A 72,089-nucleotide genomic window follows, 5' to 3' on the forward strand; every position below is an offset into this window, starting at 1 on the left:
TTAATAAAATCACTTTTGTTTATTAATAAACCCAGAGTAAGTGCTTAATACCTGGGGGAGCAAACAGCTGTGCATATCTCTCTATCAGTGTTATAAAGGGCGGACAATTTATGAATTTACCCTGCATACGCTTCACACAGAGTTAAACGGATTTATTTGGGGTTTGGATCCCATTGGGAACTGTGTGTCTGGATGCTGGAGAGAGGTAACCTGCTGAACTGTTTTCAGTTAAGTCTGCAGCTTTGGGGGTGTGGACCAAACCCTGGGTCTGTGTTGCAGCAGGCTAGCGTGTCTGGCTCAACAAGACAGGATTCTGGAAGTCCCAAGTTGGCAAGGAAATCAGGCTCAGAAGTAATTTCAGCATATCAGGTGACAGTCCCAATGGGGTCTCTGTGACTGAACCCATCACAGAGGTGAGATTTAAATAAATTGATAAGGAGATGAGGAGAAAGTATAGGTGATGTGTGTACTGGAGCATGTATACGAGGTAAGATGGATATGTACGCAACTGTGCAGGAAGGTGTTGGTATGTTGGGGGTTGCAGTGAGATGGCATAAGGGGGCCTCCTGCATGCCATGTTGGGCCTCCTGCATCTCACAGTGTGTGTATAGGGTTGCCAACTCTGACTGAAGCTATTCTGGGAGATTTTTTTTCCCTAACATGACATGATGTCATTTTCTTAAAGTAGCCCATTAAAATCTCCTGGATTGCTTTCAATAGTCATCAGGAGATCGATGGTGATTCCAGGAGACTCCAGGCCAATCCTGGAGGGTTGTCAACCCTATATGTGTATGAAAAGAGAGTGAGATGAGAGCTTGAGCAGGCCATTATGTCTGTGCAGTTGTGGGGGGCTTTGTACACGTGTATGTCCGTGCAGTTTGGGGGGGGGGGGTTGTGCATGCTAGCGTGTGTGCAGTTGAGGGCTTTGCATATGGCAGCATGTGGGCGCATTGAGGAGAGCACTGTGTGCAGGCAGATGTGTGTGTGCGTGTTTGTGTGTGTGTGTGAAGAGGACAGGGACACGCTGGTGTAGAGTGTTGTGTATGCCAGTGTGTGTGTGCCTTATGTATGCCAGTGTACGTTGGGGGAGAGTGTTATACATTCCAGTACACGCCCATTTGCCACACACATCACTGTGTACAAGCCCCCTACACACACACGAGTGTGTACAAACCCCGTCACCCATCACACACATCAATGTGTATGAGTTCTCTACCACCTATACCTTCACCACACACATTGGTGTGTGTACAGGCCCCTTTTGCCCCGACACACAATCAGTGTGTACAAGCCTTCTACCACGTACATATACAACACACACTGGCGAGCCCCCACATCACACACTGCGGTGTGTAAAACCCCCCATTACACACACATCAGTGTGTAGGAGTTCACTACTGTCACAGAGACACATGCTGATGTGCACAGAATTTCTCCCTCACAGAAATGTCCAGAGTTTCCCTCAACATATTCATCAGTGTTAGGGTGACCACCTTTGTTGGATAGAAATAAGGGAAAACCACATGAAAAATAAGGGTCAACACCTTATTTTAAGAGATGTTTTAAGGAAACACTTTTTTCCTTAGCATATCATGTATCTTCCTCTCAAGTGTATATTTCTACTGCCCTCAAGTATACAATGCAATTATCTTAAGCTTCAATGTAATGTTTAAAATGGTACTTATCAGTTTTAATACATTTCAATTAATCTTAAAATAAAGGATGGATGGTAACCCTAAGGAACAAATCAATGAAATATGGATGGTCCTTTGAAATAAAAGATGGGTGGTCTTCCTAATCAGTGTGCATGAAGCCCCCCACAACAGTGTGTGTGAGGGCCCATCCCCTCCACACACACACAGATGCTGGCATTCATGAGGTTCCACCTCTCTCTCCTCACCACACAGTAATGTTTATGAGGCTCTGCTTCCTTACACGTACACTGGTCTGTACAACACTCTCCTCCAACATACACTGGCATACAGAAGGCACACACATACTGGCATACACAACCCCCTACACCAGTGTGCGCCGCGTGTCCTCTTCACACACACACACACACACATCTACCTGCACACAATGCTCTCCTCAATGCGCCCACATGCTGCCATATGCAAAGCCCCCACGACCGCACACACACGCTAGCATGCACAACCCCCCCGCCCCGCCCTCCAAAAAAAAGCACAGCGCATACACATGCCCAGAGGCCCCCGCACACGTAGTGGCCTGCTCAAGCTCTCATCTCACTCTCTTATACACACACTGTGAGATGCAGGAGTCCCCCCACGCTGTGTTGTGGCTGCGGGGGGGGGAGGGGGGAGCGGGGAGCTCATACACGAGGCTGCGTGTTGTGTGTAGGGCGGCTCATGCATGGTGGTATAAGTTGTGTGTTGAGGGGGTACCTTGTACAAACTGCGGTGGGGGGAGCGGCATGTACGCCGCGGTGCGTGTTGACTGTGTGAGGGAATCGTACAAGTCCCCTGTGTGTTGCAGGGGGCCGGTGCACACCGCGGGTGCGTGCACGAGAGGATAAATGGGGACAGTGTCTCTCCCCGGTCCACTTTCCGACGCCTCAGTGCGGGCCGGCGGAAGGCCAAGGCGGGGTCTCACTTCAATCACCTCCTCATCCCCGCCCGCAGCGGGCGCCTCCTTTGTGATTGGCGGGGCGGCCCCGCCCCCCTGCGCGGTGTCGGGCGCAGAGGAGGCAGAGGCGCCATTTTGCGCTGCCGCCGCTGCCTGCAGGACGGGTCCGGAGGCTCTGCGGGGAGGGAGGCAGGAAGGAGGCCGCTGCCCGGGACTCGCGTCCCCGTTCGCTGAGCGCAGCAATCAGCACCCCGCCGCCATGAGCGACGTAGAGGAGAATAACTTCGAGGGGAGGGTGAGTGGCGAGCCCGCCCGGGCCGTGCTGGGGGAGGCCGGCCCGGTCCTCCAGGGAGTGGGGGAGGGGAGAGGCGCTCTGTTCCGGCGGGCTGGGAGGCGCAGCAGCTTCTCCCTAAGATGGCTCCCCTCGGCGGCGCTGAGCCATCGGAGCCTCCCGCCCGCGGCGGGCGTTGCGTTGGGCCGCGCCCCGCTGCCCTTCCGCCCTGCCTTGCCCCCCACCGTTAGCTATGGGGTGCCCTGTCCTGCTGGTCCCGCCCTTCGTTTCTTGTTGCGGGCGATGAGCCGTGCTACCTGCCCACCTCCCTTTGAGCCCGCCTGGGGTCCCTTCCTCTCACCGGCAGCCCTGGGGAGCGCGTCCTGCGTTTTGCCGGAGCCCTTCTCGCTTCTCCCTTTCCCGGGCTCCGAGTCCAGCTCGCCCGCCCCGAGCCCCCCCGCGGACTACGGGATCCCGCTCCTGGAGCTTCTCTACCTGGAGCCTGGGCGTTGGAGGCGGCGCTGTGTCTGCCCTTGGAGCGGGGGGGGGATCCCGACGTGTCAGCGCTGGTTTGGTTGCGCTTTCTTTGGCGGGCAGTTAATGGCTCCGCCTGTGTGAGAGGCGGGCCGTGTCACTGCCGGAGGAGCGCAGGGACCAGCCGCCTCTACCATTCCAATGGCCCGTGATCGGGATTTCCTCTGAATCAGACTCCCCATGCCACCGGCGGTCTCCGCTACTGCCCCGTGTATTCACTGATGATCCGATTGTACCCCTTCTCTCCCCTGGTGCCACCTACTGGAGTGTGGTGGCACCTGGCCTCGTTAGGCTGAGCGCCTCACTCACTCACCCTCTAATGGTTGCTGCAGTCTTTCTGTACACGTGTGAATAGTCTCTGTACGCTTTTTAGTGATGGACAAAGGCAGGAATTAGTAACTGCCTGGTACTATTTGAAACATGGGACAGATGTTCATGTCCATGTGGTCACTGCCCTCATCCCATCCCTGTTTACCTCTGTTTTATTGTAGGAAATCTTTGGTGTCCTCACAAGAGTTGCTCTTGAAGAGAACTTTAGAGGATCTTTTTTGTGATCTCCTCTGATGAACCAGTGGCAACAGCTTTGCAGCAACCTGATGCTGCCTAGGGAAATGACCCATGAAATTCTGACAGTGCAGTGTTGTATTCCAACAAGTATCTCTACTGAAATAGTGCTACTTTTGTAACACTAAATCTTCCCTAGGCTAGAAGCACCATACACTGTTGTAGTGTTGGCTGCTGCTTCCTCAGGTGAGGTAAACAAAAACAGTTCTAATGTGGATTATTCTGGCAAAAGTGGCTTTGTTAGCTGTGGTATTTCTGTTTTAATTAGCGTAATGAGTAAATGGAAAATGAACGTATATTTTTAGATAGTTTGAAAAACGTGGGTAACAAACGTGCTTGTCAGTAAGTCTTTACAGTTTATTATGTTCTTTGAGTACTAGTTTACCATTCATTTTTACTGTGTATTTCGGTATCTTGCTTTTCTTGTCAAAGATAGTCTCTCATCACTTTCTCTGGTTTAAGAGAACAGTTGTTGTTAGGGAGGTGATGAAACTGATGGCTTTCAGAGTTACTGTATGTTTTCCACTGCCTGATGTTGAAATAGGAGGGTCTACTCTAAGTATTTCTGAAGCTAGGTTTCTGTGACTGCTGTTGCAGTTGGTCCCCTCTCTGTTTAGAGGGGAAAGTTTACTTGTCAGTGTGTGCCATTAGCCTTACTTCAGTTCTTTTGGGAGTATACTTACCTTTATTTCCAATGATGAGGAAATTTCTTAACCAGCATAGCAAATGGCAATATATTTTCCATTTTATGGTCTTCCATGCAGCTGAATGCAATGGTAGAGAAAATTAGTGATGTGTTTACTTTTGTTCATATGTATCAGAACAGAAAACAAACACTAATTCCCGTTACTCTAGGAGTATTCTAAAATTATTTTTCATCTGGTTTTCTTTTGCTTTGTGTAAAACATTTTTTTTAAAGATGCAATAAATCTGTGACTTGCGTTTTCGCTTGTGAACGATTTTGAAGATCCATCTGTTGAACACTTCTCCCAAATCCAACAAAAGTCAATTACACTAAAGTTAATTAAAATAAAATTGAAGTATTGTATGGTGCTGCTTAGTTAAGTATGATGACGGGTTTTAGAGTAGCAGCCGTGTTAGTCTGTATTCGCAAAAAGAAAAGGAGTACTTGTGGCACCTTAGAGACTAACACATTTATTTGAGCATAAGCTTTTGTGAGCTGCATTCGATGAAGTGAGCTGTAGCTCACAAAAGCTTATGCTCTAATAAATTTGTTAGTCTCTAAGGTGCCACAAGTACTCCTTTTCTTTTTAGTTAAGTATGTGTTCTTCACTAGTCAGCCCAACCAGCCATACCTTAATCATCATGTGTCCTTGATACATGCATTTGAGTGTTTTATTGTGTTCTAAAATAATATGAATTGAACTGAATTGCCACTGCTGTGGATGTCATAAAAGCCTAGCTACAATAAAGTAACTTTAAAAAAGTGTTGCAGACTACCTTAAGAATTGTCCAACAATGTGTGATAAATAATGCAATTTAAAATAAGACTTCAATTAAAAAAAAATCACACTTTTCTGAAATTATTTTATGTACTATTGCTGCAAACGACACTTAAGTTTACTGTACTTGAAATATTAGAAAAAGCTAGAGAATTATTTGTCAGTTTTACTTTGCATTTGACATCACTCTATATATAGTCAGTTTCACTTCTTTCCCTGTATAATCAGTAAGACTTGGTTTATAGGGGTGTCTTACCCATCCACATGGTAGGCTAGAAAACACACTAAAGATAAATATGATTTGCAAAGCCACAAAATTGGGAAGTCTTGGTGTAGGCCTACAGGCCTACATTAGACCTAAGTAAACTATGATTTTATATTATTTTGATTTTAACCAAAGTGATAAGTCTGAAGCATGCAACCAGAAAAAATGAGAGGGATTGTTTATCTTAAAATTTGTAATGGCCCTGGAAATACCACTGTTACCTTATTGAGGGTTTGAGCTAAGCAATAGAAATAAAGAAAACGTGGTTAATTGAGCACCAGCTGCAGTAAATAATAATTTACAAATGCTTAGTCAAGTCTTGCAGCTAGGGAAAAATATGGCATAGTGAGATAAGAAAGTATGGTGCAGCCCTGAACTGCTTCAGCTGATTTTAGCTAAGGCCCAATAATTGGCAGTGATATCACTTGTTTGTTATAGTGCATAAAAAATATAAGGCTTTCTAGAGTTTTTGTCAGTTTTCTTTAGCCTTCTGGAGACATGCCATGATGTGAGGAAGGTGTCTCCCGAGCCTGAACTTATTTTAAGCATGTTGGCCAATGCTTATAACTCTATTATTGTTAGGGCATAGAATGTAAGGATATATTCTTATATTGCTATTTTGGATGTAACTTGCACCAAGTGGCCTTTGAACTAATAAAGGAATGCTTGTATGGAAACTGAGTCATGGCAAACCTTAATACAATTATTAGGGAAATTTCCATAACTTGGCAATTATAGCAATTGAAGCTATTTAAAATTATTTTGTTGAAGTTGAGTAGATTCTAAGTTGATGCCTCTTTTAAAGGTCATCTGCTAAGCGAGAAAAAGGGCATGTGCATATTTTATATATGTTGTATATGGAGGACTAGGAAAGTGTTTTAAAAGAAGAAAAATCCTTCTTGTTTTTTTAACATTAAAAACAACAAAAGACCTCTATGCTGAAAGACCCTGACTGGGAAACTAGTGAAATGGTGACCCCATTAGAGCCAAAATGGTGGAAGTTGAGCAATTTGAAAAGGAAAAGGATTTTTATTCAGAGCGACTAAAACTATTTAACACCTGATATTTTGGATAAATATATAAAGGAAGCCTTTATTAAAGGTTAAATATCCTCACCTTTTCCATTAAGGTGCTCATTGATGTGGCAAACACTAATACCTTCCAAATGAATATGGTGGTTGCTAATTGCAGTACTAAGATGAAGTCTTCCTTTTCCAGCTTCTAGGAGATCGTCAAGAGTGGATTTTTTTTGTCATATCCCTGGATTTAAGTCTGGTTCATAGTTCCATTTTCTGCTCAGTCCCTAGGCCGGGGATTCTCAAACTTCATTGCACTGTGACCCCCATTCTGACAACAAAAATTACTACATGACCCCAGGAGGGCAGACCGAAGCCTGAGCCCGCCTACACCCCACCGTCCTGGGTGAGGGGTCCAAATCCGAGGCCCCAGGACTTCGGCCGCAGGCGGGGGGCTGTAGCCTGAGCCCCGCCATCCAGGGCTGAAGCCTTGGGCCCCAGGCAGTGGGGCTCAGGCTTTGGCTTCAGCCCCGGGCCCCAGCAAGTCTAATGCCAGTCCTGGCAACCCCATTAAAACGGGGTCCTGATGCACAGTTTGAGAACCACTGCCCTATGCTCATGTACTCACGAAAGAATTATTTTCATTCTGGTAGCTCCAGTTTGGCCTTTGTTACCTTTTGGTTCCCAAAACTGTAAGTAATATTGTTTGTCCTTCCTCAGGTCAGGGGAGTGTTCCTTGTTTCAGGGAACAATACTTCACTAGGATTCCAGTTATCTATGTCTAAAAGGATGGTTTTATATATTATGTATGAGACGACAGGGGTTGAGTAAATTGTATTACTGGATTTTTAACATACTCCCCTGCTGTGTATAGGATGTTTTCAGAGTGAAATAAAGAACATGGGCTTATTCACCTCTTATGCACAATTTGCACAAATTCTTACTAAATTACAGAGAATTTAAGATTTGAGTCTTTGTTCCCTTCACGTTCAGCTGGTTGTTACAGTGTGACACTTGAGACTGTTTTTCACTTTAGAGACTAACAGATTTATTCAGTGGAATGCGTCCGATGAAGTGAGCTGTAGCTCACGAAAGCTGATCTTCAAATAAATTCGTTAATCTCTAAGGTGCCACAAGTACTCCTTTTTCTTTATGTGAATACAGACTAACACAGCTGCTACTCTGAAACCTATTTTTCGCTTGTGAGCCTTATCTGAAGACTGAGTCCTGCTGCCTGCGGCTGAAGCATATAACTTAGCTTTGCAGGGCCCCCTGTGGCACGGGGCCCTGGGCAGTTACCCTGCTTGCCACCCCCTGCATTTGTGACACCCCCCCAACACATCTCTTGATGACCCTCCACCCCAGGGGGCTGAACCCCTGAAGTTGAGAAACATTGATCTAGATGAATTGAGTAGCCCCGGAAGACCTCTGAGTATTCCTGGCTGAGAATCACTGCTCTAAACTACACTCTTCCTTTCCATTTCAGGATCTCAGTTTAATTCCTAATCCCAGATGGTTTGTTTGTTTTTCAAAGAGGTGAATAAGACCATATTCTTTATTTCATCCTGAGATCATTCTCTGCACAGCAGGGAGAGTACATTAAAAATGCAGTACTGCAATTTACTCAATCCTTGTCATCTCATAAGTAATATATAAAACCATTCTTTTAGACATAGACAGCTGGGATTCTGTCCCTAAAAAATGGTGTCTTCAGCAGCTGTGTACCTTGCTAGTCATGGAGTGATAGGCATATCTTGTAGGAATTGCTATTCAGTTTTTCACCAAGTCAAAGTAGTAGTCAAATCTTTTCTCATCTTCCTAAGTTTGTCAGTACCTTTGATTTTAATTGAGATCTCTTCCTACTCTGTACAAATCCTAAAAATGGCCATAGTCCAAAAAAGTGCTTAAGTATGTATTTAGCTTTAAGCACATGAGCAGTCTCATTTAAGTCGGTGTAGTTACTTATGTGCTTAAGTGCTTTTCTGGATCAGAGAAATTGTGAAAGGAGTATTGGCTTGAGAAGAGGACTTTGCAGGTGTATCTTAAAAATATACAAGTTAAGGAAATCTGGTCATCTGTTCTCTTTGTGGTCCTCTCATTGGCTCAAAAATAATTTTAGGGAAGGCTGTATGTGTAACCTTTGGTTCGGGTCAAAACATATTCTCCAAGGACAGTCTACTGCCTCAGTAGAGACCAGACACTCCCAACAAGAATTTTAGAGGACAACAGTGTGGACATATTCTGTTGCAGCTTTTGGAGATAGCAATGGCAGTTTTCACACATGGACAGTCCCACAGTTCTTTGGGAAATGCTCTGATAATCCCATGGTTTGTGTCTATAAGAGTATGAAAAAGGAGGATAGCTTTTTTTTTTTTGTTATTTAAGTGTCTGAATATTCCTGTTTGTTCCCTTTGGCTTTTCGTCTTGTTACTGAGTAATTGTGGTAGTTACTGCTAGACTACTATTCATGCCATGGTAACCAGCAGGACTGTTATATTTTCAAAAATGAGATTTGTTCCTGTCTTCCCGACCTTATAGAGGAGGACTTGAAAACAATCCTTCTGCAAAAATACTCACCTAAATACTCATCTAAATAAACCCTAAGTAGAGCACAGAATTTCTCTTTTTGGATAGAACAGTAAATATGAGTATTTCAAAGACCTTTTAGCTCCAGTTAATTTTTTGAATGCTACAGGGTAAGAGTTTTCTATTGATGATCATGTAACTCATTAACATTGTGATTTGAATATGTTTATCAGTATATTTTCTATTGGACAGTATAGTTGGCAAATTACCGTTTTTAGCAGCAATTCATCTGCCTCCCATATATTTTGAAATACTCATACATAGACACCTTAATATACCGATATCACAATGTAGGATTTGCAGTCTTATGTTTTGATTTGTCAAGCTCTTGATAGGGTATAAGAACAAATAGCCATTAAGAGATCTGTTTCTCCATTTAAAGCAAAGTTGGCCGTATTCTGTGGCAAGAAATTCCAATTGATCACCGAGTAAATAACTGTGACTGAAGGGACTCATCTGATAGATGTTACCCTGTTGATGTTTTAGCCTACAGACTCAGGCTGCTGTCAGTACATTCCTTAAAATCTCCTTTTCTGATCATCTCCCTTTTTATTTTTCCTTTCCTTTTAAAGGGTTGTGTTTCTTTTCACTCCCTCTTTAGTTTGCTAGTGTTTCCTTTTTGTCTATCTGTCTCTCTAGGGGAAGGGTCTGGTGAAATTACCAAGGAAGTACATAGGATGGTCCTTCCACTGGCTTCAGACCATCTCTTACAAGAGAAATGTTAGCTACATAGAAGTCTAAGACTGATTTTATTTGTTCTACATGTAATATGTATGTTTTCTTTTTAACCAAGGCAAGCATACTGCAGTTTGGCACAGGGGGGAAGTATTATGAGACATAGCCATAGTGAAATTCCATAGAATTTTTTCTTTCCCTATTCTACTCTTCATGCACACACTGCTATGCCCTATTTTATCTTTTTTAATATCTCATCTCAGAAATGGGGTCTATTGATATTCATTTGACAAGCTCGTTCTGACACGCTTTGGAGATGTTCAAGGGGGGAGGGATAGCTCAGTGGTTTGAGCATTGGCCTGCTAAACCCAGGGCTGTGAGTTCAATCCTTGAGGGGGCCATTTAGGGATTTGGGGCAAAAAATGGGGATTGGTCCTGCTTTGAGCAGGGGGTTGGACTAGATGGCCTCGTGAGGTCCCTTCCAACCCTGATATTCTGTGATAAGTGGTCACTGAGAGGGCATAAATACCCCTTCCAGCAAGACTCATTTTTTGCCCTTACCTCATTCTCTTCCCCACCCCTGGAAATTTGAACATTTTTAAACCCTGCAAAAGATTCAGTGGGATAGTTTAAGTACTTGGAGAGCTTGTTTTAAAGCCTTATCTGTACTGGAGAAAATAATATGGATTATTGGGAAGGCAACAGTCAGTGTAACTTATATCTGAAATTTGTATGGATAAACCCCATGGCTCAACCAGTTGTGTATCAGTGTAGACCCAGCCACAGTTGGTGCCCTGTCAACTGATACTTATCAGAGTTCACAATACGCTCAGCTAGTGAATGGTCCTCAGTTTGTTGATTGTGAGTTTTCCCTCTCTGCCCTTGCTCGGCCCCCTCCCCACCTCTGGTTTCCTCACTTCCCAGAAGAGCCTCTGTATGCTTTAGTAATACCTCTGGCTCTGTATGTCCTCATCTGATGAAGTACCTGTAGCTCAGTAGCTGAAACTGTACTCTGTAGCTTTTCTACTCACCTCCAGTAATGTCCCCTGCTCTGACTATGCCACTGCTTGCTTGTGGTTCATCAGAGTGAGAATGTCAGCCATAATGTGGGCCTGCCACAGGGAGAGTGGAGTTGGTCAAGGTGTTCTGTTAGCTTTGGAGTGTTAGGGAGAATCTGGTACCTGAGGTATTGTAAGGAGCGCAGCTACTAATTGTGCTCTTGCTGCCTCTAGAGCTGGAGAATCATCCGTGGATTGCAATCTGAAGCATTCACTCTGACAAACTACCTGTAGTTTGTTAGAGCAAGAGGATTGACTGGTGAACCATTAGTGACTCACTGAGTAGCAGATAGAGGTGGAGGCAGTAGTGTAGGTGTTCTGTCCAATAGTGGCAGTGGGATGGGAGGTTAATGGGGTTTAAGAAATACAGCCTTAACTGGTGGTCGGTCACAAACTGAGGACCTTCAGAACAGGAGGGAGGGCATGTCTCAGTGGCATTTCTATGGAGCAGGGTATACTGAAATCATGAGGAAGGCGGAGAGGGGACTCTTTGTTGGCAAGTAAGGACATGTGCTGTCTTAGGCAGCAGTCAAAGATAACTGTCCACATCTTTATTTTAGGGCAGACTTCATGTAAATTCAAATCAGTGCAGGTGGTTTTTGATCTGCAAGGCCACATTCATTTACGATTTGCCATGATGAATGTGGACGCAAGGGCAAAACTTAAACCAGTTTAGGGAGGCGAGTGTGGACTCAAGTGTTGGTATTTCCATCAGTCCTGTATGACCAGTTGAAGAGCAATAACTGATTGCTCTAGTGTAGACAAGCCCTTATTTTTGGTGTGCTTTTTATCATTTTTATGACCTGGTGGCTGCATAGAAAATTCAAATCACACAGGAGATCCTCCTCCCCCCCCCCAAATCCATTAAAGATTATGTGCTAAGGAAAAATCTTACTTCCTGGTACAGGAACAACATATGTTGTAGAACAATACATAATATATGAGGCTTGTGGATTATATCCATGCCATAAAATGCTTGTGTACGAAACCATCAGGTCTGCTCTGTCTGTGTTGTAGATGATAAAACTTTAAAGATGCCATATTGGTTTGGGGCTGGGGGAGGCGGGGAGAGGAGAGTTTGGGGAAAGAAGGTAGGAATGTTGAGGTCTCTGGGAAAAAATCCTTCCCAACAGAAGACTTCATCCCATATTATGTAACTCACCAGGGGTTGGAAATCTGTTCTAGTTCAGCAAAAGACCACAAGTAAGGGGAAATATTTTCTTAGCTGCTTTGCCTTCCTTAGATCCTTAAACTATCTCATAAAACCATTGTACAGATTCCTTCAATACTTTCTTTGAAGTTCTGTGGGAGTAATGGTCTGTATTACATCAGAAAATTGTGAATGCCTGGCATTGACCTATAATGTGCAACTGCTGATAGATAATAGTTGTCTCCTCATTTGCAGTCCATATCTCCAATTGTTATTAATTTTTAGAGGTTTGAAACTTGTAGGGACCTGTGCTCTCACTGCCACTTGAAAATTGGAACAGTTGAACTGTCCTGTGAATTTAAACTGTTCTGGATCCACACAAATATTTTAAAAATAAAACAAATAGATTATAGTTTGAAATGAGATATTGTTTCCTTTCAAATATCTGGCAGATACATTCATGTCAATATGGCATTAATTGGAAACCATGTTGGCAATGTCAGCAGAGTTTTAAGTTTGAATGGACAGGGATACTAAACTATAAACTCTTATACCAGAGGTGTCAAATATATAGCCTGTGGGCCACACCTTTCCCTTTTTAATTTGACTGATTTGTCAATGACACTTCTGCAACATTAAATTTAATTTCTGATCACTTTTAATGAGGAAGGCAGTGGGAATTATTGCTGTAGGTATTGGGAATTGCTGCAGGGAATAAAGTATAGAGGAAAGACTAGAGGAGGCTCTCAGACAATGAAGGGGCAGAGAAATAGAGTAAGGAGGATAGGAAACAAAGAAAAGGCAGGAATAGTTGTGGGCCTGAAAGGGAGCATGTTTTCTGAGTGAGCTCTGGATGTGAGAATAAGGCATGGAATAGAATAAAGATATGTAAAGCCACCTTCTTCCCGTGATCTCTATGGAAGCCTCCCATAGACATCAGAGGGCATTCTGAATAGTTAGCAGTCTGAATGTAGCTCTCCCTTCTTTCTCTTGAATTCTTGTTGAGGTATTTTGGGGAAGCTTGCTCAGGTTATATGTTATGAGGCTTAAATAGAAATAAGTTAAAATCCTCTACTATCTGGTCATTTTAGTACTTGTGAAAAGGTAAGAGAAGGGAAATTCTCCTCTTTAAGTAGGAAAGGCACTAAAGAAACTGACCATGTTAACTACAGAATGAGAGATGTATTTGGCAATATCCCATAAGATTAGCAGATGATATACAATTAGTAAAACAGAATGAGATAGACTGTTTACAACAGGTAGTAAAAGATACAGTGAAAACCAGAACAGAATGTAACAAAGAAAATAAAAGAACTTGAAAGGTGGGGAAAGCTTGCTATGCTTTCGTAATCAAAATTTGTCATACTTAATACTTCTCCATATCTAAACATTTACAATTACTTAGAGCAAATTTAAGCCACATATGGCTAAGCTCCCTGGAAAAAAGTATTTTAGAAAAAAAATCCTATCCTGCTCTGTTTGCTTGTTTTCCTGGTTATTTCTCCTGTGTGTGTTTATACAGTAAAAATGGCCCTTCTTGGGTTGCTTTGTACTATAGTACACATTTCATTTTAAATATAGCTTTAATACTCAAGGAAAATAGGATAACAATAAGGAAGAAAAGAATATTATTAGAGAATCCTTAACTTTAGGTTTAGTTTGGGCCCTGTATATATCTCTGTGCATAGACAAATTTTTTATTTATTTTTTGACTGGGAAAGCTCTGCTTTAACATTCTGTTGAACTAAACATGGCTTAATAAAAGCTTATTACAAGACTAGCATTGTAGGTATTTAATATCAAAGTGCAAATTTAATATTAGGAAAAATCTATTTTATATCAGAACATCTTAATATATTTGTGCAAATTAAGTTTTTAGTACATGTTTGTATCTTGTAGAAATTCTAAAAAATAAGGATAATTCTATAATTTGAAAGGGGAGGAGGGCAGCTTTGAAACATTTAGAGAAAATCAGTAAACTCATTGTCAGAACCTAGAAATAATACAATTTTAAAGATTTTTTTTAAAAAAAAAATGTTTTTATAAAAATAGTTACTTGCACTTTACCTGCTGGCTTTTCAATTTTGGTAGATAACATTCTGAACTCCAGCAGAGTTTTATAATCCCTAGTGCTTAAATATACTAAATGTTCTTTTTCCATTAAGGTTAATGTTCGTGAAGAAATTGAAGAGTTTTTTCCAAGATTGTGGAAGATAAATCAAGATAAAAGAAGGCTAATGAAAAATATTAAAGATCAGAAAATTAAAATTGAATGGGGGAAAAAATTGAACAGAAGATTGGTCAGATAGAAGCACTTGAATGTTTTTTTAAGGCTATAATGAATTGTTTGAATTGGGGAAGATACACGAAGTATGAAAAATGAAAAACTCAATGAAGAATGAAGAAAAGTAGAAAGCAAGAGTGAAGTAGAATTAAAAGAATCTGGAAGAATGAATGGGTCCTAGGTTAAGTAAATGTATGGTTTATGTTCCAGTGTCTGTATGATCAAGTTGTAGATGAATTTGCATGATTACTTAGTTAATAGAGAATTGGTGATCTGGTTCAAGTAGGGAATTATTTGAGGAAAGCATACAATATTAACAGTGGGTTAACAGACTGAAATTTGTTCAGGAGGGTATTGCCTAACCATTTGTCTTTCAGGAGCAATCAAAATATTATAATTACGGTACTTTAAATGTTAGGAGTTAGGCATTTATGTGACCAGTACCATTTGTAATACTATCTTTTTTGTTAGGAGTCTCGCTCCCAGTCAAAATCTCCAGCTGGGAGTCCTGCTCGTGTAAAATCGGAGAGCAGGTCAGGATCTCGTAGTCCATCGAGGGCTTCCAAACATTCTGAATCGCACTCCCGGTCAAGGTCAAAATCCAGGTATGTACTGAATTTGATAAAAATGAAATCTGCATCATATATCCATGGGTATGATGTAAGATACCTAGAGCTTCTGATTTTTAGTTTCAACCAAGAAACACATTAAAACTCGCCAGTATAGAAATCTGTTACACCCAATAAACAGTGGAAAAACATCAGAAATGTTTACTTGTATCTGAAGTCTTGCCTACATGAAGCAGAAATGTAGACTGTTGCATAACATGTTGGGCATTAACTGGGCCCTGTTGCACTGCAGTAAAATCCCTAAGTGCACTTTAATATAGGGCTGTTTCAAACAGCGCCATGTTCTTCTTTGAGGACTGTCCATGTGGATGCTCCACTTCAGGTGAATCTGCGCGCCTGTGCTTGGAATCAGTGATTTTTAGTATCCATGCCTGGTTGGGTCACACGTGTGCTGTCCCCACCTCAGAGTACCAGTTTATAACCCAGTTAGTTCATAGTTAACTGCCCTATCTTTTCCCTGTTTGTTTATTCTTTAAAAAAAAAAATCTTATTTTAGGAGTTTACATTTCAGTTATTAGTGTACTCCTTAGTGTAGTATAGTTATCCTCCCTCATGGGAGAACCATATTCTAAGGGGCATGACCAGCTCTCCCTACCACCCTCTCAGAGGAAAGAGCACTTCCCCAAAAAAGCGACATAGAAATGGGCTCCAACTTTCCTGTCTCAGGAAGCTGCCAAAAAGACTTTTTCCAGCCTCTCGGACATATCAGTATTGACTGCACCGAGACCATCCACCTCTAACATGGGCCCATTCGGTACTGTGCGAGCAAAAGACCCTAAGAGGGCTAGCTCAGAAAAAGGCAAAAACGGGGAAATCCCTGCCTCGGTACTGCCAAAGCTAATCAAATGTGGCACTAAGCAGTTTGGCACTACTACAATCTATGGCACTACCTCCTGCCTCCACAGTGCATAGCACAAGACCCTCGGCACCGGCAACTGTGGTAAAGGCGCTGGTACCGCTGACAATACCCTCCTTGGTATTGATGCTCTCTGTACTGCAGCAATTCCTCTGGCATAAGGACCCTTTAGTCTCAACAGCACTGGAATCTCCACTCCTCAGTACTGATCTTACTCCAGCATGTTCGGTACTGTACCAAATTACCACACTAGCAAGATCAGCTCCTCCTTTATCCAGAGACGATGCTAATGATAATGAAGGGGAAATCTACTCTTCCCACTACTCCTCACCTATCCACACCAGACCAGGTGCACTACAACAGGAGTACCAACTCAAGGATGGTATAGACACCCATGGATGCTGCCACCAATGCCATTTCCACCACAGTGGTCTTATTGGGACTCATGGGCAGTGTACTGCAAACCCAGTCCTAAGCCTCCCAATTCACAGAGAGAGGATGAGGCGTTCCTTATCACCCTTTGCACCTGTACCCTCTGCACCTCTGGAAGAGGCAGTTGAGGGAAGTCACCCTAGATACCAGTTTTTCATCCTTCTTTCTGGATGAAGCTATCATTCTTCCACCATCCACAATGGGGTGATGACTTTAAACAGTTCTGAGAACTATTTAAGAGAGTCACAGATTTATTAGAGATTCTATTGGAACAAGTTGCAGATTCCCAACATAAGTTGTTGGACATCCTCCAGACTTCAGCCTCTTCTGAGATTGCCCTACCAGTAAACGAGGCACTCATGGACATGGCCAAGACCATCCAGCAGACCCTGGCAACAATTCTACCTGCTTGTAAAAGAGGACAAAAAAATTCTACGTCCCCTCCAAGGGAATGGAATTTTTGTTTTCCCATCCCACACCAAACTCTCCGGTGGTAGAGGCTGTGAATGAGCGGGGCAGGCAACATCACTCTAGAACCACTCCGTATGATAGGGACTGGAAGTGGTTAGACCTCTTTGGGCGTAAGGCCTACTTGTCAGTAACCCTACAATTCAGGATTGCCAATTATGAGGCACCGATGGCCAAATACAATTACACAAATTATTGAAAAAATGTCTGAATTTATTGATCATCTCCCTGAGGACAAAAAAGGCAGTTCAAAAGCAACCACGTCAGAGGCCCACCTTCTCGCTTGAACAGTCTTACAAGCCTCTCTGGACATAGCAGCACATTCCATAGCCATAGTCATGTGACAAGTTCCCTGGCTCCACCTCTCTGGTTTTCCCAAAGAGGTACAATCTACTGTCAATGATCTCCAGTTCGAGGGTCCAAAGCTGTTTGGAGCCAAGATTGATGAGTCTCTTCACACGTTAAGACTCCAGGGTGACTTTCAAATCATTGGGCATTTACATACCTTCTCAAAAGAAAAAAATAGAAGTATTATTTGGCGTAAAGAACAAGCTCTACACCCAACCTCAGAGGCAATATGACACGGAAAGACAAAGACCCACTAGACAGAGACCACTTTCTTCTCAGCCCCTTACATCCCAACAACCTGCCTCTAAACAATGATTTCAAGGATTTAGTTGAGGACCAGACATACCTCCCACAAGAGTCTTCTATTGCTGGAACCATCCAGCACCATCCATCCATTCAGAGACTGTCTGACTCCATTCCACCCAGCATGGCAAAACATCATGTCAGACAAATGGGTACGGGAAATCATCAAGACTGGCTATTCTGTCCAATTTGTCTCCATTCCCCCTACCTATTCTCTCTGCTTCTCATTAGGGATCCTTCTCATGAACACCTACTATGACAGGAGGTAAACCATCTCATACCTGGGGCAATGGGGGAAGCGTCATGCCCAAAATACAGGTGGACACAGGGTGCCATTTTCTTAAAGGTCAGCCCTGACTGCATGATATACCTACCTTCACAAATGAAAAGATTCTATACATGATGCCAGAATAGGCAAACAATGGCAACTACCGCTCCTTTACCAGTGGTGTTGGATTACATACTAGAGCTCAAGGAACTTTGGTCTCTCAGTGAGCTCGATCAGAGTACATCTCGCAGGAATCATGGCGTTCCTCCACAAAGTGGACAAGTTCTTGATCTTTGCCCACCCTACCACCAAAATGCTTCCTCAAGGGTGTTTGTAATCTTTAACCTGTAATACGAGCCACTACTCCATCATGAGACCTCAGGTTGGAGCTGCAATGCCTTATGGGGGCCCCTTTTGAACAATTAGTGACATGTTTACTTCTCCGCCTTTCAGTGAAGGTGGCCTGCCTTGTTCCTGTCAGATCTGCCTGACAAGGAGAAGAACTGGGGGCCCTCATGGTACATTCCCCATGCACAACATTTTTGAAAAACAGTTACCCTGTGACCACATCCCAAATTCCTACCTAAAATAGTTTCATCATTACATTTGAATGAACCCATCCATTTCCCATCGTTCTTCCCAGAACCTCATGGGACCAAACGTTTCATATCCTGGGCATCCCGGGCACTAGTTTTTTACAATGAAAGGACCAAGTCTTTCCGGAAGTTACCAAAGTTATTTCTTTCCATCACGGAACAATCTACAGGCGACACCATATCCAAACAAAGGCTGTGGAAATGGATCACCAGCTGGATTGACTTTATTGCCATCAACAGCTACAATCCCCACCTGGGACCCGTACATACTCCACCAAACCATTCTTCACATCAGTAGCCTTCCTCAACAATGTGCTTGTTATGGACATCTGCAAAGCTAGCAACCTGGGCATCAGCCCATACATTCACACAGCACTATGTCACAGAGCTGCATTCATCATCAGACGCTCTACTGGAACTTGTGGTTTTATCATCTGCCATGACTGCAACTCCAAAGCCCCTCCATTCCACCAAGGAGGGGCACTGCTTTACAGTCACCTAAAGTGGAGCATGCACAGGGACACTCCTTGAAGAAGAAAGTGTTACTAGCCCTGTGCAGTAACTGCGGTGCCTCAAGATGGTTGTCCCTGTGGGTGCTCCACTACCTTTCCTCCTCCCCTCTACATCAGCGTTTTCACACCAGAGACTGGAGTAGAGAAGGAACCGAAGGGGGGGTGATTGGTCACACAGCACTATGTAACCACCAGAGGCGGCATGAGACGGGGACAGCGCATGTGCAACCCAACCAGGTACCGCTACTAAAAATCTCCTATTAAAAGCGCAGGGGCACAGATTCACCTGAAGTGGAGCATCCACAGGGACAACCATCTCGAAGAACCTCAGTTATTGTACAGGGTGAGTAATTGTCTCTTAAAGCACACTAGGGAAAATGACAAATATTACTCATTACAATAGATACAAAGAGAGTGTCCTGGTGAAACTCCAGTTTTTGGACAACTACATAATTGCTAAAAAATCAGATTGCTAAAAAATAACACCCCCTCCTTCCCAAATGAAATTAACAAACCTGAAAAACAGAAGCCCCAAAAATACCTTATTGTGATTGTCATTGTTCTTGTTTGTTATTGGGACATAGTTTCTGCTTTTTGTCCCTAATGCGCTGTTTATACAGACAGTAACAAAAGAGCTACCTGGCCCTAACATATTCTCTTAAGAAGTACTCCTATACAGGGCAGAAAACAGTCTTGCAAACACTATCTCTGTAGCTATTGTTTTGACAATGTGGTATACATAATTAATGTGCTTGGTACTGTTTTCACTTGCAACTTTTGTAAAAGGTTTTATAAATCATAGTTTTGGGAACATCCCTGCTCATACATGCCATATTCTTGACTGAAAGGTTGTGGAGTGATCTGAGCTGCACTAGTTCGTCTGAGAGCCCAGCTTGCGCGGGGGTGTGTGTGTGTGTGTGTGTGTGTGTGTATATATATATATAGTGACAAAGTTCCTGCTCTACCTTGGTGGGTCTTGCGCTTATTGGTGGATTTGCTTGACTTGGAGCTTCATGGCAGCCGTCAGCTTGGCCGTTGTTCTGAATTCACAGTCCAGGTCGACTCCTCCTGTCTGACCAGGAGTTGGGAGGATTTGGGGGGAATCTGGGCCTGCCCTCTACTCTGGGTTCCAGCCCAGGGCCCTGTGGAATGCAGCTGTCTAGAATGCCTCCTGGTACAGCTGTGCGACAGCTACAACTCCCTGGGCTACTTCCCCATGGCCTCCTCCCAACACCTTCTTTATCCTCACCATAGGACCTTCCTCCTGGTATCTGATAATGCTTGTACACCTCAGTCCTCCAATAGTCCACGTTCTCACTCTCAGCTCCTAGTGCCTCTTGTTCCCAACTCCTCACATGCACACCACAAACTGAAGTGAGCTCCTTCTTAAAACTCAGGTGCCCTGATTAGCCTGCCTTAATTGATTCTAGCAGCTTCTTGAGTGGCTGCAGGTGTTTTAATCAGCCTATCTTAATTGTCTCCAGAGGTTCCTGATTGTTCTGGAACCTTCCCTGTTACCTTACCCAGGGAAAAGGGACCTACCTAGCCTGGGGCTAATATATCTGCCTTCTGTTACTCTTCTGTAGCCATCTGGTCTGACCCTGTCACATCTCTCTCTCTCTCTCTCTCTCTCTCTGTCTCCCGCCCCCCGCTCAACACTACGGGGTTGGGCAACTTGGGACAGTGTACTCGTGACAAGCCATCTGCAGTGCCATGGTGGCTTCCAGCCCGGTGTTGTATGGTGAATTGGAAAGGTTGTAGGGACAGGAACCATCTGGTCACCCTTGCGTTCTTCTCTTTATTTCGCTGCATCCACTGGAGGGGTGCATGGTTGGTCACAAGGGTAAACCGTCATCCCAGAAGGTAATAACGTAGTGTTTCCATGGCCCATTTCACAGCTAGGCACTCTTTCAACCACGGCATACTTCTGCTCTCTTGGGAGGAGTTTCCTGCTGAGGTAGAGGATTGGGTGTTCTTCATCTCTGACCATCTGCAGTAGGACAGCTCCCAATCCTACTTAAGATGCATCTGTTTGTAAAATGAATTCTTTGTTGAAGTCTGGGGCTATAAGCACAGGGTTACTGCAGAGGGCTGTCTGTAGATCCATGAATGCTTTCTCTGCGGCATCTGTCCACTTCACCATGTCTGGACCCCGGGCTTTTATCAGGTCTGTCAGGGGACTCGCTCTGGTAGCAAAATGGGGAATAAATAATCGGTAGTACCCCACAACATCCAGGAATGTCCGGACTTGCTTTTTCTGATTTGGACGGGGCCAATTTTGGATAGCCTCTAGTTTGTTTAGTTAGGGCTTGACCATGCCTCTTCCTACAATGTAGCCAAGGTATTTAGCCTCGGCTAGCCCTAAAGCACACTTGGCTCGGTTGGCTGTGAGGCCAGCCTCTCTTAGCGTGTCCAGAACCGCTTCCACCTTTCCTAAGTGGGTTTCCCAGTCGGGGGTGTGAATAACCATATCATCCAGGTAGCCGCTGCATAACTGGTATGGGGCCGTAGGAGCTTGTCCATAAGACGCTGGAAGGTGGCAGGTGCCCCATGCAGTCCAAAAGGAAGAACAGTATAATGAAACAGACCCTCTGGTGTAGAGAATACCGTCTTTTCTTTCGCATCTTTGGCAAGGGGAATCTGCCAGTATCTTTTTGTTAAATCAAGGGTGGTCAAAAATCGGGCATTGCCCAGGCAGTCAGCTAACTCATTGATATGGGGTATGCATCGAATATGGTTATCTCATTCAGCCGGCGAAAGTTATTACAAAACCTAGTGGTGCCATCGGGTTTGGGCACCAGCACAATCGGGCTTGACCACTGACTGTGGGACTCTGTGATGGCTCCCAGTTCCAACATCCTTTTTACCTCTGCCTTCATCTCCTCCCTTTTTGCTGCTGGGACCCGATAAGGCCTTAAAGTTACCTTTGCCCCAGGGTCTGTGATAAAGTGGTGATATGCTTCTGTGGTCCGGCCTGGTTTGGTTGAAAACACGTCTTGGTATCGGTTGATCATCTCAGTTATCTCCTTCTTCTGGTTTGGTGTCAGATCAGTGGATATCCTGATCTGCTCCTGCATATTATTTCCCTGGATCGGGGTCTCTTGGGCCACTACACATGCCTCTCGTTGGTGCCAAGGCTTTAAGAGGTTAATGTGATAAATTTGTTCTTGTTTCCGGCGTCCTGGCTGCCACGCCTTGTAGGCTACTTCCCCCACAGGTTCAACCACCTCATAGGGCCCCTGCCAATGGGCCAAAAGCTTGCTTTCTGCTGTGGGTACCAACACCATCACCCAATCCCTTGGTTGGAACCGTCGGACTTTTGCCTGGCAATTGTAATGGGTTCGCTGGGCCTCCTGCACCTTTCCCAAATGTTCTCATACAATAGGGGTGACCCGGGCTATCCGTTCTCGCATCTGCAACACATGGTCAGTTATATTTCTCCCCTCATTGGGTTCCTCTTCCCAAATTTCTTTTGCAATATCTAGTATGCCACGGGGGGTGGCGTCCGTACAATAATTCAAAGGGGGGAAAACCCAGTTGAGGCCTGAGGTACATCCCGGATTGCAAACATAAGGTAGAGTGGTAGGGTGTCCCAATCCTTCCCGTCTTGATTTACCACTTTCCTTATCATTGCCTTGAGGGTTCGGTTAAACCTTTCTACTAGCCCATTGGTCTGCAGATGATAGACTGAAGTTCTCAGGGTATGTATATGGAGCAGCGTACAGAGGTCCTTCATTAGCTTCGACATAAATGGGGTACCTTGGTCTGTTAATATCTCCTTTGGTAGCCCCACTCGGGCAAAGATCCGCACCAACTCTTTAGCTATCGTTTTAGAGGCCGTGTTCCGCAGGGGGACGGCTTCTGGGTAGCGAGTAGCATAATCCAGAACAAGTATATATTGGTGGCCCCGGGCTGTCTTCTCCGGGGGTCCCACTAGATCCATGGCTATTCTCTCGAAGGGGACCTCTATCATGGGAAGGGGTACTAAAGGTGCCCTCAAGTGGGGATGGGGACTGTGCAGCTGACACTCCGAGCAGGGCGCACGGTACCTCCGCACTTCTTCATATACTCTGGGCCAGAAGAATCATCGCAGGACCTGTGCCAGGCTCTTCTCTACCCCCAAATGCCCCCCCAAAAGATGACTGTGGGCCAGACTTAATACAGCATTCTGGTGTTTTTGAGGTACTAGGATCTGCTGTACCTTCTGCCCCTGTACTGGTGCAACCTGGTATAAGAGATTCTTCTTCATTATGAAGTAGGGTCCTGGTCCCTGGGTTTTCCCTTCCACGGGGACTCCACCTATTTCGGTCACCTCCTTCCTAATGTTGTCGTACCTTGGGTCTTCAGCCTGGTACTGTCCAAAATATTCTCTCCTGGGGCTAATCTGCCCGAGATCTAGGGGGCCAGTCTCTGTCTCTACTGGTTCAGAGGCGAAAGGGTGTGGGTCAGACTCGGGTGCTTCTCCCTCCTGGGTGGCCTCTTTTGCAGCTGCTCGGGTCCGCCTACCTATGAGAGCAATCCTCTGGCTTTGGGCCAGTATTCAGGTTCCCAAGGCCTTAGCTGCCCTTCTTTCCCTTTCTGTTTTTCTGCGCTGTCTGGGAGAGGAGAACAAATCGGGGGCTATTTCAGAGAAGGTTGGGGGTTGCCAGTCTACTGTGGATGCCTCACTACTTTCAGGGCTTCCCCCTTTCTCCAATTCCCCTACCGGGAGTAAGTCTCCAAACCCTGGGAAGTCCCTCCTGATGAGCACTGGGTTTGGGAGTTTAGGAACTACACCTGCTGCTACCTCAGTAGTGTGCCCCTGAATCTCGATTTTTACTGGGATGGTGGGGTAATAACCAACTGTCCCATGGACGCATGTTATCCCCGTACGCTTACCCCACAGCAGCTGACTGCGCTTCACGAGCTTCCCCGAGACAAGAGTGATAGCACTCCCCGAATCAACCAGTGCTGTAGTCTCTACCCCATTTAGCTTCACTGGTCTAGTGTACATATGTGGGGTTAGTGAGACCCCCACAAGGTGGATTTGGGAGCATGGGTCTGCCCAGTTCCCCAGGTTACACTGCATAGGCTCCTCAGCATTGGGACACTGTGCAGCTGTGTGTCCCTACTCCCCGCAGGCGTAACATCTGTATGGAGCCCTAGGCATTCCCCGGTCTCTTGGTTTGGGTAGTCTAACATCACGATCCTCTTCCCCCTCAGTGCTCAGACTCTTTGTGGCTTCTGGTGGGCCTTCAGCCCCTCTCTTTTTCCACCTGGGTTCTCCTGGTGGCCCAGTCACCCGAGCGCTAGTGCTTGGTGCTGCTAGTTTAACCCTGGGTGCTTTTTCCTTAACTGGTCGGGTCAGCTCCCTCGCTGTCCTTCGCCTTTCTACCAGTGTGACAACCTCGTCATAGGTGGAAGGTTCGTTCTGGCTTACCCAGGCGCGACGGTCTGGCGGTAGTCCTCTCATATACCAGTCGACGACCAGAACCTCTAGTATCTCCTCCAGACTGCAGGACTCGGTTTGTAACCACTTTTGTATGAGATGGATGAGGTCATATAATTGGGACCGCGAGGTTTTGTTTTCCTGGTTCCTCCACTCATGGTACTGCATTCAGTAGAATAAAAATACCCTGATGAACCAGAGAGAAAAACATACCAAAAGTATCTTAGGGCTAAATGAGCAAGGGATAATGGTTCATGAGTATAGTTGCTGACTGTTTCAAACAGAAGGGGTAAATTAAATTACGTAGGATGTTACACCATTTATTGAAGGTTCTCATCCTTTTTTTGGTGGAGCTGTAATTCATGCTTTACCTAGCAATTGTTGCTCAGCTGGCAGGCAGTTTTTATCGCTCTGCATGAAGGCAAACTTGGACTTGTGGTCTTTGGAGAAAGCTATTTGGAAGGAAATCTGGAGTGTAAAGAGTATAGGAATATGTCTGAACCACAAATAAATGTGACATAGTAATGTGGGTAGGCATACTTGTGCTAACTTCAGTCTAGAAGGGTTGGAATGACTGGAAGAGTGGTGCATATATTTCTTGACTGTTTTACCCATGCATAGCTTGCAGTAGCCGTTGTCCCAGGAGGCTTTGTACTGCGGTAGCTTCCCCTCCCCCTCGCCCGCCACATCCTCACTACCTACCACTGTTACCCACACTAGTTAGATTAAAGCTAGTGTGGGTATAGTTGCCTGCGCTGCAATTGCACTTACTCATGTAGTATAGACGTACCCTAGGGCTGACTGGTGGTACTCGCAGTTGGAACGCAAAATGATATTTAGCTATCAGGGAAGTGTCCAAAGCTAGAATCTAGGAAAAACAGCCACGAAGGCCATTCAGAGTGATGACAAAGGTAGGAAGCTTGAGGTGGAAGCTCTTAAGAGCTTTGTGGCTATGTTACGAGAATGATTGATTGAATGTGAAAAGGTTGCTGTCAATTGCAATCGCTAAACGGTCAAATCTGTAGAAGCCTGAATACAACCAAACTTTAAATGACACAGTGAAGTTTTTGTAAAGGGCATTTCTGAGGATGATCTCTAAACTTATGTAATGAGATCAATGACTTCAAATCAACCAAACTGGTTTCTTCATAATTACTGTCAGACAATTTCTGTGGTTTACCAAAACTTTTCAGGTCCTCTGACTTGCAGTTAGTTGTGAGGTGTTAGAGCATAGGTTTCTTAATGAGCATGAATGATATGAATGCCAAAAGACCATGAATTGAACTCTGCAAACTGTCAGGCGTTCTTTGGCTGTTGCAGTATGTTTCTCTTGGACTGTTAGGCCAGGAGGGCTGTACCGTACCTGTGACTATGATACTTGTGTGTGGAAATCACATAACTTTGAACAGTTTTGTACCATCCTACTGAGAACAGCTGGACCTGTGTGAATGATGTGAAGAACAACCTACCTGCCTGAAACTAGCATGGTCCTTCTGGCCTTAATTTTGGATTACCGTTGAGCTTAGGTTTACCTCAATCATAAAAGTTAGACAGAAAAGCCCTGCTAGATCTGTCCATCTTCCTGCTGATGTAAGACTTCCTTAAAACATAGTATATTGGGCTTCCATATCACTGCATGCTATAGATGTCATTTTATATTAACATGCTGTGGGTGTAAGATTAGAAATTTAGAATTTAAACAATATTTTAAATGTTATTGTGTGTGGTGATAGTGAATTTGTGAAATCTCCTTTAGGGACATGTACTTTTTAAAATTTAATTTATTGCGTGTGTTTCACATACATATCATATATATTTCTATATATACCTCTGAAAACTTTTTTCTTCATTGAAGGTCCAGATCGAGAAGACATTCGCACAGACGTTACACTCGCTCCAGGTCCCATTCTCATTCTCATTCGCATAGGAGACGATCTCGAAGCAGATCGTACACACCCGAATATCGTCGCCGAAGGAGCCGCAGTCATTCTCCAATGTCTAACCGAAGAAGGCACACTGGCAGCAGAGTATGTGGTATTAATCAAGGCCGAGTATTTTAAATAAATGATGTAAGGTATCGCTCCCTGTGGACATTTCTATCATAAGGGAGGCTAGTTTCTTTTTTTAAAGTGCTTATGAGTTTACTCTATTTTCTTTGTGTATGTGGATGAATAAGGCAAGAGAAACTCCAGGAGATGTCTGCCTCTAAGCCTGACTGAAGAAGTAAGAGATTTCTGGATTGATTATCCATGCATAGCTTGCAGTGTACTGTGTTCAGGGCACTTGTGACTATTCATGTCCAATAACAGCTAAAGAAGGGCTATGATTAGGATGCATTTCTTGTGCCTTCTTCGTGAGGGAGGTGCTCTATGGGCACTTGTCTTGGTGCATCTGGAGTTAATCAGTTCTGCTAAGTGCTTTGGCTGGATGTGATTTGGGAACATAATGTAGGAATCTGCCTATATAATGATTCCAGCCGGAGGAGTAAAGAATCTAGCCTTGCCACAAAGTCTCATCTGCAACATGATAGCATGTAAGGGGGAACAAATCTGTTGGCATTGAATGAATAAAAGTGGCATAGATTTTTGAAGAATAAACATTGTTATAAGTTTTTTAAAATAAACTACACTTTTATTTAGCTACAGTGTAAACATTAGTTTATTATGTATACTTATGAGAGGCAATATCTAAGTATATCAAAGCACTTTACAAACAAACCAAACCCCTATTTTAAAGACAAGCAAGGGGGAATAATAGAGGGATTAAAATTATTTACCTAAGATTACACATTACATTGGTAGGATAGGATCATGACTCCTGGTTCTCTACTTAAACCCTTAGACATTATTTTCTATGAAAGATATCTAGACTTCTCTGACACACTTGAATATGCCTCAAATTAATTTTTATCTAATGAAATTTCACTGTATTGGACAAATACAAAATTAAAAGGAATAAAAAATGACAGGATGTAACTAAAGAGTAATTCTGCATCTTGCTTGACTTGACCATCTTGTCTGAATTAACTATTCGGCAGGACTTCTTGAAATGTCAGTGTAGGAATTGATTTTAGCCTATTTTATCAATGATCTGGGGACGAATTAATTAGATTTGCGGATGACCATGCCAAATGGAGTTGTATACACTTAAAATATTGAGAATACATGTTTAAATAACTCTTAGAAAAATTGGCTGGAATTAATAATAAAATTTAGGAAATATGCTAGTTATCTTCTTAAGTGACGGCTGAAAGGAGAGGCAAGAGTAAATTCTGCTACTACTTTAGGAAAGACACTGCAAATCATTCCTCTTCAAAAAGGTCTTTCTACCATAAGAAAGGCACTTACAGCACTGATTCTCCCTCCCCCTCCCCCCTTCAACCCAGATAAAACTCCTAGAGTCTCCAGAAAGGTAAATTTATAAAATCTAAAAAATTGAAAACAAAAGGCCCAAGTAGAATTTTTTCTTTATATGGACAAGTGCCAGAGGTGCCATCAAAAACACTAGGAATTTCACTATTCCCGTTGGTTTTACGTGAAAGGTTTCTCACATACTGTGGTGATGGGAGGCAATATTAAATTAATCCCTCCTGTAACAGGGATTGTAACCTATTGCATAAGTTTGCAATGTGATACCGTGGCACAGTTATTGTTATACGTAGCTGTCTGTGTCACACGTTAGAAAGGTAATAGCAATGGTTGAGCCATCTTTGGGATACTATGTGCAAATGGGAGATTTACAGAAGGGCAATACAGATAGCAGTATGTATAGAGGGACTTGCCCATGAAGAAAAGCTAGAAGAAATATTTATTAAGCTAAAAAAACTACTAAAGCCATGCTGTAACAAACACAAATAATTAAGGGTGTCAAGGATAAAGAGGAAATTGCTTAATGGTACAGGGAGGAATAACTGGAAATTATGTTGTGAAATGGAGCCAGGTAAAACTTAGGCTGAACTTCAGGGGAAAAAATGCTTAAACATGCAATTGATGCAATAATCTTCCAAAGGAGGAGCTGGCATCCTTGTTCAAATTACTCAGACTTGACAAGTAGACAAAACTATATTGAAACATTAAATGAAGTAGTGAAGCCATTCTGGATCAAAGGAAACAACAAAAAGGCAAAGTGCTCAAAAATGTCTGGGGAATATCAAGCGTTGGTGTAAATGTGAATTGGATAAGGTTTATTTTTTATCATACATTTTGGTGTGTGACTTTGATCCATGATCAAGAGTAATCAGTACCTGTCTGACTTTAGTTTCTGGAAGAAATCTGCCAGTCTGAAATCTGAGGTGCTGCTCTTTACATTGTTGCAAGTAGCTCTACCTCCCATATAGGCTTTTAGCCCACATCAGAGCCCTTCCTATCAGTAGTCCTCTGTCTCTCAGCTCCAGTTGACAGTTAGTTTAGTGAGTCAGGCACTCTCACTTTAGCACTTCTGTAGCTATGGCAGCAGAAGCAAGATCCAAATGAAACATGGGGCACTATAGTGACTGGAGTATGCCTGATTGATTCTGTGGCAAGCTTGCCCACAGGATCTTGACCCTCCTTCAAGACCAAGAGAGTCCCACAAGACTGATGACAACAAGAACCTGTGATCGTGATGGGCTGGGCAATATGCTGTTTGGTATTGCGCGAGATGATTTACTGAGCCAGCAAGCTTAATCCGATTAAAATGGATGACTTAAGTCTTTACTGCCAGGGGGAATGAAAGCTGAAAGGAGCTCTTTCTGCAAATATATTTGTGACTACTAAGAATACCAACGCTGTCCAGCTATCCACTTACTATAAAGAAAACGGGGGGGTGGACAACTCACGTACTTCTGATCCTTTAGGAAGTTCATCTAATGTATACTTTTTTCTCTGATCTGTTGGGTCCTGAGGAAACTGAATTCAGTGGATCTGATTCTGATCACCCCCAATTTGGTAGAAATGATCAGGATGATCCTGTTGGAGAATAGATGTCTTTCCTAGTCTTGAGTCAAAGCCTCCATGTGTTGACTACCAGAAAAGGTACTAGAAAAGCTGTTTAAAGATCTGGATTGCAAAAGAGAATCTCTGGCTTGCTAGGCTTTGTCAGGCAAGGTAGTTTCCACCTTGATAAATTCAAAGGCCTCTACAACCATCCTACCACAAAACACCCTTCCCCCCCTCTCCCCCTTCCCCCCCACTCCTATTATTAGTATCAGATTGAGAGAGAAGTTCACAGATTTCAAGGCCAGAAGGGACCATCATGATCATCTAGTCAGACCTGCACATCACAGGCCACAGAACTGCAACCACCCACTCCTGTAATAGGCCCATAACTTTTGGATGAATTACTGAAGTCCTCAAATCGTGAGTTGAAGACTTCAAGTTACAAAGAATCCACCATTTGCTCTAGTTTAAACCAGGAAGTGTCCCAAGTCCCATGCTACAGAGGACAGTGAAAAACCCAATGTCATCTGGGGGTAAATTCCTTCCTGATCCCAAATATGATGATCAGTTAGACCCTCAGCATGTCAGCATGACCCACCAGCCAGACACCTGGGAAAGAATTCTCTGTAGTAACTCAGAGCCCTCCCCATCTAGTGTCCCATCACCAGCCATTGGAGATAGTTGCTGCTAGCAGTCACAGATGGGCTGCATGCCATTGTTGGCTGTCTCATCATACCATCCCCTCTGTCAGTTTATCAAGCTCAGTCTTGAAACAATTTAGTTGTTTTGCCTCACTATTCCCCTTGGAAGGCTGTTCCAGAACTTCTCCTCTCTTTGATGGTTGGAAACCTTTGTCTGCTTTCAAGCCTAAACTTGTTGATGGCCGGTTTACATCCATTTGTTCTTGTCAACATTGGCACTTAACTTAAAGACCTCTCCCTTCCTGGTATTTTTCCTCTGATGCATTTATAGAGAGCAGTCATCTCTCCCCTCAGCCTTTGTTTTGCTAGGTTAAACAAGCCAAGCTCTGTGATTCTCCTCTCATAAGGTAGGTTTTCCATTCTTCTGATCATCCCAGTAGCCCTTCTTTGCACCTGTTCCAGTTTGAATTCATCTTTCTTAAACATGGGAGACCAGAATTGCACATGCTATTCCAGATGAGATTTCACCAGTGGCTTGTATGGTGGTAATAATACTTCCCTATCTGTCCCTAGTTTCTGGCTCTGTCTCCTGAGGAGGCTTAAAGGGCTGATCTTAAGGCTTCCAGGGGTTATCTCTCTGTCCTGATGGGCATTTGGGTACTCATAATGGGTTTCTCCCAAGTCACAAGGTTGTTGAAAACGGTGAAGAATATTCCTACCAAACTGTTCCCCGTTGAGCCTGTTTGAAGTCTGGCCTTTGCTTACCCATGGTCTCAGGCACAATACCTAGTTCTCCTATCTCGGCCTACCCTAGTTCACTTGGTACATTACTAGATATAGTCCAGATTCCAGTCTGATGAGCAGCTCTAACTGTTGTTAGAAGCACACGGGATCTTTATCGGGGAGAAGGCAGAACACCGCATTTATTGAGAATACAAGAGTTAGCATATGCTTTTCAATCTCTCTCTCTCACACACACACTCCTGCCAGTTGATATTTATAGTTACCAGTCCAGAGTCTGGATCAATCTAGTGGCCAGCCAGATTGGTCGCAGAGGGGAGCAGGGCTCTGTCGGTCGTGATCCGATGCTCCTGGAGGGTGGCAAGATGAACCCAAAGTCCCATAGCCAACCACCCGGTTCTTACCGTCTTTTTTTTCTCTGTTGAAGTCTGTGGATTTTGCTGTGTCAGTTTGTGACTGGGTTACTTCTTAATTGGTGTATCTTTTGATGTAAACATTCCAATACACCTCTGAGAGGGTCCTCCTGTCCTGGTTCTGATTTAATCAATTGTCCTGTCTTTAGGGGTGCCAGCCTTCATCTCAGGGTTGTCAATCTGCCCTTCCTTCATTATGGATGCATGTTGATGATTCTCTGGTGTCCGTGAAGTCTCTTCACTCCTTCTTCCATGGCCATCTGGCTATAACAGTGGCCTTCACACCTTATCTTTTCCTGATGCATACATTCCTCATTCACACAAACAATCTTTTACAGAGACCTTTGAGAATACAAATAGTGTCAGTTTATTTTGGATCTCCTTAACATAGACACAATACAAGATCCTGTGTCTTACTTACTAAACCTTAAAACAAAGAAATGTACAGTATATTTAACTAGAGTGCATAATTTGTAAAATATAGGAAATCCCAGTAGACATGATAACTTATCCTAAAACGGGTGACCATAATCAGTCATAAGGATTGTTCTGGTCTGTCGCTGCCTTAACATCAGTACAGACACTGGCAGTCTGTCAGATGCATTTCTACCCATGTCCCAGAGGGTCATTCCTTTCTGCTATTCAAATGGTGTAGCTGGTAAAATGAAATCAAGACATACATTAGTACCTCTATTCTTATAGTACAATTATAAAATCCTGCTCCTACATAACCTCCATTTTTTTTTGTCATGTCATGTAAATTACCTTTTGCAAAGGAGACAATCTGCCTGGTAGTCCCATCCTGGTATAAACCTCTGTTGGTTTATCCAGTCATCTGCATTGGTTCTCAACCGATTCCATACAGTGACCACGTATTACAGCAGAAATAAATCCTACTCAATCAGAAAGACCTATTTATCATGACGCCCCTGTTGATTAGCCATTATTTAATGGTATTTTTCAGAGTTCTGTTTGTTTTTTAAATTAGATATTTCACACTTTTTTGAAACTTCAGCTAGGGCTTTGGGTGGGTGTCAAATGGTTTTTAGGCTTTTAGCTAGCATCTAGCAATCTGTGGTGTAAAAAAACATAGCAGCTTCAAATTCCAGACTAGTGCTACACTGAAAGTCAGGGTGTAAGGTGGAACAAAATTTCATTTGCCTTCAGTTTGCCTGATTACATGTTCTTTACATTATTGTTGGAGTTAGCAGTAAGCAGTCTAAATTGCTCAACTTGGGAAATACATTAGTTTATGTAACCATGGTAGCTAACTTCAGTCCAAAATAAGACACTACGTTTCTCCATATCAAAAGTGGCTGTTGACCCCCTTGCTACCTTAAAATATTTTAGAAGGTTCAAATGAGGAAAGCATTTCGGATATGGCGATATGCCCATTTCATTTATTCTGCACAATACAACATTTTAGGTATAAAATTCAGCCTAGAACATGTGTACAACATGAGTATGTGTTTTACTTGAGTGGCAATTTTTTAGGCACTCACACTTATGAGTAGTGTATGCATTCTACACGTATATACAAAAATGCATTAAAAAAGGTTGTTTAAGGTTTAAAAGTATGTTAACAAACACCCAAGGAAATTACGTTTTAAAAACCTACCCTTAGTTATTTAGGTTACAAAGCAAATAACTTGAAAGTTGGGGAATGTCAGATTCACAGTTGCCCATGCAACCTAAATTCTTCCCCCTTGTGCATACAATCTGTGGACTAAATGAGGTAGGTGTCTTTGGGGGGCGGGAAATGTGATTAAAGATTGTGTCAAAATGCATGTGAACAAAGTTGCAGAATTAAGATTGCACAGGCAACTATAAATCTGGACATTCTTGGTTTTGTAACCTAAACAATTTTCTTTTGAAGCAGTTATTTGTATTGCACTTCCCTAGGTTTGTTAAAGGGAAAAATATAAAGCAGGTTGTACGGCTGTAACAATCACCATCACGGATAATCAAGAAAGTTTGAGACCTCAACCCCTCAGCAGTGCAGCAAGATTTCTACCGCTTAAGAACTGACCATATTAACCGGCAGCAGCAGAAGACTGTTATCCCAAAGCAGGAGTGGGCTACAGGTGCCATGTGCAGAGTCAGTGGGGTAGGTGGGGGATCCTGGCCTGATTGTGTCTACTCCCTTCCCAACTGCCCTTGGAGCTGAGGGAGCTCTTGTCTCATATGATGCCCCCAAGGGCAGGGAGATGGGGAGAGACCCAGATCATGGCCTCAGAGTCCTATGTGTAGAGCCGTGGATGGATATAAAATTTTATCCGTGTCCAATCTGCAAACATCGTCTGTGGATATCCACAGATTTGCAGGGCTCGACCCATGTGGTGTGGTTGAAGAATTAGGGGGCTTGGTCAAGCTCCTTCCCTAAACAGCACTACTAGGTTGCTCTGGTAGGGCCCAGGTGTTTTCTAATACACCTCTACCCCGATATAGTGCGGTAAAGCAGTGCTCTGCGGAGTGGGGCTGTGCGCTCTGGCGGATCAGTGCATCAATGTGTCTGGCTCTGACATGCTGCTCTGAGCGGCGTGTTAGGGTGCTGGGCCGGGGCCGAGGGGTTGGATAAGGGGCAGAGGGTCTTGGGGGGGTGAGGGGGGGTTGGATGGTTCTGGGGGGCGGGGCGGTCAGGGGACTGGGAAAGGGGGCATTGGATAGGGCGTGGGAGTCCGGGGGGGGGTCTGTCGGGGGCGGGAGTGTGGATAGGGGTCAGGGAGCCGGGGGGGGGTGTTGGATGGGTTGGGGGTTCAGAGGGGTCAGTCAGGGGATGGGAAGTGGCTATTAATAAAGGAAATGCTCGAGGCCAAAGCACGTCCGATATAACGCGGTTTCACCTATAACGTGGTAAGATTTTTTGGCTCCTGAGGACTGCGTTATATCAGGATAGAAGTGTACGTCATGTGCTGTGGCAGCCTGATTCATTAGAATGTCTGTGTTCTGTTAATATTTTGGCATGCAGACAGAATTTTCCTGAGGAATGCTAGTGAAAGAAAGGAAATTATTTAACTGTTTATAACTCTGCTTAAATCTAAAAGAAATTTCATGGGATTAAAGACATGTTTCTACCGAAGGGCTTTTCAGTTGTCAAATTGCAAAAGCCTGCTGCGAACAGTGTAGGTGTTAAAGCTTCTGGAAAAAGAGTTACAAGAATCTGATATAATGGAAAGCGTAAGGAAGCCTAAATATAGAGATTACCACCAGTTCCTCCTGTAATAGTATGTGGCATTGTGCATTTTTTACACATTTTTTTCTTCTGTTTAACTTTATGGATAGATCTAAATATTTCATCATGTCCCCTTTTAAATACTTTGAATAGACTTGATTTGCTATTTATTTGTATATTTGAGAGAATAAACAATTTTCCTTGACCCACCAATGTAGGTCAGAAAGCGTAGTGACGAAGTGAGAAGTGCCAAAAGTCAAGCAGACCTGGGCCTTACAAAGGAAATTAAAACCAATAGTAAAAGGTTCTTTAGCCATATAAACAAAAAGAAAACAAGGAAGGAAGTGGGACTGCTAAACACTGAGGACATGGTAGAGATTAAAATAAGAAGTATGGCCCAACACCTAAACAAATACTTTGCCTCAGTTTTTAATAAGGATAATGAGGTGCTTGGGGGCAGTGGTAGGGTTGCTGTAGGAGCAAGGATATGGAAGTAGAAACTACCACGTTGTACGGGGAGGCCAAACTCAAAACAGCTTAAGGAGATCAAATCGAGGGGCCTGGGTAATCTCCATCCAAGAATATTACAGGAACTGGCTCATGAAATTGCTAGCCAATAGCAAGGATTTTTAATGAATCCGTAGGCTTGGGTGTCATACCATGTGACTGGAGAATTACAGATAGAGTGCCTATATTTAAGAAGGGGAGTGGGGGTGGGACTTGGGAAACTACAGGCCTGTTAGTTTGACCTTAGATGAATGCAAGGTGTTCAAACAAATTTTGAAAAAGTAATTAAAGACATAGAGGTAAATGGAAATTGGATAAAATTACAACATGGTTTTACAAATAAGTGATGCCAGACTAACCTGATCTTTCTTTGAGAAGATAACCAGTTTTTCTAAACAAAAAACATAAAAACAGCTATACTGGGTCAGACCAAAGGTCCGTATAGCCCAGTATCCTGTCTTCCGACTGTGGCCAATGCCAGGTGCCCCAGAGGGAATGAACAGAACGGGTCATCATCAACTGATCCATTCCCTGTCACCCATTCCCAGCTTCTGGCAAACAGAGGCTAGGGGTACCATCCCTGCCCATCCTGGCTAATAGCCATTGATGGGCCTATCCTCCATGAACTTATCTAGTGGTTTTTTTTTTTTTTTTTTTTTTTTTTTTTGAACCCTGTTATAGTCTTGGCCTTCATAACATCTCTGGCAAAGCGATCCACAGGTTGACTGTGTGTTGTATGAAGAAATTTTTCCTTTTGTTTGTTTTAAACATGATGCCTATTAATCTCATTTGGTGACCCCTAGTTCGTGTTATGAGGAGTAAATAACACTTTCTCCACGCCAGTCATGATTTTATAGACCTCATCATATCCCCACTTAGTTGTCTCTTCTCCAAGCTGAAAAGTCCCAGTCTTATTAATCTCTCCTCATACAGCAGCCATTCCATATCCCTAATAATTTTTGTTGCCCTTTTCTGAACCTTTTCCAATTCCAATCGATCTTTTTTTAGATGGGGCGACCACATCTGCATGCAATATTCAAGATGTGGGCGTACAATGGATTTCTGTAGAGGCAATATGATATTTTCTATATTTTTATCTATCCCTTTCTTAATGATTCTCAACGTTGTTTGCTTTTTTGACGGCCACTGCATATTGAGTGGATGTTTTCAGAAAACTATCCACAATGACGCCAAGATCTTTCTTGAGTGGTAACAGCTAATTTAGACCCCATCATTTTATATGTATAGTTGGGATTATGTTTTCCAATGTGCATTACTTTTCATTTACCAGCATTGAATTTCATGTGCCATTTTGTTGCCCAGTCACCCAGTTTTGAGAGATCCCTTTGTAGCTCTTTGCAGTCTGCCTGGGATTTAACTATCTTGAGTAGTTTTGTATCCTCTGCAAATTTTGCCACCTCACTGTTTACCCTTTTTTCCAGATCATTTATAAATATGTTGACTAGGACTGGTCCCAGTACAGACCCCTGGGGGACACCACTGTTTCCCTCTCTCTATTCTGAAAACTGATAATTTATTCCTAGTCTTTGTTTCCTATCTTTTAACCAGTTACCAATACATAAGCGGATCTTCCCACTTAATCCCATGACAGTTTACTTTGCTTAAGAGCCTTTGGTGAGGGACCTTGTCAAAGGCTTTCTGAAAATCTCAGTATACTACATCCACTAGATTTCCCTTGACCACTTGCTTGTTGAGCCCCTCAAAGAATTCTAGTAGGTTGGTGAGGCATGATTTCCTTTTACAAAAAAATATGTTGACTCTTCCCCAACAAGTTATGTTCATCTGTGTGTCTGATAATTTTGTTCTTTACTATAGTTTCAACCAGTTTGCCCTGTAGTGAAGTCAAGCTTATCGGCCTGTAGTTGCCAGGATAACCTCTGGAGCCCTTTTTGAAAATTGGTGTCACATTACCTATCCTCCAGTTATTTGGTACAGAAGCTGATTTAAATGATAGGTTACAGACTACAGTTAATAGTTATGCAGTTTCACATTTGAGTTCCTTCAGCACTCTTGGGTGAATACCATCTGGTCCTGGTGACTTACTGCTGTTTTAGTTTCAGTTTGTTCCAAAACCACCTCTGATGACACTCATTCTGGGACAGTTCCTCAGATTTGTCACCTAAAAAGAATGGCTCAGGTTTGGGCATCTCTCTCACATCCTCAGCATTGAAGACCGATGCAAAGAATTTATTTAGTTTCTCTGCAATGGCCTTATTGTCCTTGAGTGCTCCTTTAGTATCTCGATAGTTCAATGGCCCCACTGATTGTTTAGCAGGTTTCCTGCTTCTGATATACTAAATTTTTGCTATTACTTTTTGAGTCTTTGGGTAGCTGTTCTTCAAATTTTTTGTCCTTCCTAATTATATTTTTAAATATAATTTAAAAATTTGCCAGAGTTTATGCTCCTTTCTATTTTCCTCACTAGGATTTAACTTCTACTTTTAAAGGATACCTTTTTGCCTCTCACTGCTTCTTTTACTTTGTTGTTTAGCTATGGTGGCTCTTTTCTGGTTCTCTTACTACGTTTTTTAATTTGGGGTATAAATTTAAGTTGAGCCTCTATGGTGTCTTTATAAAGTTTCCATGCAGCTTGCAGGGATTTTACTTTTGGTGCTGTACCTTTTTAATTTCTGTTTAACTAACCTCCTCATTTTTGTGTAGTACCCCTTTCTGAAATTAAATGCTACAGTGTTGGGCTCTTGTGTTTTTCTGTCACAGAGTAGGGTTCAGGGCTTGCCCCACTCCATGTGTGGCTCTGCACGGCTCCTGGAAGCAGCAGCATGTCCCCTACTCCAGCTCCTATGCAGAGGGGCAGCTGCGGGCTCCGCATGCTGCCCCTGCCCCAAGTGCTGCCCCTACAGCTCCCATTGGTCAGCAACCGCAGCCAATGGGAGCCGCAGAGGCAGCGCCTGCAGACGGGGCAGCATGCAGAGCCGCCCGGTCACGCTTCTGCTTAAGAGCTGGAGAGGGGACATGTCACTGCTTCCAGGAGCTGCTTGAGGTAAGTGCCACCTGGCGCCTGCACCCCTGACCCCCCTCTTGAGCCCCAACTCCCTCCTCGGCCCTGATCCTGGACCCACCCTCCAAACCCCTTGGTCCCAGCCCAGAGCACTATCCTGCACCCCAGAGCCTGCACCCCACCGGCTTACCCTAGCCCAGAACCCCCTCCTGCCCCCTGAACTCCTCATTTCTGGCCCCACCCCAGAGCGCCTTCCTGCACTCCAGAGCCCGCACCCCCAGCCAGGGCCTGCACCCCAACAGCTTGCCCTAGCCCAGAACCCCCTCCTGCCCCCTGAACTCCTCATTTCTGGCCCCACCCCAGAGCCGTCACCCCTTCCTGCATCCCAACCTCCAATTTTGTGAGCATTCATGGCCTGTCATACAATTTCCATACCCGGATGTGGCCCTTGGGCTGAAGAGTTTACCCACCCCTGATTCAAGGTATCAAACTTTATCTCTCAAAAAGAAAAGGAGTACTTCATTGGATACTGTAGCTCATGAAAGCTTATGCTCAAATAAATTGGTTAGTCTCTAAGGTGCCACAAGTACTCCTTTTCTTTTTGCGAATACAGATGAACACGGCTGCTACTCTGAAACTTTATCTCTGCATCCTGTCCTGAGGTGACATGTACCCAGTCAATATGGGGATAGTTGAAATCCCCCATTATTATTGAGTTTTATATTTTAATAGCCTCTTTAATCTCCCTGAGCATTTCACAGTCACTGTCACCATCCTGGTCACCTCCACTACTCCCCTTGGAAGGCTGTTCCAGAACTTCACTCCTCTGATGGTTAGAAACTTTTGTCTAATTTCCTAACTTGTTTCAAGACTGAGTTTAATAAGTTGACGGAGGGGATGGTATCATGATAGCCTGCAGTGGCCCATCCACTATTGCTAGTACCAATTATCCCCAACAGTCTGAGATGGGACACTAGCTGGGAAGGGTTCTGAGTTACTACAGAGAATTCTTTCCCAGGTGTCTGGCTGTTCGGTCTTGCTGACATCCTCAGAGCCTAAGCAGTTGCCATATTTGAGGTAGGGAAGGAATTTTTTGCCCAGGTGAGAGTGACAGGTTTTTTAGCCTTCATCTGCAGCATGGAGCATGGGTCACTCACTAATTTGAACTAGAGTAAATGTTGGATTCCCTGAAACTTGAAGTCTTTAAATGAAGATCTGAGGACGTCAGTAACTCAGAGGTTATGAGCTTATTACAGGAGTGAGTGTGAGAGATTCTGTGGTCTGAAAAGTTCAGGAGGTCAGATTAGATGATTACAGTGGTCTGTTCTGGCTTTTAAGTCCGTGTCTGTATCAGTTCTCACCATGAATTATAAACATTGCCATATAACATTGTAAATGAGCTTACACTCAGACATGGAAAACTTTAAGCTGTGTAAATTATAAACAAGTGTGAAAACCAGCTAGACAATGGTTTAGTCAGGAGCAGTGCTTAAAGAAACACCATCAATTTGTGATCTGGTCATTATAGTAGTAGTTTTGGAACCCATGTCTGTCCAGGAATCCCCTGTCAGTTTTTATGGCATGTACAATTGCATTTTCTTTTTAAACGTTCTCTTTTTACTGTATAAGATTTACACAAAGAAATAATTCAAACTGATTGTGCATTTTACATTATTGAATAAAGTAAACCAATTGAAGGTACAAACAAATTTTCTCACTAAAATTTCAGTTAGTAATTTTAAATTCTAACAATGACAAGAACAAAATTATCATACAGATGCTTGATTTTTAAATTTAATGTGTATTTATGCCTTACACAGAATGGAAACCTCATTTCAAATTGCACAGGTCCCACACATTGTCACAAACAGTATTACTTTTAGAATAACTGACATGAATAAGAGGTTCATGCCAATTGTAGAGATGTGGGATCCCTTAGGGAATTAAGGAATGAAATTACACTTTTTTATGTAAATCAGTGACTTGCATCAAGTTAGTAGTCACTGAAAATGTCAGTGAATTATTTCATGGCTGTGGAATTATGCTCCAAAGTGTGTGTATGCAAGGGGGGGCGGTGTTCCTGATCCCTGGAGCTGTGAAGAAAATTACCTGTAAACCAGTGCACTTCTTGTGGCTAGAAAATCTGAAACCATAGTTCTGAAAAGTGTGAACTGCTCCATTCATATCATTGTCCTATCTAAAAATGATTGATTAAATTTCAGTCTTATTAACTTTCACTGCTGATCATTGTAGCTGAAACATTCAGCTACTGCAATTAATCCTACAGTCTTAAAGTGCTTTGACAGCTCCAAAAGTTTCTAAACGGTTTCTACAATGGATTGTATTAAAACTAAAATATCCAGCATATCAAAAAATGAAAATGTGGAGACAACATAAAATAAATGTAATAAAAGGAAGTACTGTACTGATTGTATGGTTCAATTTTATATTTTAAAAAAGTAGGTTAAGTAAAAGTAGTAAAGTGCAACTGAAATGAAGGTGCCAAAGAATTTCCAGTCTACCGTGTAAGAATCCTGGCATCTTGCTGCGGAACTCTAGTCCTGCTGGCTCTGGAGTGCCAAGGTCCCTTAAAATAGTGCACATCTATACTATCTAGATAAGATGAGCTTGTGATCTTGGTCAGTTTAGAGGGATAGGACAATTTAGAGAGATGCACCTTACAAACCTAAATTGAGCCTTTTATTTACAGACGTAGAACTATTATGGGGGAAAGTGACAGAAATATTCAGTCTTTGGGGGAGACTACAGGTATAGTAATAGTTGAGATGTCCATATCTAGCAAAAGATAAATTAGGAATTCAGACATCCCTATGCTAAATATCCATGAATAGAGTGTTAAATGACATTCCAGTCTCTGCAGAGAGGTCAAGGATGGAATCTCAATGGAGAGTAGTGCTACTCTTACCACTAGTGTCTGTCCTTCCAAATCAGGCAAGTAGCATATCAGCTAGGGGCAGCTATCGGAAAGCTTCTGGAGCAGGCGTCTACGTTGTACTTGTTCTGTAGGTGAACAAAGGGCTTCGGTTTCCAGTACTGTGAACTCAGCATCGTTTGCCAATATTTAATTTGCTGTAATAGATTTTATCAAAAAATTAAGTTTGATTTTTTGAAAATATCTTTTAGTTTATTAAGGTTGAAATGCTAAGCTTTGAATAACCAGGAAAACAAATAGTAATTGGCGGATATGATAGTAATGGCATTTTAATGGAATATATTTTGAACTTTTGTTTTAACAGGCTAATCCAGATCCTAACACATGCCTTGGAGTGTTTGGTCTCAGTTTGTATACCACTGAGCGAGACTTGCGTGAAGTCTTTTCCCGTTACGGACCTTTGAGTGGCGTCAATGTGGTTTATGATCAGCGGACTGGACGATCAAGAGGATTCGCTTTTGTTTATTTTGAGAGAATAGACGATTCTAAAGAGGTAAATTAATGTTGTTGCTCTTGACTGTAGTTGATTCTTATTACAGATTTGTAAAAATCTTTACAGATATTTTTATAAACTAAAGAATTTAAATGTATTTTATAAGAAGAAAAGGAGTACTTGTGGCACCTTAGACTAACAAATTTATTTGAGCATAAGCTTTCGTGAGCTACAACTCACTTCATCGGATGCATTGTATTTTGTGAATCTCATAAATGCTGAAAATCTCTGTATAAATAGTATATTGGTCAAATTCATGAGAAGTAATGGTTTAGTGTTTATAAAACACCGTAATTTTATATACCAGTATACTGTTTAAGCAATGGGATTTAATTCCCAAACATTATTGGGTTTGACAGTTGTAAAGTAAAATCAGTATACATCCATTAACACAACCATAACTACTCACTAATGCAAGCCCTGTTTTGCCTCACTACATCTGTTACAAAATGGAAATAAAATCTTTAGAGGGGCACGGATTTTTTTAAACTATAAAACTTTTTAAACATCTACCTTTAAAAAGTCACTTCTCTCTCCCCTTGAGCAGTCTCTTATCTGTCAGAATTGTGAGATACCACTGTTTTCCCTCATAGTCTTAAGCTTTTGTCTGTCACCATTGTTTTAAGGAAGAAGATTTGGAAAGCTTACTTTGACTTGTCAGTATGTGCCTTTATTGGTCAGTGGGTTACTAATCAATGCAAAACACTTAAGACATACCTTGCTCCTGGGAGTGATCATTCTCCATCCATGATATGGTCAGTTGAGGAGGAAAGAATGGAAACCAAGAATCTAAATTGATTTTTGCACAAGGGGTACAGAACACCATAGAAAAGTAGTGTCTCTTTTAAAAAGAGGTGTATTGTTACTTCTTCCGAGATATGAAATTATATTGAAACTTCTAGTGGCTGTGAGGCCACCTCCATTAAAGATACGGTATCTCCAGTTTTTCTAAACAATGCTCTGTCAAAATGAAGAAAAATAGACACCACATCAGCAGTTTCAAGTGTGCAGTCAATGCTGCTTCCTCTAAACTAGTTTCTCAAATGCTGGGATGTGACACCTCCCCTACTCTCCCCACCAGTGGGTCATGAGGGGGTAGCTACCCAATTGATTGCACTCCAGGGGCTAAGAAACAGAAAACTTCCTTTGCTAAGATAGAAGGCATTTTGATTAAGAGGAAGGGTGGGTTAGTAGTTAACATTGGACTGAGACTTGAGAGATCTGGGTTCAGTTCCTGGTTTGCCACCGATTTCTTGTGTAACTACAGATGAGTAATTTGCAGGTTAAGTTTCTTGATTGTAAAATGGAGAATAGCTCATGGGTGTAGAACATCAGTTTATTAATGTTTTTTGTTAAGCACTCATGGGACAGGAATGGGAGACAGGAAGAAAGTTACCAGAGGCTGTAGCTTTTAGGAGCGAGGAAAAGAGAAGCTCCCTTTCTTTTTCTTGCAGTTACTTCACTCCTGTTATTCCACAATAACTTGAAACAGTTGGATGGAAGGAGGTTGGGGAATGGGGGAAATCATCGTTATTATCAGCACCTTACTCAACACATTGCCCCCAGTCTCCAAAGTGAGGCCCAGTTTCTTCTTGTGGTGCCCATATTTGCACTTCTTTCTGGCCACAAAGTTTTGTGGGATTTTGGATTGCAGTAAGAAGTGTGATTGATGGTTGGATTCTCGATGGGAACAGTTCATATCCACAGTACTAGACCAGGCTCCCTCTTGTTTGGCTGAAGTAACTGGAAGCAGAGCACTTTTTTACATACCTTTGGGAATTACTTGCCATATGTAGAAGTCATGCATGCCAGCATGTGTCCCTTACAGTGAATCCATGTAAACAGCTGAACTTTCCTGTTCAATATGGAGTTATGCTTTAGTCTTTCATGAACTAGTCCAAAGTAGACAAGTCTCTCTTTGGACCATTAGCAGGTTCATGTGCATTCTGACATGTCTGAAACTTCAGTAAGATTCTTTTGAGTTTTTAATGTGACCCTGGCAAAGCTGATCAGCTTTTGAGTTATTTAGTGCCTGTGTTTTCTGCTACTGAGTAACTGGCTACACAGATCGTACCTTAAGCAAAATTTAAGATTTTATTTTAAAGTTTCTAGCCCTCATGGTATGAAGAGAACATGAAATGAGTGTAAACTGTCTCCGTGTTGTCTTCCTAAGTGTGTAGACAGTTTGAAACAGTAGGTCTAAGTATGAATTATCTTCCTGCTCAATGGAGTGTTAATTCTGGAAACTAATTATGACAGTTTGTGTCAGCCTTATTAACTATAATGATGCTGACCACATTAGCAGAAACATCTAGCTGTTATGCTTATTTCACAATCATAAACTGTTTTCCCAGTTTCCAAAAGCCCCAGCTATCTCTTAACCGTTGATAGTCTCCAGCTTCCACAATGCAGTTCTGTATTTTCAGTACAAAATTCTGCAGCCGATTAAAAAACTGATAATTATGGTGCAACATTGAATTGAATTTAACGTGCTTGTATTTAATTCTGTAAAATACTCCTTCAGTGTGAAACTGCTACAGAATTTCCAGTCTTTCACCAGAGTGCTAAATTTCTGTCACGGTAGAATTTAGGTCCATCCAACATGTCTGAGTACACATAACTGCCATCTCTCCATATCTTATCCAGTCTCCCTCTACTTAAGTAAAAACATCATAGGTGGTAACAACCAAACTGAACATCACTTAATAGCCCCACCCTATCATTCTCATTATCAAGATGTTTACTCCTGCCTCTGATTGCCTCATGATGCTAGCCTCCATTACCCATTTGTTAGATTTTCAAACAAGGACCTTCATGCTTTCTCCCATGCTGCCCCTTGGGAGGAGCTTCCTGTAAACATCCACAAAACCACTTCAGTGTTCTCCTTCAGATCAGTCCTTAAAACTCTCCTATGCCATGATGCACCCAAAAAGCTTAACAGTTGGGCTATGGTCTCAGCACACCAGTAGCCAGTGAGGCTGGCGAATGTTGTCTCATGTGACCCTCTGTCTCTTGCTATATAATTAGATTGTAAGCTCCTTGGGGCAGGAACCTTCTTTTTTGTTCTGTGTTTATGGAGCGCCTGTCAATGGGGTCCTGGTACATGAGTATGTCTCGTAGGCAGTACGAAATTAAATATAATTAATATCTGTGGACATCTTGAATTTTTCTGTCAGACTTTAGATAGGACTTGAGAAAGAGGCAGTCCTTGTAGCAGTAATTAATGGCCACTCTCCAGTATGGATAAAAGCCAAACCTCAGCCTTACTTTGGCTTTTGATTCTATTGTTGCATGGCATAACTAAAGTAGATGGCATAACACTACGCTCATTCCAACTGAACAGGACCTAGATAGAGGTGTTGGAAAGCTGCTCCTCTTCTTCAAGTGGTGTCCCTGTGGGTGCTCCTGTTGAGCCCATGACTGGAGATTTTTACTTAACAATGTCCGTTCAATCTGCTCATCCATCCCTATGCCAGGACCCTGGTGAGATCTATGGTCTTGAAGGGTCTACCTCTTGACTCGATACCACTGAATTGAAGGACTCCTCATCCAGAACTGGAGAGGCTGTAAAGTCCTGAAGCACCAAGGAGAGAGAGAGGTCCAATCAGGACTTGGTACCTTCTACCAGCAAGGAGGGCAAGCACAGAGACTCAGGACTGGCACCATCAAGTTCAGCCCAGCTGTCAGTACCCATGCATTCGGCACCAGCAAGCAACAGCACCACACACCATTAGCTTCTGTTTCGGTATGCCCACAGTTGGTGGTACCATCTACTTTGGCGACCATGGCCTCCGCTACTGTATCAGTACTGATCCCCTATTTGGTACCACAGGAGTTCAGATATATACTAAGGCAATATCAGCCTTTCATCCTCCGCTAGAACGATTTTCCATATTTGCTCATGCAGTGTGGTCTAGGTTTATTAAAGGTTTGAAGAATGTCTGTCTCCAGATTAGAAACCCTGCCCCAACCTGAGATCTCAGTCTGGTACTCATTTACCTTATGAGACCTCTATTCGAACCAGTGGCAACCTGCTCTGTTGCTTTGGTCTATGAAGACAGCCTTTTTAGTAGCCATCACGTCAGCCATAAGGTTACGGAGACTGGATCCTAAATGGCAGATTCCCTTTCCCTACCCCCCATTTACACTGGTCTTTAAGGGTAAGTTCTCTTTACATCCACATCTTAAATTCTTATCTAAGGTTCTGTCAGAGTTCCACCGTATTCAAGTCATTCATCTATCAGTGTGTTTTCCAAAGCTACATAGTTCTCTGCAGGATTTTTGTTTCTATACCCTAGATGTCAGAAGGGCATTGGCCTTCTACTTAGATGGGACCAAGCAATTTAAGACGACACTTAGGCTCTTTATTTCCTTTGCAAATAGATCCACACAGTTCTCGATCTCTCAATCAGCTCTCGATACTCATAGGCTATCAAGATGGATATCTAGATATATTTATCACTCGTTACAATGCTGCGGGTGTTCATCCACGCCCCCCCCTTCCCCTTAGGGTAATAGCACATTCAACCAGATCTCAGGCAACATCTGTGGCATTACTGATTGAGTGTACTAGTATCTGAAATATTGTAGGGCTACTACATGGGCTTCAATACATACGTTATCAAAATATTATGCCTTGCTCCATGCTGTTCAGGCTTGGTTCTGCAGTATTGTCTTCAGTTCCGGACTCTATTCTGAACTCCCTCCTCCACTGAAGACTGCTCAGAAGTTACCTGAAGTGGAGCACTCATAGGGACACTTCTCAGAGAAGATGATGTTGGTTACTTTGTGCAGTAACTGGTTATTTCAGGAGCGGCAGAAGCTCCCTAAAAGTGGGGGGACCACCAGCGCCTGAACTGTGGCCCCTTCCCCTATGTCCCCTCTGCCATGGCTCTGCCTTCCCCCCTCCCCAGGTCGCTTGCCCTTATGGCTATTATGCCCTCCCACTTTTAAAAGTAGTGGGGCTATGGCCCCCTTGCCTCTCCTGTTCCAGCATCACTGGGTTCTTAGAGATGTCTCTCTCTGTGGGTGCTCCACTACCCACCCGTCTTCCCCTCTGCTTCAGACTATTCCTGTTTGGGTGGAGAGGAAAGGGCAATTTACCTGCATGCCCCTCAGTAGCCTTGGTACTGGGCAACAAGGAGGCATGGGCATGTGCATGGGCTGAATGGACATTGCTAACTTTCTCTGATCAAGGGCTTTGAGGGGTGAATGTGCACCTGAAGGAGGAGACATTTCAAAGAACCAGTTACTTCACAAAGCGAGTAATTTCTTTCCAAAGAGCTCTCATGTGGAGTACTGTAAAGATCTACTTGCTGAGCTTACAAGACACCATGGGGTCAACTGACAAAACCCATCTTTGTTTTCAATAGATGCAATAAATGACTTCACAGTTTTATTCCAATGTTTCCAAAAGATCAGCTGTTGAACAGCCTTAATCCACCCAGATTCTTCTATCTAACACCAATTGAATAGGTGTTGCTATTACTACAAAGGCTGTGTTGAGTGCATTTCTTGCTGCTATAAGCTTTTAGCAGTCCTGTACTATCATGCTATTATATAAGGCTGGGTTATTTCACTTGCCAACCTAAGACCTGTTTTGCTTCAAAATATATGCAAAGTTTGCACGTGGTCCTTCCTGTATGCTTTTTCAAAACAATGTTACTAAGAATCTTTAAGGGTCCAGTTTGGTCTTCAGTTGCTATTTTCAAAGCAGAGGTACCGGAAGTATTCTACCTGCTAGAGTATTTTTTTGTCCTTTCCAGGTTGTTTATTTGAGTAAGATCAATTGTAAAACAAGTATGGTTTCTGAGGGCACAGTCTCTGAGGTTCTGTCTGATTGTGCTTTTTAGAGGAAAGGAGATGTTTTATCACTCACATATTTTCTTAAGAAACTTAAAGTTGGAGATTTGTTTTTGTCTTGTCTGTTGCAGTGTGTGGTCACTTGCGTTGATATTCCTTGAGTTTCTCAGTCTCAAAGAATGAGATGTTTAAGGAATGGCATTTGATTACAAGGGATTATCACATCTGTAATCTTCTCCCTTTGGAGATAATTCACAGGATTGGCATTCCATCATAAAATTCTAATGAAAAATCAGTCTACCTCCACTTATTTACAGCATTGTTACTTAAAAACCTTGATGGAATTCTAGCCCATTCTCACCTATCCATCTACTTCCTGGTTGCGTTTTGGGGTTCACTTTTCCATTGTAAAAAACATGCATCCTCAGGAATGTTTTGTGTTGACTAAGAATATATATAGCAGTGGGAAAAACTACTACTGCACTCATAGCTAAAACACCTTTCAGTAACAGTGCTGCACATATGGGGAAGTGGAATGCCTTCTCACTAAAATCCTAAGTAGAATATCTGTAACATTGTGTATTTGTTTAGTAATGGGTCAGGAAACTTCTAACTGTGAGAGACTGGATAATTCAGGGTATTGGTAATTATATGGAAAATTTTCAGTTTTATCAATGCCAGTTGTATGGAATTTCCAGTTTTGTTAATCTTATAAAACTACTTTTAGAAATGGTGGTAATTTACACTCTTGGCAGTCTAAGTAAAGGCACCAAGGATTGTGTAGGCATAGAGACTGCACTGCTTTTTAGACCTTTATAGATTAATTTCCCTGGATCAGCATAACACATTAATAAAGCATGAACTTCACATTGTTGCTAGACGTACTTTGTGTTTTGTTCTGCAGATAGAGAACTTAAGGGCAGTCAGTTCATCACCTTTCCCAAGCACTGAAACATGAACTTAAATCCAAAAAAATCACAAAAAATTCTGACCAAATATTTACATTACTTAAGACCACTGTTATGAATTATCAGTGCTAATTACTCTCTACAGTGCTGGCTTGTTGGTGTGTTCAGAAATAAATTTACATAGTTTATTACAGACTTCGAAAATTCTCATACAAATTATTCAGTGAATGCTTAAAAAAATTGTTCACAAAAAAAAAATCATACAGAAGGAACTCTTGAGAACAAAATGCACCAGCAGAAATTAAGAGTTTTGGACTTATGGGATGACTATTTAAAAACATGTTTGCTGATTGTAAAATGTCCTGACATTGCTGACACACAACATAGAAACATTAGAAAAGCATTCCAGTTAAAAATAATTTTGTTTTCTATCCTGTATTTATCTACTCGTAAATTCTTTAAAGCTTTTTAAAAAGCAGGATCCCAGATTCTTAGCAGGATGTTTAAATATGTAAAATGCAGGCTTGCTTGTAATTTCTAACATGTTTAACATTACAAATACCTACACCAGAGTAGGAAACTGACTGAGAGTCTTATAAAGAAATAGTCTTGAATGTAAGGCTTCACGGATTACAGTATAAAAAGCTATTTTTACATGATTAATTTGTTTGCATTTTTTATTCTGATCTGAATTAGGTATTAAACAATATATTGGTTTCATAAAAGCTTTAGTTTAATTCATTCATTGTGACTGTGTAGTCCTATCACATGTTTTAATGCTGTCCATTGCATCACAATTGTTTTTTGTGGAAGTGATTATGACATAGGAAGGACTTCAGGTAAGAAATAGGTAACAGAAGCCAATGACTTAGTAGAAAGTCTTTCCATGCAAGTAATCTCAGTTCTTCGTGAAGAAATACTGAAAATAAATATATGTAGAAATATTTGAATGTGTCCCAAAAGTCATTGACTACTATTTAGAAGTTGTAGCTGGAAGCTTTTTTATTTAAAACATTTTTACAGTGTGTAAGGTGTGGCAAGATGTCTGATTTTAGTCTGGTGGGTCCTGTGCTTTTCTTGGTGGGGAGCTAAAATGCCACCCTTTGCCCTGCATTGGGTGCCGAGGGCCCCTCTACTAGCCTGGGAAGGTGGTAGAGGAGGGAAGCAGGGGAGGGGTCTGGGTTTGCTCCTCGCTCTGAGTCCCAGCCCCTTTCAACCCCTGTGGGTTTCTTACCCTCGTCCCCCTTAGGTGGGGTTACCCTTGGTCCTTAGATGCTGGGGGGAAGGGAGTCTCCCTGTCCTGCTGGGCAGGGTGTCCCTTGCTTCAGTTCTCAAGTCTTCCAAACCTCTCAACACACCTCCAAGCTCCAGTCCTTTCTCCTTCCTCCTTCTCCCTGACTGCCTGATGGGGTGGTGGTGGGGGGGGGTTATTAGGTTCCTAACAGGGCCTTAATTGACTGCAGGTGCTCCAATTAACCTGCAGCCACCTTCCCTAGTCTACAGGGAACTATGCCTTAATTACCCTTGAGCTTATATATTTCCCCTCTAGCACTCTCCTACTGCTCCCTGGCCCTCCTATATCACAAAGGGTATTACTTTTACATTTGAATTAGTAAATTACTAAGTATGCTTGGTCTGCTTCATTGGTTTCACAAATTCTTGAAGCTGTACATAGCAATTAATAAGAGACTGTCAAATAAAGGCCTTTAATGTTTGATCTGTTTGCAGTTTGGGTTGTATCTCTTATTTAAAACCCATCATGTAATTGCCACAATTATTTTCGGGGACTTTAGGCCTCATGAAAGATATCGACAGCTCTACGAAGTGAAATCCTGTATCTGCCAAATAAGTCCAACACACACAGATGACGTAAGCCCTCCTATATGCCTCAATCCTCCCCTGGGTTGTTTTTTTCTAAGGCAGAAGTTCCCAAACTTTTGTTATTACATACCCCCTTCCAGATCTACCAGCTGCCTGCGTACCTCTAACCTTCTCATCACTGATAATTTTTGTGTTCTAAACACTACCTGTCTTTAGCCATCTGTCCATATTTCACTGTTTTGTACAGATATATTTATAGTGTGACATATATAACCACAAAAAAACCAAACCCTCACTAAATTCTGAGCTCAGTTAGACTGGACAGTTACTGGGCAACTGAACCCATGCTGTAGGATGATTGGCGGTGAGGGCTCTGTACATCAATGTATCTGTGTTCTCTTTGGTGCATCTTGGAGTAAATTAACTACTGTATTTTATATAACAAATTCCCACAGTTTTAAAGCTTTGATTAGTTTATTATGAAAATGCAATAAATAAAATAATAAATAAAATCCACCCTTGCACAATTTCTCCCATGTATCCCCAGGGTTATGCATACCACTGTTTGGAAACCTCTGTTCTAGGGGGATGAAAGAGCAGTTGATTCTCTGCCTGTTGAATCCTTGGCCATTGTCACCTAGGGGAAAGGTGGTATACCAGTCCACAAAGATCTACACAAACTACCAACTTAAAGTTAATAGCCCACTGAACAGCTGTAAGGCTTTAAACAGCTACTAAGCTGTTCCATGTTTAAGATCATTTAGAATTGAAGGATTCACGTGTGGTTACCAGTGTTCATATGCTTCCACTCTTTCTTCCTCTGTGAAGATGGTGACTTACCAAGTTTTGCCCATGTAATCTACATAAGTAAACTACTAAAACTTCTTTCTGTAGAAGAGTTGTCTGTTACATCATCTTATAAAAGCCATGGTGATTTCAGGTCCACTAGAAACATTCAGGCATTGTGGAGAAAATCAGTGTTCAAATAGAAAAGAACAAAATCAACAGGGGAAAACATATTATGCCTCTGAAAGGTAGTAAACAGTGATGCTTAAAACCAAAATTAAACTTTAATAATTTTCTTCTTAAATTTGGGCATCTATTATAAATTTTGGGCATCTGTTATAGACATTCAAATCAATACTGTTTTCCTCCCTTTTGATTAAAAACTGAATTTCTGAGACTCTGCCGTATGGATGTGCAATCCTGTTTGAAAATATATTTGCTACAAATGTGTTTAAAGAATTTAATTAACTATGGGAAACTTTTCCTAGGCAAGTTAACATTTTAAACATTTTTTTATATACTTTACAGTAAGTAGTAAATATACGCTTTGCATACAAATACAAAATAACCATAACTGATGTGTTTGAGATACAGAAATGCAAACAATATCAAAAGTTATTAGCATTCTTAATGTGTGTCCCTGACAATAATGTCTGTGCAAATTTAAGACACTTTCATCTGTGGACCATTTAGAAGCAGGAAATGGAAGCAGATTTTCAAAGTGGCCTTCGTTGAGTCATTTTGCAATGATCCTTAGATGCCAAAAGCAGTCCATGAACTATCATTGCATGGATTTCTCTGTTTGTTGCTTTGTGCTGTTAAGAATAGTACAGCGCATCATTAAGAAGAATTGCTAGTGGCTGAAGGTGGGATCAGGTTATAAAAATTATTTGACTTAAATTACATTTTAAAAAAAATCTAGGCCCCATTGTTCTTGCCTGTTGGGTAAATAGATGTCTATACAAACTGTAATACACATAGGTAAAAAAGGAAATTGCTTTAAAATTATTTTAAAAATCCTGACCATGATGCTGACAGTTCAACTCTTTTAGTTTTGTGTTTTACGTGGGAGTTTTGGGGTCTTGGTGTTTTGTTTTTTGATAAACATTTATTTGGGACACTAAGCAGGCCAGTTGGATTTTCTGAAGAGCTCTGGAATTAAAAATTAAACTGTATAATCTTTATATTAAAGTGTAGTGTTTTTTGGGGAAACAGTTTATGAATATTTTGGGTCAAAATATGACACTAAAATTACACTCTTTAGATACATAGGTACCTATCTTAATGGTAGTTCTAAGACGTTCTTCCAGTTAACTGGCAAATAAGGTTTGAGTGTCTTAGGTATGTTGCTGGTATATAAAAGCTCTCAAAATGGATCATCTTCAAGGCTGACTTCTCCCTGAAAGGGAAGGGACTGTTTGAATTAGAAGTTCCTTTTCCTGTAGAGTTAGTTCTTCAGTTAAACAAAAACCTCAATCAGAAGTCTGTATTTGTGAACTGGCTGTCACTTCCGCCATATTTGCTTTGTAAGACTTGACCAAAATTGCTGGCTCATGTTCCTGAGATTTTAAAACATCTTCCACTGCAATATAAAATAACCCCACCTTTTATACCTAATTTCACTTTATCAAGTTTCTAAGATGCCTATGGTCAAAATGACACCAGTTGAGAATCCTGTTGAGGTCTAGGGTATTCTGTAGCCAGTTGCTTTTTTATATCTTAGCGCATCTTTGGTGAACAGCATATTTATTTTATGGCATTATAGGAGTAGTTTAAAAGATTATGGGTATGCAACCACTTCAAAACCTTGTATTTATATGTTTAAGTGTAGTGTTGAAAGATTGAGATCTTGCTCATTATCCCCTTATGGTTTTGCTCTGCTATTCAGTTTACTAAATCTAGCTATTTTTGAGTTTGAATAGATATCACTAGGTGGCAATATAGTCTAGATATAAACAGCATTATAAAAGAGCAAACTAAGTGGGATTAAATTGGTTAGTGGAGAATTGTGTTATTTCCAGTTTGGTAGGGATATGAACAGTGACCATGTGGTGGTGTCTTGTAGATTCCTATTGCATTGATTTTAACATTAAATTATAAAATTGTTGGCTAAAAAGGGGGCTTGAAAAGGAACCGTTTCTTAATCTAATTTTGTTTTAAAGGTTACAATTTTAGTGTCTGTAAAAGAGAATGCTTTGTGTATCATTTACAAGAAAGCTTTTGTGTGGTGTGTGATATTTAACTTAAAATCCATAAAATGGGAACACAATTTGGTATGCTAATTTTAATAAAACTCTATTTAGCTCACATAGAAGAAGGAAAATACAATCTAAATAAGGTAAACTAATTGTTAGTATGAACTGATTGCCCAAAGACCTGTTAGCAGCTGAGAACGCCCTTAGATGGAAGGGGCCAGAAATTGCTGCTTATTGCAAGTAGCACTTAATTGTAACCTAATAAATATATTTAAATAATAGCGGTTAACTCTGATCTCTCTGACTGAAGTCTTAATTATATTCACGTAACTCTTTAAAGTGTGTTATGCCCCTTTGAATTCCAGTTTGCATGATTTGGAATAGGGCTAGGGGGCCATTATATTGATTCAAAACTCAGAGTCGCAGGGGGCCAGTGAATGAGTGCGTGCGCGGGTTTCAACCCTGTCTGGGGGCGCAACCTTCCAGCACAGTCCCCGATGTGTATCGGTTTAGCGAGCCGCACAGAGTGCGAGTGGGGAGGAAGGTTGTAATTAGGTATCCATGTAGGCTAAACCCGCCATTTTATTAAGCTCTGCTGGAGTAGGTCCTTGTAAGGGAGATGGCAGGAGGCAGAGAGCGCATGAAATGGCAGCCGACTAGCAGTAATGCGGCCATATGCACCCCGTAGGAAGCCACTGTGTGCGCGGCTTCTCAATGAGCCCGTCGCCTCCGCGTCGGAGCAGGCGCTCGGAAGGATGCAGTTTGCAGGGGAAGCTGCTTTGCTGCCTGTTAACTTTTTTGTTGGCTAAATGTCGAAGTCTGGGGAAAGCGTCAGTATGTTAATGGCTAGCACAGGGATCGCGTGTCACGTAACTCCAGCGCCCCAGTGCAGGCAGCGCTGCAACACTGCGCCTGCGACGGGCATGTCGGCGGGCGAGACGCGCTGCTCGCCACAGCGGGGCGCTAGTAACCAGCCTGACTAGAGCCCGTTTGTTCAGGGCTTGCGCCGCGTACTGAGAAGCGAAGCGCTCATTTTATCTCCTATTCATTAAGCGGTGTAACAGCTCGCGAGCTAATGGCCGGGCCCCTGTCTCCCCTGCAGGCGATGGAACATGCAAATGGCATGGAGCTGGACGGCAGGAGGATTCGCGTGGATTACTCCATCACCAAGAGAGCGCACACCCCCACCCCGGGCATCTACATGGGCAGGCCAACCCAGTAAGGAATTGACTCTTCATTCTCTATGAACGGCCCTCAGATCGAGTTAAACTAAATGTTTGAACTCTGATTGAACTGCAGACACTACCAGCAATGTATTTCTTGTGAGGATTTCAGTCGTCTGCCTTTTTTAAGCTTTCCCTTATCTCTAATGTAGGGTGGCTGGGTTTGTTGCAGTTGATCCTGAGGTACACTATTAAACCCTCTTTTAGTATGGTATTTTTACTTAAGGTGAACATCTTTTATAGCCCAAGAGCTTACTGGGTGAAGAATATATTAAAAATAAACAAGATGGGGGGGGGGGGGAATTGTTCCAGGGCTCTTTAAATGTCTAACCCCCCCCCCCCACACACACACACACACCACCACCACTCTGGTCAATTAATGCACTTAGTGATTTTTTTAAAATGTGGAATCTACTGAGTCTGAGACAGAAAGTGTACAGGGAGTAGTTGTCACTTGAGGATGCTGAAGATCATTTTAGAGAACTTAAAATTCACAAGAAAGAATGCAGATTTCTGTGCTTCCATTTTGTTCCTTTTTGTAAATAGCAGCGGAGGTGGCGGCGGCGGTGGTGGTGGAGGAGCAGGTCGTCGTCGTGATTCCTATTACGACAGGGGATATGATAGAGGATATGACAGATATGAAGAATATGACTACCGGTACAGGTAACAAGTTGGATTAATTCTGATTCTTTCATTTTAATTTTTTTAATCAAGGTAGTTGCTATGGGGAGACTTGCGACTCTCATACATATCTGGTGTCCTTAAATTTCAAGTGACCCCTAGGAGAGAGATCAGCAAAAGCAAGCCTTGTAGCCTTACTAATACAGTTATGTCAACTAAATAACACATTCAGCAGTCCACATACTAATTTCTAGAGGAATAAGGGGGGAGAAAGGGAAATAATGTTAGTAGGGAGTTGGAGGAAAGGCTAATGTAATAAAAAGGTGAGGTTTCATAATCGGGAGGAGGAGAAAAAAGATCTGAGCCCAAGTTAATAAGAATGGATGTAAATAGGCAGGGGTGCAAATATAATTAAAGGGAAATACTAAAACAAAATGGAAAATGTCATATTGAAAGTAAAAGCCGCTAAAGGAATGGTTAAGCATGAGGTCAAATCCATTTAAAAATCTTTCTCCTTTGTCAAAGTTGTATAGTTTAACTAAGTTCTTTGGGGTAAGGACTTGTTTCTACATGTCTGCAGAAGTGCTGTGCACACTTCGGAGCACCATATAGGATAATAAACATATTCTAAATAAACTCATAAGTTTAAATACCATACTTGGAATAGAGAAGCTAGGAAGCTCCTTAAATATTTCATTGTGAGTCTCTGCCAGGTCAGATTTAAATCAACCATACAGTCCGATCTTCCACTGTCAAGGGAACAACTGTCATCATATAGAAGTGATTGTATAAAGACACTTTCATAACAAAGCTACAACTTCTATATTCTCTTTAAAGGAGACGATCACCTTCACCTTATTATAGCCGATACCGATCACGGTCAAGATCCCGCTCCTATAGCCCAAGTAAGTATATGTAAATAGTTCGTATTGAACCATGCTAGTGCATCTGGACTTGATTTGTTAGTTTTAATGGAAAATAGACTCGTGATGAATGAGAAATTTTGAATGTGGCAACAGAAAATTCACCTTGGTGTAAGTTCTGCTATTGCAAGTTTGAATGTTTAAATGTACATGATTTTTATAGTAATATTGTTATCTTTTTCCAGGACGCTACTGAAGAACGGAAGAATTACAGTTGTGGACATGATTTTTAAATAAAGTTCTGCCCTTAGCTTCCCTTTGGTCTCCCCCTCCTTTCCCCTCAAATCTCTCTTATAAGATCTTTGGTTCATTTAGAAGATACATATTTTCAGTTGAAGTATTGCTGTTTTCCACCCCCTTTTATTGTAATACTCTTAAAATCGTAATTGTTGTAGTTTTGTGTAGTTAAACATCTTAAGCAAAACTAAATAGAAATCCCAAAGTGTTACTACATTTTGTAAGTCATTTTGTTTTTGTTTTTAAAACAGTTGTACTCCTGGCTAATCTAATGAGGAGAAGAGAGCATTGATGTTTTTTAAAGCTTGCATGTTGTGTGTAATATACGCACTCAGCTACTTTAATATAAACCTGTGTTTCCAAAAAATAACTTGTTAATCTTTCTGTTAATGCTTGGTTGTTAATTTTGAAAAATAAGTAACGTCTCCAAACCTTTTCTGTAATGACAAATTTCACTAGATAGTCATGAACCCGACAGGTTTTTTTTGGTTAAATTGCTTTGAGTGTAAAATATTAAAGTGATAGCAAATTTTCATATTTGGTTTAACTTCTTTGGAAAAACAGATTCTTGTACACTGAAGATAAAAGTTGTGTTTTATAGATGAAAAGTTTCTAGACTGCTGCACAGTGGATAACATTTTAAGTTAAAACCATACAAATCTAACTGATTTTTTTAATTGAACTCAAAGTAGTGTTTCCCCTTAATCAGTGCAGGAGAAAAAATATTTATTGAACATAGCAATTAGTTATATAATTTGCTGTTCATACAAACTCATGTTGGTATTACAATGATGGTTAAGGAAGTTCTAGTTTTCAGTCCTTCTGGAGTTGCTGGTATGGATAGAAAAATTACAGTTACATATAAACTTCTTCCTCAAAATAAAGTTAATTACACTGTAATGGATTTTCATGTCTTTTATTCTGCATTTACATGTCATCCGGTAATAAAAAATACTACTGCTACTATGGGCTAAATTCTAACCAGTGAGTTAGAGATGGAGAAGATCCATATTCCAAGAATCTTCTGAATCATCCAGCTCCCATGACTAGATTTAGATTACACTTTATTTATATTGACTTAGTATTCCTTGCTAACTTTTTCACTATCAACTAATTAAACTTAACTATTACTAATTAACTGTGGAAGTTAATTTACTTCATTTCTTTTTGCATTTCATTCAGTTTTAGATTTATAAAACATATGCACAGCTGGATCTCTGGTCACATGCAGAAAGGTTTACCAATTTGAAGTAAATGTCTCCAAAGAAACCATCCCAAATGATTGACAAAATTTAGAAAATAAAAATAGTTTCCCTCATTTACATGATCTTGTTCACTAGCAAAATTTTTGGACGCAACAGCATGGAGGAGGAATGTTCAAAATATTTGTATTGCATTTTTAACTACATATTTTAGGGTTTTGACTTTTAAACTTTGGGCTGAAATTAGCTCTCCTTTTAATTCCCAAGCCATCAAAACTTCCCACAGTAATAGTTATTTGTATGTGTATAGTGCTTTAACTGAGACTCTCAAAGCAATTTTAAAAAATGGAATTAAGCCTAACTCTGCTGTGAAGAAATAAAGTAATAAACCCCTTTTACTGAGGTGGGGGGGGAGGGTGCCCCAGGAAAAGGAAGTAGAGATTTGTGTTCAGTGACACCTGTGAAACTCTCATTGCACTTGCATTGGTGTAACAATGGAATAATTCTTATGCACAAGGAATCAAATCCATATCCAGTAGCTGTGTTAATTCTACAGGGTAACAAGAGTAAAGCTGTAAAAAGTATTGTTACTAAAGTAAGCAGACCTGACATTAATCAGGGATTGGTTGTTTTCAGTGAGCTTTGGTTGTAAGTTTTTCTGAGCATAATGGTTATGCATTACCAGTCCTAGCATAAGGAGGCCTTGATCAGTGGCTTTGGGGCAGGACCACAATAGACATAGAAGGTGCCATTTTTATGCAGACACCTAACGATAGTCTGAAAAGGTTTCATTAGTGTATTTTGTACTGGTCGTGAAAAATGTTTTGCAAATGGCACTGAGTCCAAAACAACCTCTGATTACCCAGGATAGCATAAATATGTGTTAAACCAATGTAGATTCTTTCAGTACTTACTGTGAAAAGCAAGTGGCAGTTTATTTGTAATAAGTTACACAGAAATTATCAGAAAATTGGTGATAGTTGGACCTTAGAAGTGTTTGCTATGAGAGGAAATAGCTTTACTGAAGCTACCATTTTTAAAATGTCATTTATACTGTATACCCATACTTCGTGCTTGAAAATGTGAGTTTTCAATCTCCTGTCTCACTACATGTGAAGCAAGTAAGTTGCTTTAAAAACAGAAGCAATGTGAGTTATGAAGCAGTCTTGATGCATTCAGCTGTTTAACACTTCCAGAAATACTTGGCTTGAACCTTCCGTCCATCTTCCCTCTTCTGTTTCTTAGGTTCTTAGTAAAATGTCAAGTATTTCTGCTTCAGGGCACCACTAGTCTGCAATACTGGCTTGTTGCTTTGCTGCAGAGGAAACTCAAACTGTTGCTTAACTATCTACTCCACTTGGTCACAGCACTGTCTTATGTTACCTTGAAGTTCTCCAGTGACATGGTAGGAGTCAAATTCTCTGGAACTAACGTTTTCTGGACAACTGATGGGCACAAAAACAAGTGAAACCCATTCTTCTCCCTTGCTCCCTACAAGGGGTAGCATTTTTTATTTGTTAGGCAAATGACCTAAGCACAGACTCTCCTGGAGTGCCTTCTGTCAGGCACGCTGTCCTCTACGCAATATCTGCAAAGTCCTCCACAGGCTGCATCAGAAAGCAGGGAGGGGCTATATCTGTTTTCTCAAGCTGGCAAAAGGGCTCAAAAGAAGCCTTTTTCCTTCCCTCCCCCAATTTCCACACAGCACAGGGACTGTTCTGGGTGGCCTCTTCCCAGAAGAAGATACATAAAGGACTCTGGCTCTCATTCAGGGGCACCCAAGGAACACTAAGTGCAAAAACCCTTCTCATGTACCAAACACAGATTACTTGAAAAGGACCTAGGATACTTAGGTCCCTCAAAGTACTTAAATGGGAGCTAACTGGCTTAGGGAAGCAGACAAGTGTCTTTCAGATCCCAGGACTCCCTAGTGGTTCTTCCTACCCCCAAAGGAACACTGTCCAGTGCCTCTATTGGATTGGTGTGCCCCCAGTTGAAGATGTACAACATACATTGCCCCACCTAAGAGCAATTAAGGGAACCTTGTCTGAACAGCACAAGATACCGCCCTCCCACTGCTACACAAGCTTCTTCAGACAGCAGGAGTTGCTGAAACACACTAAAAGGTCTTGGGTACTGAAAAAGCCCAAAGTGGCGGTAGTTCTTATACACACATACACCCTGCCCTTACACAGGGCAAGTTGCCTATATTAGACATGTCCAAATCAGAACCAAATACTCAGGTCAGATTCTTTCCATCCAACTATTTTGATGCCACATTAGTGATAGAGGAAGAAGGCCTCAAAACCAAGGGTAAGTCTACTATTCAGGCTAGGATGGTTGCAGATTTTTCCTTCACAACTTTATAAATATCATGAGATCTAAATAAACACTTAGAAAAACAAAGGCCAAACAAAAACCCATTTTAGAACTTGTGTTAGTTTCAGGTGATTAAGGTTAATACAGCTGTGGCCTTGCTGACAAAAGACATGATCAGCTTGGTCAGGGAGTCTTTTTAACCAAAGGATCCCATAGAGAAAACATTAGAAGCTACCCCCTGCAGAATGATTGCATTCTAGCCACGTGGGAGGCTATTGTGGCTGTATCATGGATGGTTGACAGTCATTCCCAAGAGATACTCTGCACATCCAAATGAACAGACATTCCTGTTTGGGGAAAACATTAAAAAAGGTGACAGCTAAAAATATAAAGAAAATAGAAAGCCATATTACTAAAGCCTAAAAAGTTATAAATCTTCCCATACCAAAGTAATCCCTGTGGAAGGGTAGGCACTTAAGCTTTCAAAGGAGGATTAGAGTGCTTCTCAGGCAGTCACAAGAGCAGCTATCTCATACATAAATCCTCCCTTTCTTGCTTTAAGGGGATGTTTTCCAAACTTTGGCATTTCAGACACTGCCACAACAGAGAGCGAGAATAGTTGTGAATGTTGGGCACAGAAGAGGAGTGGTGGCATGATCACCACATCAGCCCATTTTGTGATCCAGATCTTGTATTCCTTTTAGCAGGAGATTAAGGACGAGGGTGCAGATCCTCTGTACAAAATCCCAACTGCCCCAAATTGACAGCTGCTGAAACTTCTGGACCTAATGCATGCAGACAAAATTCAGTTAGCTATCCTGCATCAGACCTGTAATCCTTCCTAACACAGTGGGTTGCCAAGAAGAATCCATGGCACAAGGTAACGCTCTCCACAAGTAACTATAATCCTTGAGATGGTGGAGCAAGATAGATTTATCCCAAGAAAGTACGGACGAGAGATGCTACCCACAAAGATAACTGCGGATACATCAGTGTTGGGGTGAGGCACTTTCATGGATCTTCACACATTATGGTAGGTGGACCAGGAAGAAACATAGCAAGATTAAAAATTGGAGTCAGGGCAATGATCAATGCTGTTGGAGACCCTTAGCCTGCAAATGAAATTTAGCTCCATCCTGCTTCAGAGCAACAGATGAGCCAGCTATTCCATCAAATATTACTCTGCAAATCCCCCGTGTATGGGAAACCTGTCTCGGATACAGATGTCAAGTACGAGGTCAGCCTTCAAGTTGACTAGTTAACTTACCAAACTCTTCCACAAGGGAACTGGAGTTGAAATATGCAGTACTGATCAAGATCTATGAGAAATTGGGGGGGCGGGGGCCTCAAATCAACTTATTTGTCTCAAGCAATAAGCAGACTGCATTTTTCTTGATCAAGGCTCTAGGATATAGAGCAGGGTGGCCAACCTGTGGCTCTGGAGCCACATGGGTCTCTTCAGAAGTTAAGATGAGGTTCCTTGTATAGGCACCGACTCCAGGGCTGGAGCTACAGGTGCCAACTTTCCAGTGTGCTGGGGGGTGCTCACTGCTCTGCCACGGGCCCTGCCCCCACTCCACCCCGCCCCACCCCAAGCCTCCTGCATGCCACAAAACAGCTGATCAGTAGGTGCGGGAAGGCACTGATCAACAGGGCTGCTAGTGGGTGGGAGATGATGGGAGGAGCTGTTGGGGGGCTGCTGACATATTACTGCAGCTCTTTGGCAATGTACATTGGTAAATTCTGGCTCCTTCTCAGGCTCAGGTTGGCCACCATTGATATAGAGACTACAGAGAGTTGTATTCTCACTCAAATAGACTATTTGGTGTATGTCTTTTGTTGGCATGAGTAGCTAAGAAGAGCAGACTCAGCCTGCAGAATTCTTATTGCCTTGTATTATTCTTACAGCCCCGTATGTTGTGATTCTCTTGCTTCCTGGAGATATCTGTATGCTCATCTTGGCTAAGCCCAGTCCCCACATTGTTATGCTTATAAGCAGCACACAGGATTTTTTTCAGGGGAAAAGGCAATACATTGCATTTACTGAAGATACAACAATTAGCATATGTATTCAATCACACTACACACACACTGTCCCACCAGTCGATATTATAGTTTCCAGTCCAGGGTCTGGATCAATCTAGTGGCCAGCTAGGTTGATCACGGGTAAGGAGGAGCCGGGTTCTCTTGGTCATGACACGATGCTTCGGGGAAGTCTTGGCAGGACAAACCCAAAGTTTCATTGCAAGGCACCCTGTTTATATAGTGATTTTGTTTCATTAGGACAAATGAGTTTTGTACAGTTATGCTGTAATCAATTGTTGTTTGACGAGTGCTTCTGAGATGGGGCCCTATCTTATGTCAAGAGCCCACTAGTCCATGGAGTTTGGTTCACATCTTCACAAATCACTATTCTCACAAAGAACAAGATGCTGGTTTCAAAAATGGCAGTGCTTTAGCTAACGTTCAACAAATAAGTGGTGGTCTCAGCCCACGCCTCCTGATGACTGTCACTGCCAGCTAGTTCTCTATAGCATAGTGCTGTTGAGGCAATGTTATGAAAGCAAAAAAGGGTCGTCTACTGCACCAACATGTTCTTCAACAGCATCACCTCCACAGATCCACACTGACCCTCCTCTTTGCTTCACTCTTAAAGCCCTGAAGCTCCTGGAGGGAGAGAGGGACTGAAGGCGGTTTGGACGGTGTGTAGGATATTTATATCTGTGGTCAATGCACTGTTAAGCTTTAGGAATTTGTGAGTGCCCAACTGCCCATCCAATTATAAAAGGTTTGTGGGACCAGGCCTGCAATCCTACAGCATGGTTCTGTGGTGGCAATACATACAGAGAACAAGAGCTACTCTGGTAAGTAAATGGATTAAAATATGGCTACCTGATAGATCTCAAAATGTAATTGTAAATGGGAAATCATCAAACAGATATGTTTGTGTTGAGGTGTTGTGGGGAATCTGTTTTTGTCCCTATCCTATTTAACATTTTTATTAATGACCTAGAAGAAAAGAAAGTCATCACTGACAAAGGTTTGCAGATGACGCCAAAATTGGGGGAGTAGTAAATAATAAAGCGGACATGCCACTGATACAGAGAGATCTGGATCACTTGGTTAACCTGGCCATAAGCAAAAAATATGCATTTTAATATGGTTAAATGTAAACGTATATCTGCCAACAAAGAACACAGGTCATACTTACAGGCTGGGGGACTCTATCCTAGGAAGCAGTGACTGAAAAAGTTTTGGGGGGTGGTGGTGAGGAGGCTATTCAGATGAACATGAGCTCCCAGTGTGATGCTGTGGCCAAAAGGTCTAATGCAATCCTTGGCTGCCTGAATGGAGGAATCTCAAGGAGGAGTAGACGGGTTATTTCACTTCTCTGTTTGGCATTAGTGTGACCACTACTGAAACACTGTCCAGTTCTGATGTCCACAATTCAAGAATAATGTTGGTAAATTGGAGAGGGTTCAGCAAAGAGCCACAAGAACGACTTAAGGATTAAAAAACATATCTTACAGTGATAGACTCAAAGTGCTCAGTCTATTTAGTTTAACAAAGAGAAGGTTAAGGGGTAACTTGATTACATTCTAAGTACCTCCATGGGGAGCAAACTTTTAATAGTGGGCTCTTTAATCTAGCAGAGAAAAGTATAACACGATCCTATGTCTGGAAGTTGAAGCTAGACAAAAATCAGACTGGAAATAAAGCATACATTTTTAACAGTGAGAGTAATTAACCATTGGAACAACTTATCCAAGGTCATGGTGGATTCTCATCGCTGGCAATTTTTAAATCAAGGTTGGATGTATTTTCCTAAAGAGATGCTCTAGGAATTAATTTGGGGAAGTTCTGTGGCTTGTGTATGCAGGTGGTCAGACTAGATGATCTCAGTGGTCTCTTCTGGCCTTTGGATCTATAAGTAACCTCTTTTTATGAAAAACAGTATCTGCCTATGAGAGAACTGTAGTTCTTTGAGTGCTTACTCATGTCCATTCCGCATTCGGTGTATGTGCTTGCACATGCACCGGTGCCAGAAGTTTTTCCCTCAGCAGTATCCGTAGGGGAGCAGGCTTGGCGCCCTCTGGAGTGGCACCCACATGGAACAGTATAAGGGGTGCCGCCAGCTCCCCCCACTCTCAGTTCCTTCTTGCCGCCAGTGATGGTGCATGGAATGTTTGCTGCTCTTACTAGCATTGCTTAGGCTTCGTACAAACTAGAGTTCTTGTAAAGTTAGCGTACATAGTAATTGAGTTAGTTGGCCCTTAGCAGTAGTTAGAGTTTAAGTCCTGTCGCTTTAAGCCCTACAATTGCTGCAAACGGCCATTGCCCGTGAGCAATCCACATAGTAGCTGTCTCAGGTGCCTCGGTGAAGGACACATAAGTGATAAGTGCTGAATCTGCAAATCCTTTAAATCTAGGACCAAGAAAGAGCATGAGATCAGACTCAAAGTCCTCTTGATGGAGTTGGCGCTCATTCCAGCCCCGGAGCAAAGGTCCGACTCAGCACCCAGCACCGCGGCATCAGTGCGTAGTGCCCTGCTGGTGCCATCGACGAGCCGGCACTGATCCTCATCCGTGGCCCCGGCCAAGAAGTCGAAGAAGGCTGGTAGGGGACGGTCACCTACTCCCGCAAGGGGAGGGGAAGGAGAGGGCTGGGGGTGAGCTAAGACCTGCGCCAGGTGGCTCATCTCCCCTATTGGGAAGTCGGGCCTCAGCTCATGTCAAGGGATGCAGCCCACCCCATTACTTGCCTGGAAGCTTGGACACAGAAGCAGGCCTTCATCAGCTTCAGGTGCCATTGATGCCTGAAGTGCTCCAGGTTGTGCGGGAGATCCTGGTGCTCCCAGTCCCGCCCACACCAGCCCTGGTGGTGCCCAGACCTCAGGATAAGCCCACCTTGGGACCTTTCCGTGCGTTCTCGCCTCAACAGTACCGCTCCCCATCGCAAGGGATGTCCTGCCACCATTTACCTTCTCAAAGCTGTCATGCCTCGGCGTTAGGGAGGCAGACGCATTGGAGCCGTCTACGGTCACCAGACCTTGGGTACTGGCAGTGGGATTCAAAGCGGACTTCGCCAGTTACCTGACGCAGACCCACAGAGGCATGCGCTCCCCAGCAGGAATGTCAGGACCAGCCCTTCGCGTCACTGGAACGCCGTTACAGATCCCGGGAATGATTGGAGGACCGCAGCTGCGAGCCCTGCCAATGTTCCCTGAGACGGGTGTCACCATACGGGGGGAGATTCCCCCCAGTGCCTGGCCTGCAATATCTCCAAGTCCCGCTCCTCATCCCGGTACCAGTTCTTGAAGCGCAAGTGTGGATCGCCGTATTTCTGTCGCAGATCTGGTGAGAGCTGCCAGTCACCGAGGTCCCCATGAAGGCGGACGTCCTGCTCGGACTGGTCCTCCTCTAGACGCGACCGAGATTATCGCCAGGCATGGGGTCGCCGCTCCAGTGGATCCAGGTCACTGGGCAGCAATCGCTCTGCACATGGCTCCAGTACGGAGCAAGGCTCCATATCGGTGAGACAGCCTCCCAGACCCTTGGTGCAGCCTGTATCGTCGGTACCGAAACCTGCCCCATGGCCCCAGGCCTAGTGACCGGGCCCGTAGTACCCCTGGCACCTGTGGGGGTTCACCCAGCCCTCCTAGCCTGCCCGCTTGGCCTCGGAAGCCTCAGACTGGCCTGTGGCATTGACGACCCAACGCCCTCCGGTGCCTGAGGCCCTGGGGGATAAGACCCCACATGTCCATGGGGACCAAGGGGAACAGCCTGCTGGACCACCAATGGGTGCCATGGAACCTGCGGTACCAGCTTCCTCCTCATTGGCACTGGATGAGGCCATCACGGAGCCCCCTCCCCTGGTTCCTCAGGGTGATGCTAAGGCGCACCAGGAGCTGTTGAAGAGGGTCCCACCTTGGCCTGCAGGCGGAAGAGTTGGAGGAGCAAGTGGACTCCCTGTTTGACATTCTTTCCTCCACTGCCCCTGCTAGGGTGGCCCTTCCCCTTCACGAAGAGATATTGAAGATATCCAGCGCCTTGTGGCAAACCCCCTCCTCTCTGCCCGCCATTTCTAAAAACGGGCAGAGCATAAGTACTTTGTCCCAACTAAGGGAAACAAATACCTTTATTCCCATCCTGCCCCAAATTCCCTAGTAGTTGAGGCAGTTAACCACAGGGAACACCAGGGGCAACCTGAAGCTACCACCAAAAATAAAGACTCCAGGAAACTGGACTTGTTTGGACGAAAAATGTATTCCTCATCTAGCTTACAGCTGAGAGTGGCCAACCACCAGGCCCTCCTTGGCTGCTATGACTTTAATATGTGGCAGTCCGCGGCCAAGTTTGAGAATACCCTCCCAGAAGGTTCCCATAAAGAATTCTGAGCGATCCTCAATGAGGGCACGGCCGCTGCCAGGGCGGCCCTTCAAGCGGCATCTGACGTGTCAGACTCCATCGCCCGCACCATGACGTCCGCCATCTCCATGCAGCAAGCGTCCTGGCTGCTCCTCTCTGGGTTGTCCTCCGAGGCTCAGCAGTCGATTCAGGACTTCCCCTTCGATGGCCAGGCTCTGCTTGTGGCACAGACGGACAACAAGTTACATGGGCTGAAGGACTCCTGAACCACCCTAAAAACCCTGGGGTTCTACATTCTGGGCTTGGCACGTAAGCGGTTCAAACTGCAACTTCCCCAGGGGCAAGGGAGTTAGCCACGGCAGGACGAGCCGCACAAAAAGCCCCAGGGTTACAGATGGTGCACGAGCCACCTTTCCCTACCCTCTGCCTAGTCAGGCTCGACCCGCTCCATGCAAGGAGCTAAAAAGTCGTTTTGAGGGTGCACCCAGGGGCAAACTACCAGTCTGTTTCCTGGATCCAGTTTTCCCAATTTTTTGCAAGCGCCTTTCCTTTTTCCTCCCGGTATGGTTGGCGATAACTTCGGACCGCTGGGTCCTCAGTACGGTGGTGCACGGCTATGCTCTCCAATTTATTTCCACCCCCACTCCCCATTCCTCTTCAGGGACCCTTTTCATGAGAATCGTCTCGAGCAGGAGGTTCAGGGGCTCTTACAGCTAGGGGCGGTGGAGGAGGTCCCGCCTCCTTACCAGAACAAGGGTTTCTATTCCCGGTATTTTCTGATCCCAAAGGTCAAGGGTGCTCTCCATCCCATCCTGGACCTGCGAGACCTCAACAGATACCTAAGGAAACTAAAGTTTCTCATGGTTTCCCTGGCCTCCATTATGCCCTCCCTGGATCCCGGAGACTGGTATGCTGCCCTCAACCTGAAAGATGCATACTTTCACATAGTGATCTTCCCAGGACACAGATGCTTTCTCCATTTTACGGTTGGCTCGGCCCACTACCAGTTTGCGGTCCTTCCGTTTGGTCTGGCTACAGCACCATGGGTGTTCACCAAGTGTATGATGGTAGTCACAGCCTACCTCAGGCATCATGGTATCCAGATTTACCCGTACCTCAACGAGCGGTTGGTCAAAGGCAGCTCCAAGGCTCAGGTCCAATGCTATGTCACTATACTACAAGCCACGTGCCGCTCCTTGGGCCTACTGGTCAACCACGAAAAGTCCATGTTAGCTCTAGTTCAAAGGATAGAATTCATCGGGGCCATGCTTGACTTGACCTGGGCGAGAGCATTCCTGCCGTTAGACAGGTTTCAGGTCCTGACCTCATTGCAGAAGTGTCTGCGTTTCCCCTGACAACGGCCAGAGTGTGCCTGTGCCTACTAGGCCACGTGTCAGCTTGCACATATGTGGTCCACCATGCCAGGCTCTGCATGCAGCCCTTGCAGCAATGGCTGGCATCGACCTATTCCCAATCCAGCAACCACCTGGAAAAGATCATAACCATTCCTCCGGCGGTTCTCACCTCGCTGTGGTGGTGGACCGATCATGAGAAGGTCCTGAAAGGAGTCCTGTTCGACAGTCCCACTCCATCTGTTGAGCTAGTGTCAGATGCTTCGGACCTCAGTTGGGGGGTGCACCTTGGACATCGCCGGACCCAGGGGATGTGGACCCCGAAGGAGACAACGTTACACATAAATGTCAAGGAGCTCAGAGCAGTCCAGCTGGCCTGTGGGGTCTTCCTGCCGCATGTGTCGGGCAAAGTGGTGAGAATCCTGACGGACAATATGGCCTCGATGTTCTACATCAACAGGCAAGGAGGAGCGCGCTCATCGGTTCTCTGCCAAGAGGCTCTCCGTCTCTGGGACTTCAGCATTGGCCACGGCATCCATCTGGAAGCTGGTCACCTCCCCCGTATGAGGATTGCCCTGGCAGATCCTCAGCAGGGACTTCTCCTCTCACCACGAGTGGTCGCTCCACATGGAGGTGGCCTGCATGATCTTCCAGAGGTGGGGAACTCCCCAAGTAGATCTGTTTGCCACCAGGGGAAACAGAAAGTGCCATCAGTTTTGCTCCTGACAGGGCCTGAGCAAGGGCTCCCTCTCTGATGCCTTCCACCAGTCGTGGGCCGAGGGTCTGATGTATGTGTTCCCTCCGATCCCTCTGGTCAACTGGGTCCTAGTAAAGATCAAGAGGGACAAGGTAAAGGTTATCATAATTGCCCCTGCGTGGCCTCGCCAGCACTGGTTCGGCATGCTCATTAACATGTCGGTGGCCCCTCCCTGACCCCTTCCCTACCGCCCAGAACTGTTGTCACAGGATCACGGTCGGCTCCTACACCCCAACCTCGAGTCTCTATACCTCTCGGCGTGGATGCTCCGTGGTTGAACCTGCTTGGAGGAGGTCCAGCAGGTCCGTCTCGGAAGTAGGAAGCCATCCACGAGACTAATTTACCTGGCCAAGTGGACGAGGTTTTCTCGCTGGGCGTCGGAACGCGGCATTTCTCCCGAGCGTTCTTCAGTGCAGTCCATTTTGGACTACTTACTGCACCTCAGAACCCAGGATCTGGTGCACTCTTCCATCAGAGTGCACCTTGTGGCCATCTCTGTGTTCCACCAGCCGATCCAAGGTCAGATGGTCTTTTCTCATGACATGGCTGTCAGCTTCCTAAGGGGCCTTGAGAGGCTTTACCCGCAGGTACAGGCCCCTGTCCCGCAGTGGGACCTTAACCTGGTCCTCTCCAGACTCACTGGCCCGCCTTTTGAGCCGTTAGACTCCTGCTCCCTTTTTCTACTTGTCCTGGAAGGTCACTTTCCTGGTGGCAGTGACGTCAGTGAGATGAGTCTCAGAGATTAAGGCCTTGACCTCAGAACCGCCTTACACAATGTTATCAGGACAAGGTCCAGCTGTGGCCCCACCCGGCCTTCTTGATGAAGGTGGCATCTTCCTTCCACATGAGCCAGGACGTATTCCTGCCTGTGTTCTGTCCCAAGCCGCACAAGACTGCTGAGGAGAGGTGTCCACACTTGCTGGATCTCCGGAGGGCCTTTCCTTTTTACCTGGAGAGTACCAAGCCTTTCCGTAAATTGACCCAGCTCTTCATCGCTGTGGCGGATAGGATGAAGGGCCTTCCAGTTTCTTCGCAGAGGATTTCCACCTGGATCACCTCTTGCATAAAGACCTGTTATGAGTTAGCAAAGGTCCCGCCGCCGCCAATCGTCAGGGCCCACTCGACTAGAGCACAGACGTTTTCGGTGGCCTTCCTGGCATACATCCCAATCCAGGACATCTGTAGAGCCACAATGTGGTCCTCAGTCCACACATTCATGTCACATTATGCCATCACTCAGCAGGCCAGAGACAATGCTGGGTTCACAGAGCTGTATTATCATAGAATCATAGAATCATAGAATATCAGGGTTGGAAGGGACCCCAGAAGGTCATCTAGTCCAACCCCCTGCTCAAAGCAGGACCAAGTCCCAGTTAAATCATCCCAGCCAGGGCTTTGTCAAGCCTGACCTTAAAAACCTGTAAGGAAGGAGATTCTACCACCTCCCTAGGTAACGCATTCCAGTGTTTCACCACCCTCTTAGTGAAAAAGTTTTTCCTAATATCCAATCTAAACCTCCCCCATTGCAACTTGAGACCATTACTCCTCGTTCTGTCATCTGCTAAATCTGTCATCTGCTAAATTACAATCTGCGCAGCCGTGAACTCCTACCCGCCTCCACAGGAACTGCTGGGAGTCACCTAATGTGGAATGGACATGAGCAAGCACTCGAAGAAGAAACGACAGTTACCTTTCCATAACTGGTGTTCTTCGAGATGTGTTGCTCATGTCCATTCCATGACCCATCCTTCTTCCCCACTGTCGGAGTTTCTGGCAAGAAGGAACTGAGGGTGGAGGGAGCCAGTGGCTCCCCTTAACCACGCCATGTTAGCGCCACTCAGGAGGGTGCCAGAGCCGCTCCCCTATAGATACTGCTGAGGAAAAAACTTCTGGCCCCAGTGCACGTGGCGAGCACATACACCTAATGTGGAATGGACATGAGCAACACATCTCAAAGCACACCAGTTACGGAAAGGTAACTGTTTTTTATCAGCTAATCTTACAAAAGATCATGTAAAACTCCTTCATCAAGGATTAGGACATATTCAGCTAGTTCAGTGGCTACCACATGGGCAATGAGAAAGTGTTTTATTACATGATGTAGACAGCAGCAACATGGCTGTCTATAAGGTGGATGTCTTTCACTTGTTGAATTTTGCAGTGTGCTATGCTTTCTTCATATTCCTATTTCTTCCTCTTATCTGTCCTCCATTTCTTTCTGCTTTCTGATTGCTAACAGTTTCTCTTCCTCCAGACTAACTCATTTTGTGTATGAAAATGGGATAGGGGGAAGTTACCTCAAGAACCAGCTGCTGGTCTGGTATGCATTTAAAAATCCAGGGCACAACAATTGTCCGGCAATTATTTCTAAATTTGTCTTCTAACAAGAATCCAGCAGTCCTACAGACCCCGCCCTTTCAGTAAGAGTTGCCATGTATTGTAGCAGTTTCAGGTTGTGGGTTATACAGTGTGCAATGGTTTATTGTTCAGTAATTTCCAAGTATTTGTGTGACTCCTTGGGACTATTTCCAGCAGTTCCTCTTCCTCCAGACCAATGAGTTCTTATCATGGGAAGACTAGTTTACAGGTCACAACACCATTATTCTGTCACCAGAGCCCTGTGCCTTCCAGAAATTGCTGCTGATACAGGGCTTGCTGCAGAAGTCTATGCTCTAATCAGTGCTTCATTTTGCCTGGGCATAGGCTCAAGTCAAGGAGTGGAGTGCAAATTACAAAAATGTTTCAGTCCTCTGCTGCAGGCATCCTCTCTTTCCTTTAAATACCAGGTGGACAGCATGATAGGGAGATAAGTCTACACTCACCCTCCTCCCTGCTTGATTATATCTGGGTAGGCTAGGCATAGGCATATATGATTGCCCGACAGCCCAAAAACCTAGTCCAGATGACAAATATTATTTACTGCCCACTGGACAAGGTGCCTGCCTGCATTTAAGAATTCCACATGCATTTAATTAAAGGATGGATGATAATTAAAGAATAGATTATTTGGAGTCCCTGATTCTAGGAGTCATGGCTGCAGCCCCAAATAACCACAGCACAATCCATAAATACCTCAGAATTTGTAGTAATAACCACTAAACCTGTTTATCCCTCACAGAATGAATGATTGCCTTCAAGACCATTCAACTGTGAAAAAACACTGAGGTTTTATAATAGTATATGCAATTGCTTAATGCTGCAGTTAAGGCTGACTCTTCATATTTAAATAAGAGTGGTTATGCAGCAGTTCAATCCCTTCATACACTCAATGAACCAGCAGTAACAAAGAGCAGATCACTTATCTGGGGGTCAGGGAGGAGGTAGGGCAGTTTTGTTTTTCTTACTCTGTTCTCTTTCCTCCCTAGTTCCATGGGTTGTTTCTTTTGCTGTCCCTCTCCTTTTCCCCTGCTACAGAGCACTTTTAACTTCCCTTATGCAGCTGCTCCACACACTTCACCCTGCTTCCTATGAACCTTCTTTCACTGCCTGTTTCCGATCTGTCTCCTCCATGGGTTGGGGGAGGGGGGAGTGGAGACTGCTGCCTTCATTCTGCTTCCTTAAGGTATCTCTTTCCAACCCAAATGTCACAGAACCTTCCAGAACATCAGTGCCAACATTCTGTCCCTTCTCCTCACAACGGGGCCCCACTTGAAACATATTGCTTGTTGTCTGAATAGCAATACAAAGGAAAGATATCGCTGTTTGTACAGCATTTAGCACAACGGTGTCCTGGTCCCTGACTGGGGCTCCTAGGTGCTGCTATGGTAATACAAAAAATAAATAATTTGGGTGCACTCATTAAAAGTTGACTAATCTATACACCCAGACAGCAGCAAAGAATGAAAACTGGCATCTTGCCTCAGTTTGTTAAAAGCTCCACACAGCTTTGAGGAATGGGTGATTTGCCTACCCTTCTACTTGACTCCATTCCTTCTCGGACATGCAAGAAGAATAAACATGGAAGACGGGGTGTGCTCTCCCCAGACTACTGTATGGAGGTGTAACTGAGATGGGAAGCCAGTACTAGATTCAATCAGTTGACGCACCCAGGGTTTTGAATGCAGGTCAGATCAGCTGCTTTGGTCTTGAGGGAAGGTAGCTAGAATAAATTTTATTTTAAAATACTCCATTCTGGTTACACACACAAATGGAGACAACCATATTTTCCTGTTTTTAACACAACATTCTAAATTGGAGATTTACACTATCTTTGGACAAACCATGTGTAACTTACGTCTGTAGGAAGCTAGAAGAGGAAACACCCGGAAACCAAGAGCAGAAGTGTTTAGAAAGGAGAAAACAACAGGGACATGACAAAGACATATACAAAATAAAGAATGTGCAGAAAGTAAATTGTGTTCTATTCATCCTTTTTAATATTACAATAGTTCAGTGAAATTGAAATACAGCAGATTTAAACTAAATATTAGGAAGTACTTTTTACAATAAATAGCTGAAATTCATTGCAA

General features: G+C 43.3%; 1 protein-coding gene across 6 annotated transcripts; it reads left to right on the forward strand.

Moving 5' to 3' along the window:
• Positions 1–2,518: 2,518 nt before the first annotated feature.
• TRA2A (transformer 2 alpha homolog) lies at positions 2,519–56,521 on the forward strand. 6 transcript variants are annotated; one of them, XM_043541058.1, is made up of 9 exons: positions 2,741–2,878; positions 3,880–4,138; positions 14,331–15,054; positions 26,145–26,316; positions 40,917–41,105; positions 53,720–53,835; positions 54,387–54,503; positions 55,299–55,366; positions 55,570–56,521. In XM_043541058.1, the coding sequence occupies exons 4-9, from the start codon at positions 26,284–26,286 to the stop codon at positions 55,578–55,580; spliced, it is 534 nt and encodes a 177-aa protein (XP_043396993.1). In that variant the 5' UTR covers positions 2,741–2,878; positions 3,880–4,138; positions 14,331–15,054; positions 26,145–26,283; the 3' UTR covers positions 55,581–56,521. The 6 variants fall into 6 exon arrangements, with proteins under 6 accessions (XP_007066233.4, XP_037746467.2, XP_043396993.1 ...); XM_007066171.4 differs by lacking the exon at positions 3,880–4,138 and having other exon boundaries at positions 2,519–2,878; positions 14,921–15,054; XM_043541056.1 differs by lacking the exon at positions 3,880–4,138.
• Positions 56,522–72,089: the final 15,568 nt, after the last annotated feature.

The sequence above is a fragment of the Chelonia mydas genome, chromosome 2 (genome assembly GCF_015237465.2).
Source record: "Chelonia mydas isolate rCheMyd1 chromosome 2, rCheMyd1.pri.v2, whole genome shotgun sequence".
NCBI lineage: Eukaryota > Metazoa > Chordata > Testudines > Cheloniidae > Chelonia > Chelonia mydas.

What these genes read in the sequence shown, in the direction of transcription:
- TRA2A (XM_007066171.4), top strand. Translation starts at nt 2,534, where the DNA reads ATGGGGACAGTGTCTCTCCCCGGTCCACTTTCCGACGCCTCAGTGCGG. An exon ending in GAATAGACGATTCTAAAGAG is followed by an intron (nt 41,106 to 53,719) that starts GTAAATTAATGT and finishes TCTCCCCTGCAG; the next exon opens with GCGATGGAACATGCAAATGG. An exon ending in TACATGGGCAGGCCAACCCA is followed by an intron (nt 53,836 to 54,386) that starts GTAAGGAATTGA and finishes TTTTGTAAATAG; the next exon opens with CAGCGGAGGTGGCGGCGGCG.